Here is a 50,625-nt window from a genome sequence, read left to right on the forward strand (position 1 = left end):
CCCCTGGTTTACTTGTAATGCACCATTTCATATTACATAAAGAATGATGGGAGCCATGAGCTTGCTTGGTTTGAGAAAACATTTGTGGCTTTTACTAATAATTACAAAATCAAGCAAGCTGAACTCATATATATTGCAGTTTGATGTAGTTGAACTACTCATTGACAGTAAAGACATATAATCATGCAATTTTAAGGTTGTGATCCAATGCTAATCATTAAACTAAGTTATTGATATGCCTAAGAGTATGGATACATTGCAGAAACATAATCAAATATGTAGAAAATGAAAAACCACTAATTAAACCATAATTGACAGCAAAATTCATTATTAATGTGACAGCAAAACCAAACTTAATGGGTCAAATTTTGTACAGTGACTAAAAATTGTTACAACTTGAAACCAACATCAATGTAAACCCTAAACAAACATGTTTGAATCATCAAATTACTATCATAATCAAGAAAAACAGAAATAATTCACATTGAAACTCAAAGAATGAACAAGTGGTGGGAAATTTAACAAAATTAACTACTTTTTGGGGTTTTGATGATTTAAGCTTTATATTCTAAAACTATGAATTGGATCATGTTAAAGATGATAGAAAATGAGTAAAGAAAGCAACCTCGATTGGTGGCCCATCTTCTGTTGTTGGTCAACAATCTGCACCATCCCCAATTGTAGGTGATATAGTTGCCCCACAGCCTATGGTTGATCCTGATTTAGATGCAGAACATGACCCTCCTCTACAGGACCGCCTGATGATTGAACCTGTCGGTCGAGGGTAATATATCAATTCAGTTATTCTCATTGTTTATATTATGTAACTTTTTTCATCTTTTGACAATTTTCCATGAATTCTAGGTTTGTTCCACAGGCTACCACAAAGAGAATTAAACAATAATATCTTAATCCTTGGCCATCATGGGGAGCAATAACTGAAAAAGACAAGGATATTTTCTGGCAATGTTTCAATGTAATTTGTTCTAACTTATTATATAGGTAAATTAAGTTGTTAATTACTATTCCATGCTTAATAAATTTATAATGTATTATATGTTTAAATTGTGTTGTTATAGAGGAGAGTTTAGTGGGCACCAAAGCATGAAATTGAAATTAAGAGAAATTTCAACAACAGAGCTTCTCATCATCTATCTAAGCTGTTTAGAGATGCTAGAATGGCTAAAGAAAGGCCAGAATTGATTCCTAATGATGTGTGGACAAGGCTGCTAGAACATTTGAATTCTCCAAGTTATCAGAGCAAATGTATTGCAGCAAAAAAGAATAGGGCTTCTAAAACAGGTGGGGCCCTATACATAGGTGGATCTATTACCACTCATGAGCATGCCCTTCGTATGATATACACATTAACTGTTTGTATTTCTCACATTTGAACTACATTTTTAGAGTTTGAAATTAGATCAAATCTTTTTCAATATTATGAACTGTTTCTTGATGAAGTCTTTCAACAGACACATATTCAGAAGGGTGCTAGCGAATATGTGAATGAGAGGTCTAAGAAGACAAATGTAAGTCTCTTTTACTGTTCAATATTATTTACTCTTAAACTTATATATGTATCCCACCACATAATAATTGTTCATTTTTTACTTACAGGAAGAATTTCAGACTAATCTTTCTTAAGTTAGATCTGAGGTTTCCTTATGTGCTGATGGAACATAAGAGCAGTCCTCTGCTGATCCTACACAAGATGAGAATATCAGGACTAGGTGTTGGATTGAGATAGTAGGAGGAAAAAAGAAAGGAAGACTTTATGGGGCTGGTCAACTTGTTTCAAAATATACGGGTTCAAATGAAAGCTTGAACCAACTACCAGCTTCTTCTTTTGCTAATACTGAGGACCTCAATAATATTAGACAACAACTTTCACGCAACTTGGAGGAAAATGAGCAATTGAGGTCCGAGTTTCGATCCTTTCAATCACTAGTCCTGCAATATTTCCCTCTTGATTCTCATACTCGTCTTCAACAGCCACAACCACAACAGCCAAACCCTACTCAACATAACTCTGAAATCCCTTAACCCCCTTTTCAGCAACCAAATAATTAAGAGGACGATCTAAATGAAGAAACTTCTCCTGATTATGAAGATTATTAGCTCTTCATGTCCTTCAGAAAAACTTTCTTCAACATGTACTTAATAAACTTGTGTATAATTATATTCTTACTTGTAGTTTGGCAATGCTTATGTAATATTTGGCAAACATATTCCTATGCTACATATTATTTTCCATGTTTTATAAATAGTGTGTCACGTGATATATATTGTAGAGTGCTATATATGTGTCATTTGATATAATGGAATGCTGGAATGTTGAAATGCTGGATTGACTGTATTGGAAATTTTTATATGCAGGTATTATGAATGTTAAACTAACAAATAAACCCAAACAAAATTTATACATTTATTGACGGATTACCGACGACCACATCCGTCGGAAAGTTCATTCATTCATCCACTGTCATTACCGACGGAAGTATCCTCTGGTAATTATCGACAGATGGATCCGTCGGTAATGGCAGTGGATGAATGAATGGACTTTCTGACGGATGTGACCGTCAGAAATTCCTAACGGACTGATTCGTCGGTAATGATTGACAATTCTGTCGACGGATGTGTTCGTCAGACATTACCAACGGATTTTTATAATCGTCGAAAGTCTATCAGTAAAACATCATTATTGACGAATTAAGTATTACTGATAGATTTTGACCGTTAGTAATAAACATTTTTTTGTTATATCAATTTCGATACGATCAATTGATGATCTAAAATTATTGTTTTACACCAGTGTTTTGACAATTTTAACTTATAATTAATACATAAAATCACTTATAATTCTCTTTTATAATGATAAAATAGAGTATTTTTTATATTTGTCATATCTAATTACAACAAGAAAAGACGTAAGTTACTTTTTGCTATAAGGAGTATTTTTATATTTGCCATTTCTAATTAAAAAAGATGTTGAATATTATAAGGATAACTCTAAAGAATAACATATAAAAGTAAAATTATATTTATCGAGATATTTTGAAATATTTACAAGGATAATACACTTTTGTTTTCTATATATAATACGATGTATAGAAAACATAAGTGGCGAGCTTAGTGTAGATAATTTTGGCTCCCCAATTTTGTTTTGAAAACATGTAAAATTGTATAAGTAAATTTAATTTTAATATAATTTATATATTTGACCTGTCTAAAATTTTAATATATTTATTTTGACACCTGTAAACTATATGTTCAATATCCGTGACTAAAAGTCATAAATGATAAAAACTAAGCAACATGTACAACACAACTTTCTTTAATTCAATTAACTTTTTCCAATAAAAAATTACATAAATTAGAACTGTAAAAGTTATTTTACAATTAATTTCTATGGATATATAATTATATAATTTTAATAGTATTTTGTTATTTTAATAATAATAAGTAGATTTTTTTTTTCAATATTATTATAAGATAAGAGTAAAACACACGTATATGTAAACACATGTATTTTCACCTTGCAAATTTTACTAAAATATAAAAAATAAAATTACAACATATATACATACTTTTTTACTATTTTTAAAAATAATAATTTATCTAAATTTAATATTTAAACTAAGATATTATTTTACTTTTTAAATAGTTATTTATGTAAATTTAACTTACTTTTAGGTAAATTATTACTTATCATACAAAAGAAGAGTGAGCCACAAAACACGTGTTTTTACTTATTAAGATTGTTTTTTATAATTGTTTGTTTTTGGGGATACGTATTTCATTATTAATTTTATCTTTATTAATAATAATTAAAATAGTTAACTTTTTATTTTTTCATAATAATAATAAAATAAAAATGGACACAAGTAGGGAGAAGCGTATGTGGTTCCATAGTATATATAATAATTATAAACAATTCTAATTTTTAATAGTTATTGTAATTATATAATCCAAGCACTTCAAAATTTTCACATTCATATCTGGAACAGCCCTAACTCGTCACACAAGGCGGGAAGAAAAAAATTAAAATTAAATTTGAGGTGTTGCAGAGAGGAAGGTGTTGCGGAGGACTGTGATTGCAATGGAGAGGATTCACGTCAGCGTCCGAGCAAAGCCTCTCTCTCAAGATGATGCGAAAACAAGTCTCTGGAGAATCTCGGGCAACTCCATCGCCATTTCCAACCTCTCCAAATTTGATTTTGGTACTCTTCTGTTACTTTCTCTTCACTTTCTCTTCACTTTCTTGTTCTTGCAAATCTCGTTCTCAACGCAAGTCATGTTTCGCAGACCAAATATTCAGCGGTAGTTGTGCGACCGCGGAAGTCTATGAAGCTCGCACCAAGGATATCGTGGAAGCCGCAGTTCGGGGATTCAACGGTTTGCAGCATGCTTTGCTATTTGCTTACTTCTTCATTTTGCTGTCGGTAAATTAGTTGGATTGGATAACTTAGGGTTTGTGATGTGATGTTAAAATTGAAGGCACTGTCTTCGCTTACGGCCAAACGAACAGTGGGAAGACTTACACGATGCGAGGCTCGAAAGCTGAACCTGGAGTCATTCCTCTCGCTGTTAACGATTTGTTTCGAATCATTCAACAAGTAACCACTCCTTACTTTCATTTTTTTTTGGGACAAAACCAGTACACACGAGTTGAAAAGCGACACAAAACTATTGAAATTGAATTCTAATAATTGCTATAAACAATGTTTGGATACACTTCTGTATACACACTTATAGGAGTAAGAAAATAAATGAATTGTGTTTTTCCATTAGCTAGAATCAACTTATGTGCTCAAGGCTTGTTTAGATACAATACAAGCTAGAGCTTTTGGGGTTTCTTTGTTCCGAGCAAACTCTTAAGTCAGGCCGGATAGCTTTCATAAAAGTTAAGTGCAGAAGTTCAATTCACATTTTTTTTGTCTTGTATTGATATTTATGTAGAAGTTTATTTAAACTGGGCCAAAAAATAAAACTTTAGACCTTAGAGACTCTGCTATTATATTATATATATACCGTGAATCAACTGTTGAAAAGTTCAGGTGTTGGGTGAAAAGTAGATGAAGGGTTCTATATCTGACACTTTTAAATTGCTTCTTCAAAGGTTTTTGTTGCTGAATTTGTTGTACAGATATGGATAACAGTTATCAGATTCATCCTGTTGTGTCTCCACTTTAGACGTTCACAGGGACAAATAAACATGGAATTTTAGAATTTTGAACTTCGGAGAACTAAATCCTTTGAAGGATTAATGCTGTGATACTATAATCTTTAATTGAGAGGCTGAAATGTGTGGCGTGCCTAAATTTCTGAAACGTTGGATATTGTTATTTAATTTCTAGTTCATGAGTATTTTTTAATAATTAAAGACAATCTTTGTTCTTGTGGGCGCCTCCTTGCTATTAAAGGTACTGGAGACTAGAGTTGTCGGGAGTGCATCTGAACTTGCAACTGGTAGTATTAAGAAGTGCTGGTTGTTATAACTTTGCTCTTAATGAGGCTTCTGCCTTAGGGAATCTATAGATGATCCTGAAATCTGTCCTTATAAACTGTTCTATTATTATTACAATATATAATTGGGTATGGGTGTCGTTCGTAGAGATAATGGTGGGTAAAAAATCAGAAAAGGAAGAGAAAAGAGAATCATTGCTAAATATATGATTAGATGTCCCGGAGTCAAATTATCCAAGGGTCCAAGGAGGGGTGGTGGTATATGCAAACAATTGATTTACCCATTTGTGTGCAGCCAAAACTGTAGCACGAGAATTCTAGCGACCCTATAACCACTGGAGAAAATCTTTATAGGCAGCGAGAATTGGATACAAGAGGGAGCTCTGTCTTGGAATGTAAAGAGGGTGCGGTGACAAGGAGGGGTTGTAGCTTGCAAACAAAAACAAAACAGGAGACAGAAGAGGAACGCCGGAAGGCCAAGGGGCACTGTTCTGTGTATGTAAATCGCTGTTTCCAGAAAATTGTAGCAAAAGTTGTTGTAAAGTGAAACATCAGCGGAAAAAAGTGATTGGGCCAACACAGATGACGAATCAGACATATACACAGTTGTCAAAAAAGTATCTCCGGGATAGTGGGTCCTCTAGGATAAAACCGTTTTCAAATAACCACTTTCTTGGGCTCTAGATACCATGTTTACACGAGAGAACTTAGAGGCATGTTGAGCATCAAAACACATGTTAGAATACCACACAATTGCACGAGTATATAAGCTTATTGCATTCACTACACATGATTAGAGGACATTTTGATTCCCCTAAATAAGATATTCATATCTATGGATAAATTTGTTAGAACAAATAATCTAAAATATAATTTATTGTAAGGGTGCTCTGTGCTTTTTGCTGTACCTAGTTCCTAGATGTTAGATATTGTTAGTTACAATATCTTATGCTAGTTACAATATTATGTGTATCGCCTTAGCCCATATTTTCTTCACGTATAAATATATTATCCTATGTGTATTTTCTACACAATGGCTCCCCTATACCTAGTTTTGACTACTTTAGCACCAAATATATTTTTCTAGATTCTCTTCTCTTCTCTTCCCTCTCATACATTTGTAACTATGTATCCAAAGTTACTATAAATACGAGATCCTAAGAGAGGGAAATTTACACTTTAATTCATTACCCATTCTTTTATATTTCTCAAGTTGGTTAGAGCGGGTCGATCATAATCTTCTTGTCTTTGTTTAGCAAAGGAATTGTCTATTGGTTACAGCTTATGCTGTTCGTTGTCAAATTTTTGTCCTCCAAAGCTTGGGTCTGGTGTGCCTTGAGGAGTGCAACCCAACCTCTATGGTTGTGCATCAAAATTTTGAATGACGTGCCATCATGTGCTGTCTAGCCACTGCGCTTCCTTAGGCACATGTGTCTCACATGTTGCCTTCTAGTGATTGTAATCTTAGACTACCATGGTTTGACTCACTAGAGCATTCTAAGCATGTTTTTGCCCTTTGTTCTTTTTTCCAAGAGCATTTGGTGAGTCTTCTAGAGTTGAATACGATTTCTCTCACTTGAAGTCCTGGCTTTCTCACTCTAGAAACCATAGGATGCCTTTTGTTCATCTCTGTTGCATTATTGCATTGTCTCTCTACCTTCACCTTGTTTAGCATATCTTTAGGGACTATGTGTGTCATAATTTGGGCCATAATTTCTACTCGTGAAAAGGAGGCCATGAAGGGTGTTCTTGTGGTAGAGGGCATCCTTAATGCACATATTGTAAAAGAATAGGTCACACTCAAGAAAATTGTTACTTTTTTCATGATTTTCCTAATAAGGCAATCAATATTTCCAAATTAGAAGTTTCTAAGTCAAATTTATCTAATGAAGAATATAAGGAATATCTTAGGCTAAAGTCTGGCAGCCAAGCACGATCTTCCACCCATTCTATTTTCTCAAAAGCTTGCATTTCTCAAACCTTAAGGTGTCAAAGATCATGGATATTGATTTAGGCGCTTTTGATAATATTTTTGGTAACGCTTCATTGTTTTCTTCTATCTCTTATCCTAAAATCATCATGCTATTATTAGCCAATGGATCCAAAGTTACTTCTCTTCTCAAGGAGTTGGTTAAATCTGGCTTTCTCCCTCCTTTCATCTTTGCCTTAACTCTTCCTTGCTTGCTGGCCAAACTTTCCCAATTTTTCCCTTCTCTTTGAATCCGGCAGGTCGGACCAAATTGTTAGGTTTCTTTGATTAAAGAAACCAAAATTGCAGCACTAATCACTAACAGACAGCACACACAACACCATATAAGACTGAAAAACTTCTTTTATTTGCTATTCAACACACCTCCAACACCTTCACTGCCAAGAGATAATGTTTCCCTTCTCACTAGGACGTTAATGATCTTGTTACTATTTCTCAAATTCCAAAAAGACTCCTTTACATAAACACAAACCCACTTTAAATAGCCTCCCACCAGGGATGACTATCACACCTTAACTGTCTAACCAACCAACTACCCCGAACTAACTACTTGTTTTCTTCCTTCTTACATATATTTAGTTTCCTCCTAACATACACATTACATATCCTATCAGTATCACTATAATCCAACCCAAGAATTTATGTGTAACCTTTGGCCACAAGACGTGCTTTGAGACGGTCAATAGTACCATCAGGACCAACTTTGATTACAAAGACTCACTTGCAACCAACAACGGATTTCCTAGACGGTCATGGGACAAGCTCCCAAGTTCCAGTATTATAAAGAGCACTTAGTTCATCTAGCATGGCCTAATACCAACAAGGATGGACTAAGGCATCACAAATAAATTTTGGAATAGTCACAAAAGAAATAGACGAAAGACAAGTATAAAAAGGTGAAGACAATCTATGATAACTTAAAGCAACATAATGTGGAGAGGGATTACATGTAGAACGTATACCTTTTTGGAGGGCAATTGGAGGGTCACTTGGTGGAAGGTCAGACTTAGTTGTCGGAGCCAGAGGAAACAGAGAAGTTGACACTTGAGTTGAGTCACACAGTGATTGTTGAGAACGATGTCGGCGACTATAAACTTGAAGTTGTGATGGAGAAGAAACTGACGGCGGACACGACACACCTAGAGGATCACAAATCACGGGAATCTTGTCAGTACTAGGAATATTGACTATATTAGATGGAGACTTAGTGGAAGGAGAATAAATAGTCTTATATAGAATGTATTGGAAATGTGTTGTGTGCTTTATGTTGTACCTAGTTCCTGGATATATCTTTTGAGATATTCTTCTCTTCTCTCTCATTCATTGTATCTGATATATCCAAAGTGATTATAAAATGAGATCCCAAGATAGGAAAATTTACTCTCTCAAATTTATTACTTATTCTTTTATATTTCGCAAGTAAATTTAATGCAATAAGATTCAAAATATTATGATTTGATTATCAATAGAGACAATTGTACAAGTGTGGACTACACTAACTCATACACCAACAATTATGATAACATTGTTAACTTTTATTATTTTTGCATTATCTCCTTTTGATATTGATCTCAGTGCTTGGAATACTGTTTCTTGATACTTATTTTAGGACGTGGATCGAGAATTTCTTCTTAGAATGTCATACATGGAGATTTATAATGAAGAGATAAATGATTTGTTGGCTCCTGAACATCGAAAACTGCAGATTCATGAAAATCTAGAGGTTGTTTACATATATTTTGCAAGCTTGTCCATTTCTGGTCACTGGTGTTATATATGTATTCCTTAATATTTATATAGTTTCTCTTTGAAATCACAGCGTGGGATATATGTTGCGGGGTTGCGAGAAGAAATTGTTGCCTCTCCTGAGCAAGTCCTTAATCTCATGGAGTTTGGAGAATGTAATTTATCTGTTGCATTTTACTTATGTTTTTACATTTTAGCTCTCCATTTTTTTGTGGCTTAAATTTTCATTCAAATATATTTGAACTTATACTGATATTGAAATGGAAAGAGAACGGCAATTTCAACTTGATTTCTTTGGTTCCTTTGTTGGGTAGCATTTTTGTGTGATTCTGCATGCTTTTGGTTAACTTTGCAGTATGTTATATTTGTGAAGTATCTTTTAGACTATTACTTTTTATCTCCCTTTAGCGAACACCATATTTATACCCACTGTACTTTTTAGCATATCTTTTGCTACCTGTAATGGTTGACTAACTTTTTCTTATGTTATTTGCAATTGTATCAGCTCATAGACATATTGGAGAGACAAATATGAATGTGTACAGTAGTAGGTCCCATACTATTTTCCGCATGGTAATAAGTGTTATTTGCGATGATAATTTTTTTTTTACATTTTATTAGGTGCTTCTAATTAGTATCTTGTGTTTAATAGATAATTGAGAGTAGGGATAGAAGCGAAGATGGAGAAAGTGGCAGCTCTTGTGATGCTGTCCGTGTATCAGTGTTGGTATGTTAGTGTCACATTTTTAACTGACAAGTATTCTCTAAGGGGAAAAGTTTTTCTATTTTTTTATTGTTATTCACATGCATTCATCTTTTCTCCTTTTTAAATGACTATTCTTGTGTAATTTTTCGTATTGGTAATAGTTATCTTCTTGTGTCTAGAATTTAGTGGATCTTGCTGGGTCAGAACGTGCTGCAAAAACTGGTGCAGAAGGCGTTCGACTCAAAGAAGGCTCTCACATAAACAAAAGCTTAATGACTTTGGGAACCGTGATTAAAAAGTTGAGTGAAGGTGCTGAGAGTCAAGGGTAAGTTTAAATGATTATATTTAACTTATTTAAATTTTTGATTGAGGAAAGAAGAAAATATAATATCTTATGCAGGGGTCATGTTCCATATCGAGATAGTAAGCTGACTCGAATTTTGCAACCTTCTTTAGGAGGAAATGCTAAAACTGCTATAATATGTAATATCACTCTTGCGCAGGTAAGGTCTTCCTGTGTTTGACACTCTTAAATCAAATATCTGTGAGCTTAACAGCTACCACGTTACACAATGAAATAATTGTTTGGAGATAAAATATTGCGAGGTCTTTTGTGTATCACTTGATTAATATCCATTTAATCTAAGAATTAAGTTTCCTAGCTATCACTTGTCAGACAGATCAATAACCTGTATTCTTTTCTATGCACACCTTACGATCACATTTCGTATTTTATGAAGAAGCATAAAATTATCCTTTAATATTCTTTCAATCTAGTTGTTTTATAACATTTGTTATATGACAGATACATACAGATGAAACTAAAAGCAGCCTTCAATTTGCAAGTAGAGCATTGCGTGTCACAAATTGTGCTCAAGTGAATGAGGTTTCGTCTATCTATTTCCCTTATTTTTAGGGCTATTTTATTTTGATTTTGTTCTTTATTTTTTATATTGCTTGCCTTTCAAAGTTGTTTTCTCTGTTACTTTCTCCTCTCTAATAAAGGTATTCTTCATAGCAAGTATATTTTCATTGCATCCTCTCTCGTAGCAGTTCTGCCTTCTGTCTTATTTTGTATGATTTGGTTCTGCAGTGATGTGTATCTTTCATAGTAATTTTCTCACTCTGTTTTTGCTCACAGATTTTGACCGATGCTGCTTTATTAAAGCGCCAAAAGAAAGAGATTGAAGATCTTCGTTCCAAATTGATGGTGGGTCAAATTTTTCAGTTGCTATTTTATATTTGATAAGCATATTGTTTGAGAGAAATTAAGCAAACAAATTAATTACTTAAATGTTGGCATAGTTATGCTTTGGTCTTTTCTTTAGGGTTCTCATTCAGAGCATTTGGAAAAGGAGATTCTGAGCCTTCGAAATACATTATTACAGGTTTATGAATTTTCCTTTTGGGTTAATTGTAAATATTTTTTTGTGAATTCTGCATCTTACTATGTTTATCTTGTCAGACTGAACTGGAAAGGGAACGCATAGCTTTGGAATTAGAGGAGGAAAAGAAAGCTCAAGCTGAATGGGAAAAAAGAGTAAAGGAACAAGCCAAGAAAATTGAAAATTTGAGTTCAATGGTTCTGTTTTCAAACCGGGATGAAAGTCGTGAGCTTATTAAAAGGGTATTATTAAGCATGCCATGTTTTCTTTTTAATTTTCTTTACAGGTCGTTAAAGCTAATTTTACTATGTTTTGGGTACATTCTACAAATATAGGCAGTAAAATTACTGCCTATATAGAAATATTACATTAAAGTGTATTCCTTCATTCAACAACTGATAAGGGAAACAAAATAAAGCAAGTAATAATGAATATCTTATATATTTTAAATAGAATAAATAAAATCCTTGATGCGTAGAGCAAAGCACACTACTTACCTTTAATTCCTACCCCTTCAAGTTGGTGCACTGATATCTATCATGCCCAACTTGCTTTTCAAACTCTAAAACACGAGTCTCTGTGCTTGAACCTGGAAGCCGCTCATTTCTTCCAAATGTAAAATACTAATCATAATTAAAGAGGATGCTATAAGTACTAACAACCTGCTTCTAAAGCAGTAATCACGAATTTAGCTTATGCAAGAATTGTAGGTAATGAAACTTTGCTCCAGCAACTGATTATCCTAATCTCATCTTTAATACTGTTATTTCCATTTCTATTTTCATTTCTCTTCATGCAATTGCTGCCCATGTAAACATATTTACCTTTTCTTAATGTCAACCTGTGCAACTATTGCGCTTTTGCATGATCCTTTTGTCCTTGTCTCATCCTTTGCTCTCTCTACAATTGAGTGATTACGTTTTCATGCATGCACTGCAGGACAAGAGGCGCGATACATGGTGTATAGGAAAACTTTCACAGGAGCATCCAGGAAATGTAACATTTCACCTTCTTGCTATATTGTTAGTTTTGATGGGTCTTATTTTTATGAATTGTGAATGGAATCTATGTCTCTTGCTGATTAAATTAATTGTATAACTCCCATCCTTTATTGAGGCAAAATTTAGTAACTTCTATGCTACAATCTTATGCTGTAGCAACGGATATAAATTTAGAACTGCTAAGAAGCATTTTGTAGGCAGATGGTTTACTAGTTGTTCTGGTCCAATCAATATCTGAATTATCTATACTTAACCTACATTACTAAGACTGCAATACATTGATGGGGCAAAACAGAGTTGGCCTGTAGCTGCTATTTTGACATTGCGGGGATGTAGTTTATTGTTATGGATCTTTTGGCTTTTATAGGGCGTTCTTTATTTTGTCTACCTTCAGCCACTATCACCGGTGTATTACTACTCCGAAACACAAGTTAAATGAGCTTTAATTTTAATTTTTTTTAGGTTTGTGTATTATATAAGAAAATATTTTATCATACATTATCCTTTGTGATTGCTTTCCTTATTTCCTTCTTGTCTCCTAGAATTAGTTACTATTGGACATCGACATTGGCTAGAGATATATCCCAACTATATATAAGTGTAAACTTTACCTTAGGAGTTAATTTTGTATAGTTGAATTAGACTTTCTCAGATGGTGTCTGAGCCTATTTTAACAAGGTTTGTTGAGTCTATCATGCTATTACCGTTAAACCACCTACAAATATCTAGCATGATCTGCACTCCATATATCTATGCAAGGACAACTTGTAGACATACTTACCAAGGGGCTGAACAACAATAACTTCGAAAGGATTATATCTGAGTTGGGAATGAAGAACACTTATGCGCTAGCTTGAAGGGTAGTGTCAAAATATTTAGGAAGTTTCAGATTTGATTCCTATTGTTTTTAATCCTTTGTATCATGATTTTATTACTAGCATATCAATCCCACAATCTTTGGGATTTGTTTCCTAGAATAAGCCGTGCTTATTTCCAAATTTATCCAGTTAATGTATCTATCTATCTATCTATCTATATATATATAAATATATATATATATATATATATATATATATATATATATATCATATGTATGTAATGAGACTTAATAAGAGAAAAATTATTTTCTTCCAAACTTAAGAAATTATTACTAACATTATCTGTGCATATCTATTATGGCATTTATTTTGGATTGTGATTGTTGTCTTGTTGCTTGTATCTTATATTTGAAATACTGATTCATTTGTTTTATGCACGTAGGTATACCCTATCATCCAACCTAGTGCTTCTAATGTAAAACCCATGAGACCTAATCGAGACATGGGACCACTTCTTGCTTTTGAGGAACTTGTAAATGAAGATGTTTATGTGGATGAGCCCTTTAAGCAAATGGACAATAATAAAGATGATGCAAACAACGATTGTAATCTCCCAAACCCTTGTTCTCTATTGCATGTAACAAACAGGAAAAAGGCACCGTCACAGAAGAAAAGCTTGTCAATGGTTTGTTATATTAGATGTCCCATATCTATTTTCATTTCTTGAAATTTTAGTAATTTGTATTCTAATATCAAGTAAATATAGCAGGAGGACAACAAATTTCTAGAATTGCAAGCAGAATATGAGAGTTTGTTTCTAAAATTTGAAACTCAGGTTTCCCCCTGTTAATTCTTGATTCACTTCCAAATCCAGAGTTTGCTAGACTAGATATATAATGCCCACCTGTTTCTTATTGCAGAGAACTATAAGTGATATACAGCTTGAGTCATTGAGAAAACAGCTAATTGATTCAAATTCTCTCCATTCTAAGGAATCTGTTGAATCTTTAAATTATGCCCATAATGGTTGCTTGATTGTTGAGAAAAATGCGAATTTTAGAGAATCAGACGCTATTCTTGTTATCAAGAGACTTCAAGAGCAGGTTTTGTTCTTTCCATTTTTCACATCTCTTTTTATCAATGATTCCCTCTCTCTTTTTAACTTTCTGATTTTTGAAATAAATTGTTTTTGTTTAACCATCCTTTTCAAAGATCAAGACAATATTAGTTACTCTTTTTGTCAATTGTACACTTACTCTTCAGTTAATATTTAATTAATTCACACATGCATTTATTGTAATGTAAAAATGAAAAAGGGTAAAATGGAAAATCTCATCTATTTGGTTAAAATTTTGAAAAATTATTACAGTTATTGGTCTCTCCAAAAGAACCTTACACTTAAAAAGAAACAGAGGGATTATTGAATTACTTCCAAATTTTATATGATTATTGAAAACAGACTTAAGAGAAAGGAAATTTGTATTTATTTTTTTGAGATTTGTTCTAGTTTCGAGCTTCTGATGCAGAAGCTATATATAGACTACTCTAATTGACTGGATCCTGACAGTGGCAGCTGTAACAAACTACTCCAAGTGAATACATCATATAATGATGGCTGTAACTAAATAACTGTATGTCTGAAGAAAGTAGTTATACACTCACATGATTAAAATATTTTTATAACCATTTTTCTACTTTATGGTGCATTAGAATGTATATACACGCATGTTCTGATTTCTATCTGTGTCTTATATTTTTAACGTGCATCTTGAAGATTAAGGTTTTGGAAATGGAAAACTTATCAAGCCAACAAAGCCTGGATAATGTTGTTGATCTGGTAACAGAGCAGAATATATGTGCTAAGGAGAAATACAAAGAGGTAATAATCATTTAAGTCAACAGTGTTTCTTCCTCTATGCCTTTTAATCTGATTGTGAGATGCTAATTACCAGATTTGATAGAACACCAGGAAATAGCTGAAATATTTATTGAAACACAGAAAACACACAAACTACATACTACATCAATGTTCTCACCTACAGAAAATATATGTTCAGAAAGTTACAAATACAACCCCATAAATATCCACTTAAATTAAACTCGATAAAGCATAACTGTTCTCTAGAAAGGCATAAGAGTCCACTCACATTGATCCTAAATTGGGATCCAAATGCAACAAGGTATGTGACTTGAGTTCCACTGAAATTATGAAACTCTAGTGTGGGTTCTATAATGACTTGGGCTTTCCAACTACAATAGCTGGACTTTTATGTTGTGGTTTTCCTAGGTTCTAATCAATTGGTGTCAGATCAGAGCTTTCCACCATGTCTCTTGCTATGCTTACTCAAGACTAGTGAAAGGGCTAGTGCACAGTCAGCTTGTGTAGTTTCACGGCTGGGGAGCATGGTGGGTGTCAGGATCCAGTTGCAATTTGGAAGCACAGGATTCTAGTGTGGGGCTTATAAATGCATAACCCTATGTGCTCAATACACATTAGGGATTCATCCTATGTCCTTTTTCTCTTTTATTTTAACAATAGCCTTTAGTATCTCCATGCGAATGAAAATCCAGCAAGTACTATTATATCACCATTTCATGATTCTACTTGCTACCATTCTTGTAGTCAATCTATGTTAATTGCTTGTAGTGCAAAGAACAAAGTCGAATTTGTTAATGGAAGTGTTCCATAACCATCAAAATTGGATAAAATGAATATGTTATGGTGTCAATACAACAATACAGTTGTTCCATGGATTGTTCATTCAGTGTCATCTCTCTTGATCAGAGTATTCTCTGGATGTACAAGGCTGATAAAATTTCGAAAGATTTGAAATTGCACTACTCATATTTACAACAAGAATCATCTTCGAGAAAACAAGGTGATCTCATCGTAATTGAATTTTTTTGCCAACTTATATGTTATTTGGGAAGCACTTGAGACTTTCACATTTATTTGGTATGTTCTTGTACTGAGACATGCTTGTTGAATGTTTTTCCCATTATTGCTTAACGTAAATTGGAAGATCAAGCAATACAAGTTGTAAGTGGATTAAATGATCTCCTTTTTATTAGTTCTAAGGTACAAGGGCTACTCCCATCCACTATTGTAATATTAGACGACGGTTAAGACTAGGTGAATTCTTTTAGTGAGAAAGTTGTATTTTATATTAAATTTTAATTGTAATGGACCCTATGATGCACGAATATGATATCTATATCGGACACAAATTTGATATGTCGATAGGTTTATTTTGAAAATAATAAGATACGATACATTATATATGCATATTGAAAAGTGTACAATAATTCTTAAAAACATGGTAAATATATGATTGTTATTATATGAATCCAAATTAAAATCATATGTATGAAAGTGATTAACATAAAAAATTATAAATTATTGTCATCATAAAAGTACTATTGCTTTATAGATTAGATATTTCATTGATAAATATTGATAAAGTATCCTGAAATATCGGACAAGAGTACTAATTGAAGTATCGGTGCATCATAGAATGGATCTAATCTGAACAAGAAATTTGCAGAGGTCATTTGGACTTCTAGATTTGTAAATTGTCTGATCTACCCGCTGAACTCTGGTCAGGTTGGTGTACCCTAAACCTCAGCCAAGGCCCGATGAAGACTTTCTGTATTCTACTGTCATCTTTAAACTTTTGATGTGTAAATTACTTCAAGATATCAAGAATAACTTCAATAACACGACAACCTCTTCTGTTTATCTTGCTACTTTCACTCTATAGTTGAAATAAAGGGAAAAGGAGAGAATACTAAATATTACCTGTCTTTGTATATGTTGTATTTAAGTTTATCTTTTAAAATATTTATGGTATTTTTGCCTTTTTTATTGACAAAATATGGTAGCAAAGATGGGTCACTCCAAGGGTCTGGGCAACTACATAAATTGTATTCCTAAATTGGGCACCCATGGGTATTTATCTGATATATTTCTTTGCATTCTTTAGACTGGAAATATATAAATCTGTGTCATTTATTGCTAATTAAGATTTATAATTCCTTTATTTTGTTTCATCTGGTTAGCTCTATGAAGAGCTTATAAATGCACAACAGGCAGCTCGATTGGCTAATGAGCAACTTACTTCCGCTGAAACTGTGAGCAACATTAATGTATGCAAATCGATGCTTTTATAAATATTGTGATTCGTGCTTTTGTGTAATGTCTTTGTGATTAACTATCAATTTACAATTCTATACGACTATGATTCACACTATATCCTATCCTATAAAGCTGATTCTTGAAGCTTTATGTAGGATGAAAATTTTGACTTTCCAATCAGTGTTTCCATGGAAATTGAAGAAATTGCATCTGAAATTCAAAACGCAAAAGATGCTGTTCAAAGTGTTATGTTTATGGTGGATGATGCTATTAAAAGTTTCTCTGCTCTCTGTGATACTCTCCTTGTAAGTGCGTTGATAGAGCCATTGAGGCACTATAGGAACACTATTTGTAAGAAAAATGAAATTGCAGAACATTTACTTCATGTAATGCCTTTATTGATTAGCATTTGTTTTCTAACTAATATCTAAATTGTGTATGCTTTTAGTTGAAGGGCTTAATATTTTATGGTTCGATACAGGTTTTCAAAACCTCAGTATATGAGGATTCTGCAGATCAAATTTTAATCTTGAATAATTCTCAGAATTTGATTTCTTGCCTAAGAAAGAAAATATTTGAGCTTGAGAGTGAGAAGGTAAAGCTTCCTTTCTATTATGAAATATTTCTAGAGATGTCCTTGTTGGTCTTAATATTTGTGCTGCAGGTTCTTCTAGACACCCAAGTAGCTGATCTACAGAAGCATCTTCAGGAATCAAAACTAGATGCTGAGAAGTCCCAAAATTCTTTGTTGGTTGGCCTTTATTTTAGAAATATTTTCTATCCTATCTGTTCATTTCTTTGAATATGCAATACAGCGAATAGGGACACTAACTGTTTATTATTGTTACAGGAAAACTTAGAACAACAGAAATTTGAAAATGCAGAGTTGATTTCTTATATTCAAGCTCTTGAAAAGGATTTATCTTGTTTGACATCATCTACAGTGGCCAAGGATAGAGAAATTACAACAAAAGATTTGGAGAAGGCTAAAACCAAATTAAAAGAAACTGAGTCTAAACTAAAGATTGCGATACAAGAGAAAACAAAAATTGAGGTTTTTTTTTTTGGCACATCTCATGATTCCTTGGTTTCATTGTTAGCTATTTACTTTTCAAATTTATGCCCTAACATATTAGGTGTACCTTAGGGTGAGAAAGCCTATGCTGAGCGAGAGATTAAACAATTGCGTGGCCAAATCTCTCTTCTTGAGCGTGATATCAATAAACGTGATTCACTTGCGGGAAGAAGACGTGATTCAATTGTTGAAAGGGGTTCTAAGATGTTTGATAGTAAAAGACCGAAGGGCCTAGAACAGACATTACAGGTTGACTTTGGGACTTGATGTATGCTTGTTGAAAATTGTTGATTGACGTTCATTTGAATTTGGTGTAATTATTGTTCTTTCTCATATTTGTACGTGTATACATGTGTTTAAACTTTAGTGCCTTTCCTAATTCATGCTTTTGGTGACAATATTTTATGTTCAGTTACTCTACATGACAGTACCCATAAAGAACTGTATGTTACACTTTCTCTATGATGTTATTATGCCATTCCTGAGCTCTCACCTTGTCATTCCCTCCTTTTGCCATTTTTAAGTTATGAACATGCTTGAATTACTTTATATATTATTTCGTGTTTATGTATAAATATAATTTTAAGTATAATAATTGATTATTTTTATATATATGTATATATTGTCATGTATTAGGAAGAGCACAAAAAACTGGAAGTTTTTGCATTTGAATCAGAAACAAGAATTGCTTCGTTAGAAGAAGAAATAACAGCTACGTTGAAGGAGAAAGAAGAGGTGATATCTATTAATGAAGGTTTGATGTTAGAACTGGAAGGCTTGACTGAAAAACTGAACACATCAACCACTGAACTATATCATCTGAAGGAGGAAATTTATGCTCTTGTAAGTTTTTCTGTAAAGTTTCCTAGAATTTCCCTTTTAACTCAGTTGTTAGATGGCTGATAGAATTAACGAATTGAGGGAAAAATTATAGAAAGTAAAATATAGTTGAGTTGAGAGAGTTGGAGAATCTGAAATTATTGACATAATTTTCAAATGACTGTTGAGATCTGTTGCAAACATGATATAAAATTGGAAGACATGTTAGAAACATAATGTTTAACAAAATAAAAATCAAAAGACCATTGATGTAATCACCTTCTAATAATTAAAGCTTTTGGCATTTTTGGTTTTTGACATAATTTTCAAATGATTTCTGTTGAGATCTGTTGCAAACATGATATAAAATTGGAAGACATGTTAGAAATATATTGTTTAACAAAATAAAAATTAAAAAACCATGTATCATCAAATTCTCATTGTGGTGCCCATTATTCTAATAAAATGTTGTATTGAAGCACGAGGTAGTTGATCAATACATTGTGCATGCTTTGAAGCCCAAAAAGCTGTTAATCAAGGAGGTAGATTATAAACATGAGTATTCCTTTATATAATGAAGAAGAGATACAATAATAAAGAAGGAAAGCATTACCTAATAATAGGAAATATTTGTTAAGATATTTCTATATCAAATATATATCCCTATTTAGTTTGACCAAATTATACCTAACAATATTTAATGTGATTTGCTAATGGTCTTTGTTGAGATCAATGCATGTATGCAAATTGAGGTATTTTTATAACCGTGGAACGGACTAATCAACAGTTGACAGAAATTTACTACTCTAACTTGCAGATTAGAAGCCAACATAAGTAGCAATCTACTGTAACAATGACAATTTAATAGCTAGTTTGCTTTCTCACTCAAACCATAAATTTGGTATCTTATTCTTGTTCACCCAGAAGCAAAGATTGGAAGAATCTGATATCAACCAAGAAAATTTGAAAAGCTCTATCAAAGTACTAATGGAAGAAAAGGAAGAGTTGGCTATGGTAGTGCAGCTGCAGCTATTTTTTTCTTCTACATTATTGTGATTCTTCCCCTTTTAGGAGATTTCTCTTGTTAAGGCATTTCATTGTATCTTCCTGATCTTGCAGCAACTCACTGATTCACTTTTGGAAATAGAGGAGGAAAGGGCAATATGGTCTGCCAAAGAGAAAGCAGCACTTCTAGCTATAGAAGAACACACAAAGTCAAACAATATGCAAATTACATCATTATCAACAAAATTATTCGAAGTAAGGTTTACAGCTCCACTCTTTGGGAAACCTTTTTTAGTTCCCTTTATTTTCTTTATAATTTTCTTTTCCTTCATGGGGTTCCTTGAAGCCTACAGAACAACCTTGTAAGGTGAGATTGCAATTCATTTATATATTATTATTATTATCTGACCTTATTTCTAATTTATGTGAGATCTTTAACACACTCACTCACGTCGAGAAATGAATATCTCGAGCGTAGGATTGGATATTTATGGGTAGTCTAACAAGAGTTCGATAATGGTGACTTTAAGTCTAACTCAGTCCTACAAAACCAAATTGTAAGGTGAGGATTGCACCTCACTTGTATATTATAATTTGACCTTATTCTTTGTTGGTGTGAGATCTTCAACAATTTGAGCCAAATAAGCTTACAAAAGGTAGAAACTATTGCTCTGTACTTTGTTGTTGCATGAGATCTTACAACTACATTGTACTTTTTTGCTTTTCTAGGAGACAATATCTGAAAGTGGATCTCTTGTAGTAGGTGAAATTGTCCAATTTGCATTAGAGTACCTAAAACATGAGTATGATTATTGTGTCCATATAACAAATCTTTTTTCCTTGGGTCTTTTTAATATACTTTAGAAAGCGAATAACTATATTTCAATGTCCTACACATGCAAAATTAAGAAACTGACTGGCCATAAAACAAATGTCAAGACAAGTGATTGTTAGGTAGTTCAATTTTAAAACCAATATGTTATATCTCTCAAGATCAGGAAGTGGCTCCCATAACTTGGTAGAGGTTTAGCATTGCGATCTCTCAATATTAGGGTAGAATAAAACTATTTTATTGCAAAGAGTTTTCAATATGTTCTGAATGTATTGTGTGTCTAATGTAGACCACACAATATGTATTTATATTATTGAATAGAATCAAATACAATAAAGACACCTAATAATTAGGAATCAATCATCTTAATTTTCGATATTATGTAATGGTTGATTTCCTAGAAATCTATAACAACTAATTATATTCTAACACTCCCACTCAAGCTGAAGCATATATTTCATATGCACCAAGCTTGTTACAAGCATATATGTCGATTCTTTCTTTCGGCGACCATTTTGTTGTGGTGTGTGAGAGCAAGATGTTTGGTGGAGGATACCCAATGAACTTAGAAAAGACTGAAATTAGGAACACATTCACGAGCATTGTCAATGTGCCAAATTTTAATAGATGTGCCAAATTGGTTTTGAATTTTAGTCGAGAAACCTTTGAATATAGAAAAAACATTAGAACGATTTTCATCAAGAATAACCAAGTACATTGGGAGAAATCGTCAACGAAAGTAACGAAGTAATAAAAACCCAAAGTAAAACAGACACGACTAGGACCCTAAATATCGGAGTGAACTAAGGAAAAAGATGACGAAGCACTCTTATTAACTTGAGTACCATAGTTATGACAAGTGTGTTTGCCTAACTGACAAGACTTGCATTGAAAAGACGAATTGTGAGAAAGACTGGGAAGCATGAGACACATTTTGGTAGGACGAGGATGACCTAAGCGTTGATTCCCAAGAGCTTTAGATACAATGGAGATACAAGCAACTGATTGTGACAAATAGTATAATCCTTGAGACTCTTGTCTTGCTCCAATGATCTGTCTGGTACGCCGATCCTGAAGAAGAACAAAATTAGTAGCAAAAAGAACAGAGTAATTTTAGGTGCGAGTGAGCTTGCTTATGGAGATTAAATTAAAAGGACAACTGGAATATAAAGCATAAAATCTAGGGTAAGATTAGAAGAAGGGCATGTTTGACCAATGCCATGAACTTTTATTTGAGAGCCATTTGACATGGAAACAGAAGGTAAAGAATCTAAATATGTCAGTTGAGAGAAAAAGGGCTTGTTCCCAGACATATGATCAGAGGCACCAGAATTAAGAATCCAAGATCCAAGGGAGGAGGACTTAGAAATACAAGCTACAAAATTACAAGATGGAGCAACGACGATGAAAGGTTGTGTAGACTGCATGGTTGCCTTATATTGGAGAAACTCATTATAGACATCAACTAATATTGAAACTTCATCTGATGGTTTTGGAGAATTGACCTGAGCAATATTAGTTATCTTGTAATGCCTGGCCTTTGTATAACATTTTGCCTTAGTATGGCCATACTATTGGCAAAAATTGCAACAAAAGCGTTGACCACAATATCCACTGTGACTTTAGTGTGAGCTCTCGGAAGCCATGGGAAAAGTACCTGAAATGGGCTAAAAAGGGGTGCCTGGGTGTGAGAAAGGAGACAGAGGGTGTGTTGGCAAGTGGATCGTGTTGAAACAGTGAGCAAAACGAGGGCAGAGACAGGCATGTGAGACGAACGCATTACGAAGAGACCGCGAGTGAGGGCGTATGTAGTGGCGGATCGAAACGACGAACAAAGTGCGGTGGTTGTCGGATGAAGACAGTCCTGATCAAAATCTTAAACTACTAATACCATATACAATTGTATATGTTCTGAATGTATTGTGTGTCTAATGCAAAGCACACAATATGTATTTATACTATTGAACAAATATACCTAATAATTAGGAATCAATCATCTTAATTTCTGAGATTATATAACAGTTGATTTCCTATGAATCTATAATAACTGATTATATTATAACAATATATATATATATATATATATATATATATATATGGGAAAAGTATTTTTTTGAAAATATAATAACAACACTTGTATTTAGTTGGTCTCTCTTTACGTTATGTAATGTGAGGATTGTGATATAGTTTATTGTCTATTTTAAGGCAGTTGTTGTGTTTTTGGTAAGTTATGGTTGTTCCTTTGTCTTGGAAACACTATGTTGTTTTCTTTTTTCTTTTGAAACAAACTCAGTTACATCTCTAAAGTGTACAATCATTATGTTTTGAATATCAAATTGATTTTTTGCTATATTGTTACATTATCTCTTTGTTTCTTACAGTTCTCCAAACTCAATATGGTATCCAAAGCATGTTATTGATCTTGGTTACCCACCTATGATGTCTAATTCTTCATCACACCCGTCCTCTAACCTTTCACACTCAGTTGCTGAAAAACTGTGACTCCAATTATCTTCTTTGGAAGGTGCATGTTGAACCATCAAATCTCACAAACTTCATTGATTTGTGGTTAATCCTGTCATTCCCCTTCGACTTCTCTCATAGAAGATTGTGACAATGGTGTACTCAACTCCACTTATGAAAAATGTGAAGTTTAGGATTAACCCTTACTCACATGGCTTTAGTCTACTTTGTCCAAAGGTATTTTATCTCGGGTGCTTGGTGTGGTTCATTCCTATCAAGTTTGGGTCCAGATTCATGAACACTTTTGCACAAATGGAAGCTCGCGCACAGTAGTTGCGCACTGATCTTCGCATTCAAACTCTTGAAAACAAAATCATGTAGGAATACTTTAGTCATATTAAGTCTATTGTTGATGACGTTGATGGCATTGGTTTCCCTGTTAAACCTGATGAACATGTTGATGCCATCCTTGAAGGCCTTCCTCCTAATTATGTTGTTGTCATCTCTTTCATTGAAAGCAAATTTGAGACTCCCCCAACGAGGTTAAGGCTTTGCTTCTTGCCCATGAATCTTGTACCAATAGCCATCAGACAAAGTTTTTTCCACCTTCGGTTCGTTATTCTGGTGCTCCTTCCAATTTTTCTCCATCCAAATCATTTACTTGTGGGAATTTCTCTTGTGGTGGTTCCTAACATGGTGGTGGTAGGTTTGTTTGTTGTTGTGGTGGTTGCTATGCTAATTTCCAACGCCAAATTTGACTTATATATGGCCACACTACAAATGTTTGCTTTTTTAGGGGTGATCTACTTTTTAGACTTCTGATTCTCTTGTGCTCTATGATCCCATCACTCATCAGCCTCTTCCCCCTTCCACTTCTCCCATTGCATCCGAAAATCCTAATACTTGGGTCAATCCATCTTCACAACCCTTTGCTGAAGTTCCCACTACTATGCTTGCCAATTCAAATCCTAACCCTTCCTCCTCCACTTGGATACTAGATTCAACAATAACTTACTAACTTTGATGGGCCTGATCAAGTTTATATTGCCAACGGTGAAAGGTTGCCAGTTCTTGGCTTTGGTGCCTCTTGTCTTTCTCTTACTTACATAATTTACTCCATGTTCCCTCCATTGCCAAAAATCTTAATAGTATCAGTAAATTTGCTCGTGATAATAATGTTTATTTTGAATTCCATCCTCACTTCTGTCTTGTTAAATCTCAGGCCAAAAGTGATGTTCTTCTTCGAGGTGTTGTTATTTCAGCAGAAGTTTGGGCTAGACTTCTGTACTTAGCTTTTATGCTGGAACCATCAATGACCTTTTGCTTGCGAGACCATAAAGATTAAATTAGGACCAAGAAATATTGCTGCACCAGATGTAGAGCAATGATCATCAACATCGGAAGCCTGGTCAGCATCATAGAATGTTGTCAGTGAAACTAAACTAGTCAACAAAGTTGGTTGAAAATGAAGACCATAAAACAACGTGGCTTTTAGATATCAAAAAATTCGTTTGACAATTGCCCAATGACAGTCCAGAGGATTAGCCATAAACCAAGAGATTTTGTTAACTGCATAACTAATCTAAGGTCTAGTAAGGGTAGCATACTGTAGGGCTCCAACTATAGATATGTAAAGAGTAAGGTCTAAGAAAATATCAGCACCATGTTTAGAGTTTACAGTTGGACACCATTGGAGAAAAGATAGCATGAGCCTCTGCCATGTGAGTTTTGTGAAGTAAATCAAGGATATACTTGGTTTGAGTCATGAGAATTGAACCATCAAATAAATGTTTAACCTCAAGACCAAGGAAATAGTCCAATTGACCAATAACAAATGATATAAACGAAACAGAACTTGAGAATCAAAAGGTGAGACAAATGAAGATGAGCTAGCAACTAGAAATACTCAAACTTGCACCACTGTAAACGAAAATTTGATTCGGTCCATCACTCCAATAATGAACATGCATATTTGCACCAAGCAATAAAGTATGAGTCGTATCAATTGGGTGTATAGTTTTTGTTTCATCTATACCATTTTGTTGAGATGTATGAGGGTAGGTAGACTGATGGAAAATGTTATTTGAGCTTAAGAGCAACATAGTTTTGGCATCAACAAAGCATGTGTGGCCAACAACATGTGGTGGAAGACTGTATAGGGGGCAACAAAGAAAAAGGACAAAATGGTGTATCAAGTTGAGGATAGATGATGAGATTTTGTTAATGAGAGAACATGTTACACAAACTTTAAGCATTCCCCCAAAAATGGTGAGGAATATGGCTATGAGGAAGTGTTCGAGTAGTTCAATAAGATGTTTTGTTTTTGTGTTTAGTTGCTTCATTTTGTTGAGGAGTATGAAAACACAAAGTTTGATAAAGGATATTGTTGGAATTCATAATTTGTTTAAATTGGTTAGACAAATATTCACTAGCATTGTCAACACGAGAAATGCATCGGTATACCAAATTTTGATTTTGATTTAATTCAAAAGGTTTGATATTTAAAAAACACTTTTGATCAACTCCTCATTAACCAAATCTAGGTACAACTCGAATAATTTTCAATAAAGGTAATCAAATATTTAAAACCAAATGGGTTAACATACCGGAAGAACCTCAAGTATGTAAACTAAGACTATTAAGAGAAGAGTGAAGAACATGTTCTAATTGGCGGGACTCACAATCCAAAATTTACAAATCCTTTACATCATCTTCCACAATTTTGTTAACTTGGGATGTTCTAATTGAACATGAATGATCATTAGATAGATTGGTGATGCACATATCGACAATAATGGATAACCTGCACTATGATAATGCAATTATATGCGGTTTGAAAAGTGTAATAAAGTAGTGAAGTAAATAGTAGATAAAAGTGTGTGATTTTTGGTTATTGCTGTTTTGATGTTTGATAGATAGATTAATTTCCTATTATCATGGTTCCATTTGGTTAAATTAATCAAATTTGTCTATAATGTTAGGTAGGGAATGAATTGGAATCTTGTAGAGAAGAATGCAGAACCCTACGTGAAAGACTGACTACTACATATGAACATTCACATATGAAGGAAAATTTCGGGTTTGTTTAGTGTTAATTAAATTTATTTCTCTCTTAACCTCTCTTGTACTACTTTCTTATTTTTCTAATATGTTTTCTTACTACATTTAACATGCTATGTTGCAAAACAATTTTGAAAGTTTGGTTTATCATTTAGCTATATCAGATTTGGTGAGATAAATAGCTCAGGTGGAGATTAACCTTACTTTTTGAAAAAAAAAAAGATATATATATATATATATATATATATATATATATGTATATATATCCCCATGTACAATTAGAATATTATAAAATTTAGTGAACATCATTTCACAAGCAAGAACGATCGTGCATTTTATAATTAGCACAACCGGATTGTATTTATAAAATTTTACAGTTAGGCTATGCAGAAAATGAAAAATGATAACCCTCTTCTCTTGCATGTGGATTTTCTAAAGAGATGGACTTATGGCTTTGGATGAACTCTTGCATGCTGATTGTCTAGAGAAAATAGAACTAGGGCTTTGGATGAACAAGAAAGTTGTAGGCTTCTAGTTTCTTTGTTGCTTTTCAAATGTCTTAGGAAATTTGTATAGCCTTTAGTCAGTTAGGACTAGGCTGTCGTATGTTAATAATTTGTTAGAAGTAGGTTTTAAGCCTAATTCAATCCCACAAAACTGACTTGTAAGGTGAGGATTGCACCCACTTATATATTGTGAATTGGCCTTATTTCTAGTCGATGTGGGACTTCCAACACACTCTCTTATGTCGAGATATATTCATCTTGTGCGTGGGACTAGAAATTAGTGGGTGGTCCGTTAGTGGCCCGATAATGGGTGGAATAGAATATCCAAGAAAGTTTGCTAGAATAGGCTCTAACTTGACTCTGATACCATGTTAGAAGTGGACTTTAAGCCCAACTCAACCCCACAAGACCGGCTTGTAAGGTGAGATTTGCACCTCACTTATATATTATGAAATTGCCTTATCTCTAGTCGATGTGGGACTTCCAACAGTTCTTCAAGTTATTTGGTTTGTGTATTCCTACAACTAGAAAAAAATGCTCTTAGCAAAATGCTTCTATTCTAGTTAATTCGTGTATCCTTAACTCGAGCCATGCTCAGAAATTGCATGAAATCTTCAAATGATATGGTTTTTGATTAAAACATTGTTGTTTTAGGAAATTCTGCAGCCCTATTATTAATGATTTAGCAGGTAATCAATTCATTAAAGAGGAATTTTACCCACGGAATATACCTAAAAAGGCATAGATTTCTAGATATCGTTTCCCATTTTTCTTTTTTGCTGACTATCCTATAAATTCACACCACATATATTAAAATAGGATATCATGGAAAATTAATAAAAATATCTAATAGTTTCTACGATCTAAAGATGAAGTATCCAGGTTTTAATCCTTGAGAACAAGGATTTTTAGAAGGCAGGGGAATTGATATAGGAAGATAAAGAAGGAAGCTACGTGGACTAATTCCAATTATCAACCAGACTAATTTTGATTACCAATCAGTTTAATTTTGATTAGGATTATTATTCATGGAATTGATAGTTAATCGGTGTAATGCATTTCTATAAATAAGCAAACTCTAAACAAAGTGAGGGGATATGATTTTTGAATAACACTCTAGTAATCTTCTTCAAAATATATGCTTCGGATTCTTTTCTTTCATTGGAATCCCTAAAGTTCTATAGTTCTGCGAATAGTTTTATTCCTAGTTTTTACCTACATCATTTGACGATGAAGATAAGATACAACCTGATGAAATCAAATCATTCAAATTTACTCACAACTGGAAATTATCCAATAAAATCAAAATCATCTAGAAAGAGGACTTAGCATAATATAACACAAATATTCTCTTCTATAATATGCTAAATCACGATCCCATCACATTAATTTAGTATAAGAGTCTGCAAGTCTGAAGTTGTTGTTGTCCAAAACTTTTAAAGGGGTCCTACTTTATCTATTGCAACTTGCAAGACCATACAAGAGTTAATCCCATTTATTTTAAACTTAAGCTCATCAATTTTATAAACAAGAAAACATTTCATCTATTGGGGGAGATTTACTTTTTTTTTGTTGATTTGACCATATTTTCTGTATTTTGACTATGATAGAGTGACACAGAAACATACCAAATATGTGCATTCTACACTGCATTTGTTATAACGACCTGAAGCTGTTAATGCAGCTGGAATTTCATTCCCTTTGCCTTTTTGTATCTAAATTTATTTGCGTTGCGACACATCTCAGCTTGTGTCAGTTTTTGCTTTTTAGCCATTCTCATATTTGACTTGGTTGGTTTCTATTGGTTACTTCCTTATTAGAAATGCTTGAATACTCTATTCAGCCACCCTGTCTGCTACTCCCAGTTTTTTTTTTATTTTTCCATTAGATGGCTCGCCAGCTTTAACTGTCAAACTTATTAAATCACTATTCCTGTCATGTTATTTTATGGCTACAGGGAAAAGGTTTCAGAGTGGGATCAACTGGAAAATCACATTGAAACAACCAATGCTGAAAGCAAACAATCTCTAGAACTAGAAGTAAGGACTATTTATTGTTAACAATTTCGTGGTTTGAGTTGTGACTTACTGCAAGGCATAATATTTGCACTTATTTTAGGTGTCAAAAGCCACTTCAGAGGTACAACCTTTGGAGAATGATCCGCATGACTGTCCCATGGAAGAGAAAGAAAACGAAACTCGGAAGGAACTGGATGTTCTTGATAAAGGAGATAATCTATCCAACCCGAACGCGATTCAGGTTTCTCCTTCGTTGTCACTAGAATATTTGTCCATTCATATATTATTTATAATAAGGGGTTGGGAAGAGAATAAAAATCTAAGACTCCATGTACCATATAAGTCTTACTGATCATCCCAGGTTACTTGACAGAATCTCGAGACCAAACTATATCATTTGACAACAGAAAAAGATATCCTGACGATAGAGATGGAAGATCAAGAGAAAAAAATGGAATTTCTACGAAAGAATTTCGAGGATGAGGTAAAAGGAAAATGTTACCTTTTGAAAGTTTCTAAGGGTGTGTTTGACTTTAGAAGTTAGACCTCAATAAGTTTTAAAATAAAGTAGAAAGTAGAACACTGTTTGAACTTTTTTTCTTTTTTAGCTTAAAACAGATAATCTGAGAGAACTAAAAGGATGGGGAGAGACGAAAAAGTGAGGAGTGAAGTTTTTTTTTTTTTTTTTCTAGAAGTTCCTTCACCCATACTTTTCAAAAGATGTTTCTAGCTCAGTTTCTCAATTTTTTGAAAGAAGCCTAAAAGGCCGGATGCTACTAATTTTAGTAATTACATTAAGGAATATTCTTTATCTGTTATCTTAATTTCAGTAATCACATTATGCATATTCTTTATCAGTTATCGAAGGGAAAGGTCCAGGTTGAAGAACTAAGACAGAAACTTTCTTGTATGGAAATCAAAATGCATGCGGTAAGTACCTTATTGGTTATCAGTTCAAATATGGGTTGTATTGATCACATATACCAATTGCCTGTCAGAATTTCTTTCTTTGATGATTTCATTGATTCTGCTCGTTCATAAATAATACAAACCCATTTACAGTAATTAAGACGCAACAATACTAAGTTGAATAGATACATAAGTCGCACTCTAAAAATTAAGACAGATGATATGGAACTTCCCAGCATCGCCCCTCCCTCCATATCTGTCTGTCAAACCAAGCAAGTCGACAATTTCTAAGACGAGTCATAGGTTCTAATACCATGTGAGAATTTCTCTCTTTGACGATTTCATTGATTCTCATCATGTGTAAATAATACATACCCATTATAGTAATTAAGACAATAATTCTGTTCTTTCTTTGATGATTTCATTGATTCTCTTCATGTCTATAAATAATACATACCCATTATAGTATTTAAGACAATAATTCTATTTAACTTATTTAATCAAAATCAGGAAAGCATATATTCTGCAATGACTAAGTAAATATCTTATTCCTAATATATACAACGTATATCTGGAAAAAAGAAATAACCTAATCCCTTATTGACATTGTCAAGCGAATAACTCTTACGAATAATTTATCTGCATTAGTTATTTAGATTGTTTGTGTCTGGATGAACAAGTATTGTTCAACCCCTAGATAGGCATAGTTGACACCAGTGAAAACATCTTTTTTATGACAGGATGGTGTAACAAACAACAAAGAAATGGCTAAGCTCAGAATGAGACTCCGCGGAACACAAGCAAAACTGGATGCTTTCCGTTGTAGATACAAGGAAGCAATCGATGAATCAGTTATAACAAATAAGAAGTATAAAGACCAGTTGGCTTCACAAGGAGTACAAGTGCTTAACCTAAAGAAAGAGTTAGCAGCAGTCAAAGGGCAATAGGAAATCTGCATGGTATGTTAAAGGATGCAATCTCGCATCTTGCCTCTTTGTTTATTAAAATTACAGGTCAGGCCATCATTCCCAATGGTCTCAGTAATTTGTAATCTTATTCCAGTTGTGAAATCTTGAATGATGCGTGTTACAAGTTCATACAATTCCTCATAATAACTATCAATTTCCTGCAAAACAAACCCCCCTGATATTATAAGAAACTCAATTAGTAAATTGTGACTTGGCCATGAATTGCAAGATTTAGTGCAAATATGCAATACTTACTATCTAAAGCACCACAAATCACAGCACCACTCAGTCTTGACTCTTGAACATAGATATAATGTTCACTCAAAATTTGTACGCATGGATATTGCAATTTATGGACATACAATGAACAAGATTTAAAAGAATCTCTGAATTTTTCAAACCTCTGAATGTTTTAAACGTGCTAAATGTTATACTTTCAATTGACGTATACTTTTTCTTTTATTAATTTCTATTTTTTAATTTTAAAAGCAATTTTCTTGTTTTACGAGGTTGTTTTTGAAAAAAAAAATAACATTGTGCAGGTATGAATATATTTTTGTGTGGGCGCTCAGGTAATAAAGTTGTAAATTATCAAGAATATCTGAAGGTGTATTTGAAATGTAAAATGTGAAGATTTCTGAGGGTAAGCTTATTTTATCTACGTATATCTCTTATGATATAGGATCTTTATTATATTTGATAAAGGTAAGTGAATATTGTTTGAAGGGAAAAGACAATTGAACCTTTAGAGGGCTATGTAAATAACACTGGTGTTGGGGCTTCAGATGTAATTAGAAAAGGACAAGAATTTTTGGTGATGAAATCCTTTTCCACTTAGCTACGTTTTATTCAAGGCCAAAACATTTTCATGTTATGTTTTATTAGGATTTTGAAAAGCATATTCAGCCTGTAATGAAGGTTTATCAAGTAATTCTACGTTTTAAAAACTTTGGTAGGACTTCTTCATCCTCTTCAATCGAAGAAGGAATGTTGCACTATATGTTGAAGTTGTAAAAAATTTAATTTCTCTTTTAATGTTTATAAATCTATATGTAAGGATTCTTGGATTTTAAACAGTAGTGTGATAGACAATATGACCCCTTAAATAAGTGGTGATATTTTTCTTTTGTCATCCATCTGCCTTAAAGATGTTTTTCATTTTCCAAAACATTCTAATAACTTTAATGTTTGTTTAAAAACTTACTCATGATGAACTAAATTGTTGTGTAACATTTTCTCTCGTTATGTTTTTAGGATCTTATTACGAAGGAACAAGGAGGATTGTATTTCCTCGAAGATTTGGAAATCAAGAATAGTATTAGTAAACAAACAATTACCTCTTATCTCTAGTCTTTCATTACTTCCATGCCCTTTCAAAATTGCCTTCTTTAGTGTCATCTAGGATATCTGTCTTTTATTTTTTTTAACCTTTTGGTAATATAAAAAATGTTCATCCTTTTGATTTTGTTCATTTTGAAAGAACAATTTTATTTGTCAAATTCTTTTGTACGATAAACACAATTTGAAAAGTTGATAAAGGGAGAGAAGACATAAATCATGAATGTCAAATTTTCTTTTTAAAAATGGTACTTCCATGAATGCACATGTGTGGATACAACATAACAAAATGAAAACACTAAAAGAAAAGAAAAAAAAAATAAGCCCCTTTTTGAAATGACATGGACCCTTCTCTTTTAAATGTCTATCCTTAAATCTTATTGTGTAGAGGTTGTCCTCACTATTTTCTATCTTATCAACTGATTAGCTTATCGATTTATCCTTGATGATTCATTGTTCTTAACAAAGCTTGTGTCTCACAGATAAAGTACAACCATATTTTATACTTTATTATTCTTAACACTTAATTAAAATAGTCGGTGTTTGACTTTTTCTTATGAGTAGGATTGATTGCAATACTACTTGAATTGCCATATAACAACCATTGAATTGGGTGTGATGTAGACAATTCTACCGTAAATAAAAATAAAGACTAATATTAAAGACTTGTTGAGAAATTCATTTATTTAACCCATATCAGATTTTAAAAAACTTATACTGTATTCAGCAAAATTTATATTGTAAATGCAGTTAGTTAGTTCACACATGATCCAAGAGAATGACATTTATATACTGTGAACAAATTCCTTCAAAATAAAGAGACGTTCGTGAATGAGATTGTTGTTTAAGATGAATGAAAAAAAATGGAGGTTTTTACTAATGGTGATAATGTAGGATCTATTACAGATAGGAGACCCTCCTAAAAATATTTCATGTTCTTGAATTAAAATTTGGTGACTTGATAAAGTAAGAAACAAAATTGTGACATAGTGCAAAGGTTGAACTTTAGGTTATGACACATGGAATGTATGAACTGTTACCGTTGAAAATTATTTTCATTGATTTTGAAATGACACGTGAAAAGCCTAAAAATTATTTATTAGCATTACTCACCATCCAAATTCAAGATGTCAAAACCAAACACAAAATAAACCAATACTTTATTAAAGAAAAAAGTAGATAGTGAACTTTTCACCACTTCTCATGTCTCATCAAGGCTTTAATTAGCATATTTGTTGACAAAAGGTTTTCTACAAAATGATCCCACGATCTCATATACAGGAATGATAGATATTATTCACTTGCTTAAAAAACAATATTGAGTTAGAAAAAACATTTTCTTGAGTTATAAGAAAATATTATAATCATTACAAGTACGGTGTTGTGAGATTAGGGACGTATGAGTAGTACCTATTATAAAGGGTATGGATAGGACTATAGTAGGTAGGCACTATCTATATTTATTCCTTCTAAGACATTTGTCCTATAACTTGCTTTGCTATTAGTTAAGACATTTCCGAGTTTCTTATATTTTTTTCAATTTCAAATAATATTATTTAAAAATGATTTTTTAAATATAAATTAACATACGATATTTTTAAAAATAAAATTTAAATAAATTACACCACAAAGTATAAATTTTAAATAATTAACTTTCTTCAATTTCATAAATACAAATAAAAAATATATAAATGTATAAAATCAAATTATAAACAATTCTTCAATGAAACTATTTCTCTTATTAATTATTTTATTTTGATCTATGATATTTTATAAAATACCAAATGAAATTTTTTAATAATAGGGTTATATGTTTTTAATCCATGAATTTTGACCTAAAATTGAAATTTATCCTTGTCTGAAACTTTGATACATTTTAGTCCATAAACTTTAAAATAAATGAATATAGTACTTTAACCTAATTATGTTTTTTTTTAGGTGTCAAACGCATTTTTCTATAGATATTGAACCGAAAATGTGTCAAATGGTGTAAACAACTTCAATACTAACATGAAACACGTTCAACACATCAAAAGAAGTAGGAATGTAATTGAGTTAAAAGGACTAAATTCATTCACTTTTAAAATTTAAGACCAAAACGTATCAAAATTTCGTACAGAAACAAATTCCAATTTTGAATCAAAATTAAAAAAATAAAATCATACTTAACACATAATAATATCCGTTACACATCGTGATTTTTATTTTTACACAAACAAGTGAATAATTAATTAACATACATGTATATAAATATCCATGAAAAATATTGTTTGATATCAATAAATACGGAATTTTATCTTTTCGAACCCTATATCAAAATGACTTTAGGTCAGAATAAAAAAATAATATTAACTATTAAATTAAAATGAAAGAACAATTTTAAAAAAATAAAATTTTAATTTTTCAAATTAGAAATGTAACCATCAAATCTCTCGTAGACTTCTTAAATCCCTAAAATTGATATTCGATTCTTACCAGAAGGTTCGTACAATAACATTGAACGTGTTTTGAATAATTTCTAAAACTTGTACCTGGAGGATAATCGAAAAAATATACGAATAATCTTTTCAATAAATAAATAACATGCATAAGTTATATACAAAATTTTATTAAATTAATTATAAAATCAAATTAAATTTAAGCATAAGCCAAATTAATTTATGAAAAAACTTATTTCACTTTTTCTCAAATCAAAGTTATGAGCACCTTTCGCGTACCATCCAATAAGCGCAACTCATCCATTACCAGTCTAGCTGGATCCATTAAACACGAATAATTAACTTCGAATAATTGCTGATCATCACCATGTTTGAGTGCAAAAACATTCAAGCAATGAGCTGTTCAAAGTAAACTTTTTGTTCAATCAAAAAGTTCTCGGTAAATTTCGATTATATGACATTTTTATCAGTAATCTAAAAAAATAATATGCTCCAAAACAAACTCAATAGATAACAAAATACCTAATGCCAAATATATATATAAAAGTAAATACTAACCAAGAATATATTTGGAGGACGAAAGTTCAAAATTAAACTCAGATGAGTTTACCGACTGCGAAATAACTTCATAGGTAACACGTCCGAGCCAACTTTGATACACAGAAACAACACAGTATAATCTAAATACTAGTTAGCAAGGCATTCCAATTTAATAGAAGAAAATATAAAAACAATGGTTTATAAAGGAAAAATAAGACGTGTTTGCCGATTAAAGCAAGAAAACAAAGCAAGATCAAAATTAAACCCTTGGGTCTCTAGCTTTCCCTAAAATTTTCACCTTCAGCTTGAATCTGGAGAACCATCTCCGTACGATACAAGGCCTTTCTTTCCATCTGAGCTTTGGGACCGGGACCTTGACCTGCTGTTCTTTCGTGGAGATTGTGACTCCACTGAAGCCCTGGATAGTGATGGACTCCTGCTCCGGGACAGAGACCTGCTACTCCGGGACAAGGACCTGCTCCTCTCAACACGACGTCGATACGCGCCAGCAGGTGAACGACTGCGTACAGGGCTACGGCTTCGACTGTATCGTCGACCTCTATAACGTGGGCTGCGAGAAACGGATGGTGTCCTGCTCCTCCTACTGCGGAACCTACGTGAACATTTTCACATAATCATATAAACTCTGAAGTATATGCATGGTGCTATCGTTAACAATAAATGACACAGAAAAACACTTGGCATCAGAAAATGAAATATTTCAGATAAATCAAATCAGATGAGAAATCATTCTGGGAAAAAAAAAATCGAGAAATGTAGATGTTTTAGGAGGATGGAACAAATAAATTAAAGAAAAACCTTGGTGGGGTTCTTCTGCGTGGTGGTGGGCTCCTGTTACGCCTAGGGGAGTACCTTCTGTAACCTGAATATCTGAAGTAGAAAGTGTACAAAATATATTTAACTCTCAGCATACCACCTTTTTGTATGATGACTAATTAGAGATTATAAACAACTATACCAATTTACCTGTCACGGTCACTTCTTCCATTATAGCGGTATGATCTCACAGGAGATCGAGAGGGAGTCCTATACCTTCTAGCATAAGAATATCGTTCACTAAAACCTCTTCCCCTTCTGATACGTTTTGGGGAAACATCAGGTGACAAACTTCTAGACAAGCTCCTACCACGAGGACTCCTAGAATAACTGCGGCGATTGACTCTGCTTGGCCCTCTAACTGGACTGCGACTAATGCTTCTCAAAGGGACTCTGCTTGGCCCTCTAACTGGACTGCGACTATTGCTTCTCAAAGGGACTCTGCCAGAGCTTCTGCTCAAGCTTCTGGCAGATGATCGAACTGGACTCCTGCTTAAACTCTTTCTTGACACTCTTACTGGACTTCTACTGATCAATCTCCGTGACGGTGCTCTTGGTGAACTCCTTCGGCGTTCCCATGAAGGTGATCTAACGGGGCTAGCACTCACACTTCTTTGACCATGAGATCGCAAGGGGCTTCTACTTACACTTCTATGATTGCCAGTTTTCACAGGGCTTCTACTGATTGATCTTCGCGAAGGTGCTCTTGGTGAACTCCTACGGCCACTTCGAGAAAGGGATCTTACAGGGCTTCCACTGCTAGTTCTATGACCACGAGATCTTGAGGTGCCTTTGCTGATACTTTTATGGTTGCGAGTTCTCACAGGGCTTCTGCTGATTGATCTTCTAGATTTTGTTCTGGGTGATATACGATGACTTGGTGTAAGGGATCTTATAGGGCTTCCACTATCACTTCTACGACCTTGAGATCTTGAAGGGCTTCTACTGACACTTCCAAGTCGGCGATTTCTTACTGGGCTTCTGCTGATTGATCGCCGTGACGGTGCTTTGAGTGAACTCCTTCTTTGGCTCCTAGAAGGGGATCTTCCTGGGCTTACACTGACACTTCTTTGACCAGGAGATATCGTAGGGCTTCGGCTGATTGATCTTCGTGATGATGTTTTTGGTGAAGTCCTTTGGTAGCTCCGAGAAAGGGGTCTTACAGGGCTTGTGCTGACACTTTGATGTCCATAACGTCTTACAGAGCTTCTACTGATACTTCTACCTTTCCTACCTCTCATTGGGCTTCTACTGACACTTCTTCTATTTGGACTCCTGCTTGTGCTTCTAACAGGACTCTGGCTCAAACTCCTCTGTAATGGAGCATAAGGACTTCTACTGCCACTTGGACTTCTGTTCAACTTCCCTTTTGGACTAATGCTTGGGCTTTTGCTCTTGCGCTTCCTCGGACTAACACTCGTGCTTTGACTCCTGTTCATCAATTTCTAATAAAATACCAGATCTTGAAGAAATGGTAAGCACAAGAAATAAGGGAGGTGTGACAAGAATGGAAAGCAGACCTAGATTTGTCTGGTTGATCATCCATCACATCAGGCTGCCTCACTTCACTTCTTTCAGATCTATAGTTGGCTCCAGTTCCATTGCTACGCCGCTCTCCATTTTCCTTTGGGAATTCTTCCTCTTTCAATATATCCAGTTTCTCCCTCTTTTTAGGGTGCATTGGAGGTAATTCTTTCTCGACAACTGAGGAAGACTGACCTTCAGCTGCAATCAAATAAAAAGAATTAAGACATGATATGACACACAGCCAAAAAATGAAAACTAAGATTAAATTGTCTTTATCTTCAGGTAATAACTATATACAATGCAACCACAAAGTAGGCCAGTAGACCCACAACAATTCGCTACTATACAAAATTCTAAGGATTTTGATGCATCATAGACAAAGTAAAAGTAAATAATTTAATAGATAAACAACATTTCATGTACACAAACTAAAAAAATGAATGGCAAAAGAATTACCATGTCTCTGAGAATGGTCTTCATGATTCTGATCATTCACTTCGGCACCACAACTTTCACTATCAGAGCATTTGTTGCTCTTATTTTCACTATCTGAATCAGTATGACTGGACAATTCCCTATCACCAAACACAATCTTATTAGCAGCAGACGTTTGGAAATTGTGTAGTAGTAGCACTTGTCATATTAAAAAGGCATTTATGACTCCTTCAGTGAATATATATATTTATTTGAAGAGCAACGAATGAATCATCACGTAGTAAGACAATGGCTATGATATTAAAAATCTAAAAAACACACAATGTGCTTGTAGAATAGAATAAATAAACTCAACCACTTAAAACCACAAGATCTGAAGGGCTACTAGAAGTTCTTCACAAGCAATCATCTATAAGTGGAATGTGGAATCTATTAAATCATAATCAAATATTTAATCAGAATCAATACCTCCTTGATCTACGCTTTGATCTTTTATCTTGCTTCCTTCGTCTCTTTTCTCTGTGTTTATCTCTTTTTTTTCCACGTCTATGTTTATCTTTCCTAGACCTCTTTCTCTTTCTCCGCCTATCATCGCTGGAAGAACTTGTGTACGATGATGAAGATATATCAGAGTCAGAATCACTATCACTTTCGGAAGATTTTGTGTCTGAATCTGAGGAACTATCAGATTCTGATGAATAGTACTTTCTCCTTTTCCTTTTGTCACCTGAAGATTTTCGATGCTTTCCCTTATGCAGTTCATGACTATTTGTTTCAGAAGATCCATCTCTTCCCTTTTTTGATTTATTTATCTTCTTTTCATCTACAAAGGTATAGAGTCGAACTAAAACATCAAATAAAATTGAGAAGGACTTAACCAACTGGGATATAGGACATTCACACCAAATGAAGAATACATTATACTCAAGTATTTCAACAGTGGAACAATAAATTCCAACAGATGATTAAGAATTTAATTATTCATATAACATTTCATATTAAGGGTAGAACTTAGATTTCTCAAAAACGAACAGGGAATTCTTACCCTCATTATGTTCACCACAATTAATTATTTTAACAGTCACGCTTGGAAGTCCTTCTTTATCACCCACATCTTCAATTTTCTTCAATATATCATGTCCTAGTACAAGCTTGCCAAAGACTACATGTTTCCTGCAAAATTCACTCAGAAGTAAACAAAATAAGCAAGTTGATCGTTTAGCTCCACTCAGAAGTAATTACTAAACATAAGGCAATTAACCCTCTCCTACACTGAATGAGATAGAGACCTACTCCGAAAAACAATACTAAAAGCATGATCTTTAATTGAGAAAAGCCTGCAGCAAAAGGTCAACGCTCCATTGTCTCAAGTGCATTCTAAATTAAGCCAAATGACATTTCAATGTGTTTCGAGAAACACTAAGAAAAAATAAAATCATGACAACACAACAACAAAGCCTTGTCCCACTAGTTGAATTTTGACAATACACTACAGTTTATTTAATGAAATTAATTAATTATTTAAAAATAACTACAACTTAAACTGATTTTAACTTTCACAAAGGCATGAATTCATTAGGTTTAATTTTTAGTTTAGAAAAATAAACCAAAAACAACTAATATGGGATTCAAGAGCTGTTTTAATAAGTTCATTTAATCCAAAGAGTACTAAAATACTTCACAATCGCCTATTGCAGTAAATATGTTCAAATAAGTTATAAATAAAATTATACAAATATCTAAATGGAATCTAAGTGCTAAATGCCATTAGAAAAGAGCCAAATAAGCAAACCTATCAAGATGGGGATCAGCTTTAAAAGTGATTATAAAATGAGAACCAAGAGTGTCACGATCAGCAACTGGCATTGAAAGAAGGCCAGGAGCATCATGCTTTAGCCTAGGTGATTCATCTGAAATAAATCACAAGTATAATCTGTAAGAACTACATAAACTCAGATATAAACATAATAGTTCAAAATCCATGTTGCAGATTATGAGCTCAAGACCACAACATAGCATTCCGACCTGGGAACTTGGAACCATATATGCTTTCTCCACCAGTCCCTGCAAAACACAGAAAGAACGTGATTGAGTATAGCATAATGTAGTACAGTGCTGCATTTAGGATGTCATACAAAGAATAAGAGATGACTGTCAATGAGGTTTAATAGATTTAAATACAATACTATTCAGCCACATAATACAAGAGATGGCTACATGTGATTATTCATAACTCCTTTTGCTTTGTATTGGTTCAAGACCATTTGATAAAACAGAAAAAATAACGACCACAGCATAGCACATTGTAAAAGACAACTAATTAAAGGAAGAGAACAGATGAAGAAGTTAAGCAACAGATAAAAAGTATGTAATAGTACGGCTATAATTTCAAAACTGCCACATTCCACATCATGGTAAAATCCAAAAATTAACTGAATTAAGATAATTACATCCCTTTCATACTCGCCACTGAATGACAAGCCAGTCTACATACATGCATTGGAGCTTTGTTAATTTCCTAATTGACTTAGAAAAGGAATTACCATTGTCACAGCAAACATGAAAATGGAACATGGCTTGCAACTCGGACAACTGAATGATCAAATGATAAAACATAAAGAAAAGTGACCATGTATATTATATTAAATGCAATCTTCAAGAACTAGAGAAATAATTCATAAAAGAAGGCAATGTAACAACATAATACGTACCATTTCGATTGACAAAATCACCACCCTGCAAAAAGAAAACCAAACATTAACACAGGGTCACAAGATAACAATACATACAAATTGTGTTGGTCATCACAAGGCTTATCAGAATTATGAGGGTGAATAACATATAACTTAGTAAGTACAACCTTAAAACTATATCACAAGAAAGGAAGTCGTGACCATCAGCCCTGTATCCTACAGAATAAACAACGGTAATTGGCTAAAAGATGGACCACTACTAAGCCATTTTTAACCATAAAAATGCGAAGACAAAGAAAACTACCAAAGCACAGTCTAAATGCAAGAAAAACTAAAAATAAACATACCCGGGCAATGGAGCCTTTCACAATTCGATGGAAGAAAGAACCCTTGTAGTGCAGTGATTTTCCAGTATTTGGACCAACTCCCCTTTCTCCTGAACATATAATGCCACATTTCAGGAAAAAAAATAGGAGGGCAATCAGTTAATCATTGATTAGGAATTTCAATTTTCCATGCACAATTCATGATAGAAAAATGCAATTGCATATCCAACACTTGTATGTACGCCGGCAGATAAATGATAATGATTTTATGTACAATTTTACAATGTGTCCCATAAACAAATTGTCAACATTCAATGAAATCTTTCAGCAAGGTGGATTTATCACCTGTACATAATGCACGGAAATTTTCAGCAGTCTTCGGAGCAACATCATAGAAGAGCTGAGATGGAAGCACAACCAAACCTTAGATCAAATACTGCATACATAATGACAAGTCAAAAAGACAAAAAAGTACCTCAAAAACCATCCTTTCAACAGGATCTCCATCTATGGACACATCCATAAACACCAGGGAATTCTTCCTCTTCGTCATCACCCCACCACTTAAACTTAATCCGTCTTAACAACTGATCTGAAGTAACAAAACACCATTACACAAACACCAATTAGCCACTGATAGCAGGCAATAATCCATCACTAATCAAACAAGCACCAATCCTAGTAACACATCAAACTACCCTGCTGCACTTCAAAGCTTTCACAGTATATTTTCCCAAATTCTACACTCGTGGACACGGTTTTGTCACAACATTTAAGGATTGTCGAAAATTGCTAACAAATTAAGGATATGTGGTCGCAATTAGGGTGACCATACGGCGCAGCTGACCCCAAAGATCTTGACATGACATAGGGGCCAAAATCGCAGTCGCAACTGTATTCTAAAACCTATGAAAACACTAAAATAGCTCAACTAAACAAAAAGGAGATAAGGTGAGCACCATAGAGATCACATAAAACTTTAGCAAAGAATTTCGCACTTCGTAGAATCAAAACAATAACCGCTCACGTCAAAACCAAGCAAGAAATCACAGAGTTGAAGAAACGCAGATCGAGGAGAGGGAAAAGCAAGCATTAACTGTAAAGTGAATGAGATTGGAATAAACGGCGCAAAATCACAGTAGTTTGGCGGAATTTGAGATGGAAACCTAAAACCCTAGCTAGAGTCCCAATGTACAAAATTAATCTGACAGAGAGAACAGTGTTTTTGGAAGTAATCTGAGAGATATGTTGAAGAAATGAAAACGGTAGTACACGGTGGAACTCACCTCATCTGATACACAAATCATAAATCAAAATCTAGGTTTGCATAAAAAATGCTTAAAGAGAGCCTTTCATAGAAGAACCTATGCGCGCCTGCTTGCAACAACACACTTATTATTGTTGTTTATCTGAACATCAGTAAACTTGGTTTGCAGTTATTATTATTATTATTATTATTATTTTGTCTTTAATTTTTTTATTGGTGAGTATAATTTTTATATTTGTTTTTACGGGAGAAGTTTTTCGAGGATACCTTCATTTTAATTTATGGGATATTTTACATTTTCACACTACTTCCAACAATTTCTTTTGTTACTAATTTTAAGTTTAGCTAAGTATATAATAAATTGGGTTAAATATGTTTGCATTTCTTAGGTAAAAATTGGAATTAGTCCATTTTCAAAACTTCAAACTAATTTTGTACTGTATGTCCCATCGGACCATCGACAACGCACAATCCTTCGATCCATCGAACAAGACTGGGAGGGTTTGCCTATGAAACAAGACCATCGGTCGAACGGCCCCACAGATGAACCACAGGGGACCATCGGTCAAACGGCCCCACATAAGAACCATAGGGGACCATCGGTCAAACGGCCCCACATAAGAACCATAGGGGACCATCGGTCGAACGGCCCCACAGATGAACCATAGGGGACCATCGGTCAATCGGTCCCACAGATGAATCACACGTTACCTCACAGGGGAACATCGGTCGATCGGTCCCCCCAGATGAAGCACGCGTACCCTCGTAATGGACCATCGATCGATCGGTCCTACAGACGAACCACGCGTTACCTCGTAAAGGACCATCGGTTGATCGGTCCCCAGGTTGATCACGCATCAACCCATGGAGATACATCAGTCGATCAGCCTCATAGGTGATTCGCGTAGTGTCTTACATATGATCATCGATCGACCACATAGATTAAATATTCACTTAAGGTTATTAAAGTCAGAGAAGATAACCTACCTAATCAAGCGGCCATCGGTCGATCGGCCAAACTGAGCCAGTTAGCTAGGTTAATTAACATTAAACAAGTCAGTAATCTTGATTAAAGGATCATTGGGCCGTGATTAAGGAACCCTAATTATAGGCCCACACCAGAAACTATAAATAGGGCCCAAAGGTAGGTTGGTGAGCATCTTTAATTCGCATTTATTATTGCATTTATACCTATACACCGATCGGTCCATCAACTAACTTAAGCATCAAAGCCTTTTAGACAGGTACCCCGATCGTCTGTTCAACCGATCGAGCGAGGAGGAAGATTTCTTGGTGAGGAAGTTATCACATATTGTGAAGAGAGGAGACTTAAAGAAGAAAGGAATAAAATTAAAGTGGTCCTTAGTAGGCGCTTGGTCCCTACACCCGAAACAAATTTAGTTCTCTAACTTTATAATTGCGTGAATTAAGTCCTCTTAACCATATTTTGTTAATTTTATTTGACGTTTCAAATGTGTTTGATGATAACATTTGAATTGTTTATACCATTTGACATATTTTTGTTTCAACGATAGTTGAAATGCTATCCTGAAACGTGTCCCAAACATTAAATAAAGTTAAGAAAATGGAGTTAAAATGACTGAATTCATGCCTCTGTAAAGTTAAATTGGTCTAAAATTTTGAAGAAAGACTAATTCTAATTTTCACTTACTTAAAATTAATGGATCAAAAACATATTTAACCTTGATAAATTTGAGTGTGTTTCCTGTGTGTGGTAGCCTTTAATAAATCTGAGTGTGTTCCCTTAAGCCTTAAAATTAATGAATCAAAAACATATTTAACTCTCGTTCGGTTTTCTTTCTGCTTCCAATTCAAAACCTCGCCTCCTGTTCTGAGATTAATCCAAAATTTATTCTTTCCCTGTGACCTTGTGTTGCAATTTCGTAGGTTGAGTTGATGTTTTTGTGCCCTTAGTGTTTAAGGTTGATTTCACCAAGCTCAATTTAAGTAGAGGTAAGGGAAGTTAAATTGTCTTCTATAAATTTGCGTAGAAACCATCTTCTAATGACATTGATTGCATGATTTGGTGTCGGGCTGATGCTTGAATCGCATAATTTTGTTGTGAATATAGTTTACGCTTGAATTTTCTTGTTTTGCATGTGAAAGCAAATTGGGAATCTGATGTTTTCACCCTAAGCGAACAACTCTCACCTGAGCGAAAATACCAGAAACTCATCTTTGTCCCCTGTTCGAGTTGTCGCCTAGGCGAGTGATTTTCGATTGAGCGAGAAAGCTTAGATTGTTCTCTGTTTTGAGTCTCGCTCAAGCGAAAACAACCCATTTAGGCTAGAGAACCTCTTTCACATGGGCGAGATCTTCTAGCTTGAGCAAAAGTCACTGCAATAGAATGTTTAATTTTTGTGAGTTATGGATGAATGAGTACTTTAAATTTTTAAAGCATGAAATTGGTGAATGGGCATGTATGAGATGGTGTTTGATAACAGGTGTGAACTTAATGAATGATTTAGAATATGATACATGTTGTGGATTTGAGAATTTCAAGGAGAAATTTTAAAAGATATGTCATTAGTGTGTGTAAGGGCATAAGAACTCACTATTGAAGATATCCTGAAATTCCAATAGTCATTCATGCTCAGATAGAGCATAATGAATTATGTCGTGAGGAGCAGCAGGAGGTCCTAGTCTTTGGACTTGATCATGTCCTAGACGAGAAGGGGACTTATCTTGTGAGTGGTTGGGTGATAACCCTTTGAGGCCAAACTCTGCAGAGTTTGGAAACCACACACAAGTGCGAACCACCAAGAGGTCTAATGCCATTTACATAGATCCGGATAACTGAGTCTAGTGTCAACTGTCTATTTCGTTATTGTCATGATTTAGTGATTTTTGGGTGAAAACATGAAATCAATATTATGTTTATAAATGAATTATATGATTCTCTAAATCAAATTTAGATTACCCTTTTTGTTGTTCTGGGTGGTTGTGTTTGGTTATTTTTTTTGCAATGATCACTAAATGGTATAAGCAGAGAAAAATGCAGGTGATGATACTCCCCTCTTGGATAGGAGTTGAGACGGTAGAGTGGGACCTATTGGTGGTAGTATTTGCTTATATGTTTTGTTTAGACTTGAAAATCTTCTAACTCTATTTTCGGCCGACGTTGTAAATATAGCTAGCATTATTATAATTATTTTGGATGATTGTATTAATATTCTATATTAACTTTCTTTCTTTCTACTATCTGCTTTATTTTATCATGATATAATGTTCTGTATAATAGTGTAACAGTTATTAATGGAATGTTAATATATATATATATATACATATATATATATATATATATATATATATATATAAAATTTAAGATAGAAAAATAATTATTTAATTTTATGATTGACGGTCATTTTTAAGAACCTTTTACATGTTTATCTCATCATAACATATTTTCAGTTCTTACAAAATTCAAATTGCAATCCTATAAAATAGTACTAAGCACTAGATTTGTTCTTGTTTTATAATAAATAAAATTACAAATTTAAGATAAAAATATTCATATCATATTAGATTGAGTAGTTTATTTTTTGTTTGGAACATATTTTTATTTTAAATCCTATTAAAGATAAACAAAATAAAGTCATATTTGATGTGGTTGTTAGTTATCAGGGTCTTCCAGCACATATTTTAATTCTTCGTTTGAATATAGAGAGCTTTCTTTTAATTTCAGTTTTAGTTTTTCCGACTAGAATCAACTATAATTTTTATTTATTTTTCCACTTATGGTGTTTTGGGTATGGAGAATCTAATGTCTAAGTTTCTCTTTAAGATATTCGATTTCAAGTCTTTTTCCACCAGAGTCCTTATGCTATTTGGTAAAAGAGATTTGGAGAAAGGATGGGCCCTGTGACAGTGTAATTCATCTTTTAGCACCCATACTTTTTCTCTTCACACCTTTATAAATATAGTAAAAGTGTAAATTTGTTGATAGATGCAAACATTACCAATTGCATAATTTTGGAATCTATTCTTAATTTGAAACTTCAAAATTTAAAAATATATTTTTATTCTAGAACCTGGATTATAATTTGAAAATGTACTCTAAATTACATAATGTATAACGTATTATTGGTGATGAAAAAAAAGTCTATACCCATAAATATTAGTAGAAAAATTTAAAATAAATTTTTGTAAGTAATTGATACGAATATTTTAATTATTTGTTTATCAATGGGATGACTACAAATATAGTAATAACAAGTATCTTATTAGCTAATAATTATTTTAAAAAATAAATGATAAAATTAAAGTTAGTAGTAAGAGAAATATTAATTTATACTTTGATTTTATATATTTATTTTGACTGGTGGGATCTTTGTTTTGAAGTCTGTAGTTAGAAAAATGATTTCTATCGTCTTGATGTACTTTTTGTATGTATATATTTGAGATTGGAATCAATTGAAATGGAATTATTGATATGTGATTAATGATGTATATGATTGGTTTATATTATGAAACAAAGGTATATGGTGAACTGTTGTAAGGTATTTCTCGGGAAGGAAATCTCATTGGTGATGTGTTTCATTAGGGTATGCCTTGACAAAGTACTTTTTATTTTGTGAAGCTATCTTGAACTCTACTAGCCATTCCTACTCACATAGAGGATAATGATTAGGTTGATGTGACCCCAATAAGCCCAAGCTCAAGTGCATCAACAAGTCCAAGCCCACATCAAGGCCCAATCACTAGAAGCATGATGAGAAAGATTCACATGGGCCTCTCACAAGATGATCAAGTCAATCATGGACTTTTTACATTATTCACATGGGCTAAAGAAATCTCTAAAATATAGAGATTATGCATGAAGGAAGTAGTATAGATTTAAATTGGGCCATTGTTTAGGCCTTGTTTTTCTAGAATAATAAGTCAAACATTGTGTAGTAAAATTGATAAAATTGGGCTTGACTAAGCCCAATAAGAGATTTGGCCATGAGCTACCAAAGGTCAAAGGTAGACTAAGTGGAAGTCAACATTCCTTCCTACACCTCATGGATCATGCATCCCATGGAGCCAAGTCCACACTCCACCCATGTGCCTCCTTCATCCAAGGGCTAAGAGAGTGTCTTCTTTTCCAAGCCTTCATCCAAAGGCTAGGAAGATGCCTCCTTCTCCAAGCCACCATCCAAGGGTGATGATTAAAGCTTCTCCTCCAAGCTTAATCTAAGGGCCAAGAATTAGTCTAGCTTTTAGGCTCACATATAAAAGCCAAAAGTAGACCATTTGTACATTTTAACTCTTGAAATTTCTAATAGAATGTTTGTGTTGAGATCACTCCACTCTTCTATTATTTTGAGAGCACACATGGCTAATCTTCTCCTTCATCTCCTCTAGCCACCTTCCATACCATAGCTTCACTTCTACTCTTCATCTTCACCAAAAACCTCCATTGCCTAGAGCTCTTCTTGCTCTTATCTTCATTTCCGCTGCATTTCATCTTCTTTTTGGTGTCTTCCATGGATCTCTTTCCTCTCCTACACCAAGGACGTCCATCATAGGTGGTGAGAGTAGGAGGAGATCCTGTCATAAGGTTGGTTTCATTTTTCTTATGGTTGTAAAAGGGATTAACCCTGTGTGGTAGCTCAAGGAGAACAACTTGGGAGAGCAGGTTATATCATCACAAGTGCATGATTTCACTAGTCTGACTTTAGAGCATGTATCTGGATGATATTGAGTCTAGAAGAGTTTGATTTATAATATGACATGTTGAATGATTGTGTTGTATATTTTGAAATAAAACTTATATGTATATGAAATGATTTAAAGTGTTTTTGTATAATTTATCGGTTAGCTTACCCTTGCACTATGTGTCTTGTGTCGTTTGTCTTTTCTTTTGCAATGATCACCCATTTGTGTGAGCAGATGAAGATGTAGGTGTAATGATAGCTCTTGCTATTGAGGCACCATCAGTTTGGGTGGTCGAGCGACATTAGATCTTGTTAGGTATAGTTTGGTGATAGAAGCATAGTATAATAGATTAAGAATGAATATGCATGATATTTGTACTCCTATCAAATATGACTGTATTAATATACAATATACATTGGATTACCTATTTTTGAATATTATAATGAAACACCATATTTTATTAGTTTTAAGATGCTAAAATGAGATGTTACATACATATTTTTTTATTTAGACTTCAAAATATTTTTAAAAAGATTGATTTTTTAGAGTTTATAATGTAATACAACTCATTAAGATTTGTTTATTACAAAAACTAAATTTATTTGTATCAATATTTTAAAATTAACTTTTTATCTAAATTTATATTTTAAGTACCCTACTTTTAAATAATTTAATATTTGATTTAAAAAAACTATATTTGTGTGTGTGTGTGAGGCACCATCAGTTTGGGTGGTCGAGCGACATTAGATCTTGTTAGGTATAGTTTGGTGATAGAAGCATAGTATAATAGATTAAGAATGAATATGCATGATATTTGTACTCCTATCAAATATGACTGTATTAATATACAATATACATTGGATTACCTATTTTTGAATATTATAATGAAACACCATATTTTATTAGTTTTAAGATGCTAAAATGAGATGTTACATACATATTTTTTTATTTAGACTTCAAAATATTTTTAAAAAGATTGATTTTTTAGAGTTTATAATGTAATACAACTCATTAAGATTTGTTTATTACAAAAACTAAATTTATTTGTATCAATATTTTAAAATTAACTTTTTATCTAAACTTATATTTTAAGTACCCTACTTTTAAATAATTTAATATTTGATTTAAAAAAACTATATTTGTGTGTGTGTGTGTGACTACAAGAAAATTGTAAACAATTTAGATAATAATTTATAAACTAAAAATGATTAGTAACTAAAATAGTTTCAAAAATTATTCTCTAAATTAATTTTCTAACATTAGCTACCTGGACTTTGATTACCAAAAGAAATGGTTTCTAAACTAATCTCTAATTAAAGATTAAATATTAGATGCTAAATTGTTGTTGGTCATAAAATTGATTATTATTTAATAATTTTATTGTAATATACATGGTGAATAGCAATAAATACTATCTAACTTATTCTCATCCTAACATATTATGAATTGTATGCTTCTAATTATGTAATAAAAAGCATGTTTCATATTGTATAATATAAAATGTGTTTTTTTAATTACATCACCTAAAAATTTTAAATAATTTATAAATTCAAATATTTTTCTAGATTTTCGCAATTCAAAGTTAAATATGTTTTTAAATTTAAGGATTTACCCCAAATTTAAAGAATAAAAAATTTAAAATATTTTAATAAAACATATATTTTCTTAAAGAAACTACTGGGTGGAAGAAGAAATGTTCTGGTGTTGAAACTACTACTTACTCCATATGAGAATAAAAATTCGACAAAATGGACTTTAAAATTAGGGTTAATTCTTCAAATTTATCATAATCTTTGAATACGGAGTACGGTAGTATGAGTTTTGGCCACTCCCATTTAATAGAACCATTTCTTAAACCAATTTGTAGGACTATTTGGGTATGGCTATTTAAAGTGAGAGGTTTCACCCTCTCTCCTAAATAAGTTCACTTTTATACTTTTATAGAGAATTCAAATAAGCAAATAAGTAGGTTAAAAGAAGTGGATGGTAAAAGTAAAAAAGAATAAAAAATCTGAGGATTATTTTGGAACAAGGATTTTTACTAATGCTGCACCCAAAATTTATTTTCACTTCTCTTTGTTCATATGTTTTATATTTTCTTCATCTAGTTTAATTTTCAAACTTTTGTTTCTCTTTTTTTTCTTTTCAAGTTTTTTTACTCTTTTTTCTTATTAGTTCAGTTGGATGAAACAAATGCAAATTTTATGTTAATATTTAGTGTGAGAGTGACCCTTATTCAAGATAGTTTGAAAGAAATTTTATTTTATTTTTTAAGGCTCAAAATGATAAATAACGGATGATAATTTTATTTGTTTTTGTAAAAAAAAAACATAGTCACATATAATTGCAAATCATGTTTGTTTTACCGTGATTCATATATATGGTTTTTTATTCTAATTGATAATTGGATAAATACACCAATTAGGAAAATGTTAGAAAATCTCCATGAGTTAAAATCTTCGTTCTACTTTTGGCAACACGTGGAGAATGTTAGTAGATTTTAATATTAACAAATCTCAATCTTCATACAATTAAGATAAATGTGATATATTTTTAATATTGATTCAATCCATTATAAAATATCTTAGAGATCATCTTCACCACACAATAACATAGAGAAAAAAAATTTAGAAACTAGAAATAAGTAGCAAAAATAACAAT

The 50,625-nt window shown here is 33.2% G+C and overlaps 2 protein-coding genes across 14 annotated transcripts; one reads left to right on the plus strand and one right to left on the minus strand.

The window, feature by feature from the left end:
• Window positions 1–3,984: 3,984 nt before the first annotated feature.
• On the plus strand, window positions 3,985–31,145 carry LOC114195606 (P-loop containing nucleoside triphosphate hydrolases superfamily protein). Of its 7 annotated transcripts, none has more exons than XM_028086130.2 (33): window positions 3,987–4,220; window positions 4,306–4,395; window positions 4,498–4,616; window positions 9,066–9,179; window positions 9,276–9,357; window positions 9,708–9,775; window positions 9,855–9,929; window positions 10,088–10,233; window positions 10,309–10,411; window positions 10,714–10,794; window positions 11,050–11,118; window positions 11,237–11,296; window positions 11,374–11,535; window positions 12,233–12,289; window positions 13,555–13,797; window positions 13,879–13,947; window positions 14,033–14,215; window positions 14,887–14,991; window positions 17,172–17,258; window positions 17,403–17,552; window positions 17,729–17,842; window positions 17,912–17,998; window positions 18,098–18,301; window positions 18,395–18,571; window positions 18,959–19,165; window positions 20,066–20,155; window positions 20,261–20,401; window positions 26,423–26,520; window positions 28,965–29,046; window positions 29,126–29,266; window positions 29,399–29,509; window positions 29,884–29,955; window positions 30,675–31,145. In XM_028086130.2, the coding sequence occupies exons 1-33, from the start codon at window positions 4,100–4,102 to the stop codon at window positions 30,879–30,881; spliced, it is 3,915 nt and encodes a 1,304-aa protein (XP_027941931.2). In that variant the 5' UTR covers window positions 3,987–4,099; the 3' UTR covers window positions 30,882–31,145. The 7 variants fall into 7 exon arrangements, with proteins under 7 accessions (XP_085521737.1, XP_027941934.2, XP_085521738.1 ...); XM_028086131.2 differs by having other exon boundaries at window positions 13,882–13,947; XM_028086132.2 differs by lacking the exon at window positions 29,399–29,509 and having other exon boundaries at window positions 3,986–4,220.
• A 4,116-nt stretch (window positions 31,146–35,261) lies between these two features.
• On the minus strand, window positions 35,262–42,461 carry LOC114194091 (uncharacterized). 7 transcript variants are annotated; one of them, XM_085665664.1, is made up of 16 exons: window positions 42,323–42,425; window positions 41,512–41,628; window positions 41,382–41,436; window positions 41,058–41,146; window positions 40,878–40,926; window positions 40,729–40,753; window positions 40,561–40,609; window positions 40,043–40,081; window positions 39,810–39,927; window positions 39,063–39,190; window positions 38,486–38,861; window positions 38,039–38,157; window positions 37,576–37,780; window positions 36,206–37,486; window positions 36,038–36,109; window positions 35,262–35,831 (listed from the first exon to the last, which is right to left on the minus strand). In XM_085665664.1, exons 3-16 carry the CDS (start codon window positions 41,387–41,389, stop codon window positions 35,519–35,521), a joined length of 2,871 nt encoding a protein of 956 aa, XP_085521790.1. In that variant the 5' UTR covers window positions 41,390–41,436; window positions 41,512–41,628; window positions 42,323–42,425; the 3' UTR covers window positions 35,262–35,518. The 7 variants fall into 7 exon arrangements, with proteins under 7 accessions (XP_085521790.1, XP_027939947.2, XP_027939945.2 ...); XM_028084146.2 differs by having other exon boundaries at window positions 38,486–38,840; window positions 42,323–42,423; XM_028084144.2 differs by lacking the exons at window positions 40,561–40,609; window positions 40,878–40,926 and having other exon boundaries at window positions 38,486–38,840; window positions 42,323–42,461.
• Between the last annotated feature and the right edge of the window lie 8,164 nt (window positions 42,462–50,625).

The sequence above is a fragment of the Vigna unguiculata genome, chromosome 8 (genome assembly GCF_037176805.1).
Source record: "Vigna unguiculata cultivar grain cowpea cultivar isolate G323 ecotype 2 chromosome 8, ASM3717680v1, whole genome shotgun sequence".
Lineage (NCBI taxonomy): Eukaryota > Viridiplantae > Streptophyta > Magnoliopsida > Fabales > Fabaceae > Vigna > Vigna unguiculata.

Bases quoted from the DNA above. Each gene is read 5' to 3' on its own strand.
- LOC114195606 (XM_028086130.2), top strand. From the start codon at position 4,100: ATGGAGAGGATTCACGTCAGCGTCCGAGCAAAGCCTCTCTCTCAAGAT. The intron at 4,221-4,305 runs GTACTCTTCTGT...CATGTTTCGCAG, and splicing joins CCTCTCCAAATTTGATTTTG to ACCAAATATTCAGCGGTAGT. The intron at 18,572-18,958 runs GTTGACTTTGGG...GTCATGTATTAG, and splicing joins GCCTAGAACAGACATTACAG to GAAGAGCACAAAAAACTGGA.
- LOC114194091 (XM_085665662.1), bottom strand. From the start codon at position 41,589: ATGACGAAGAGGAAGAATTCCCTGGTGTTTATGGATGTGTCCATAGAT. The intron at 41,147-41,381 runs GTGATAAATCCA...TTATATGTTCAG, and splicing joins TTTCCGTGCATTATGTACAG to GAGAAAGGGGAGTTGGTCCA. The intron at 39,191-39,809 runs GTTTGCTTATTT...TGAATTTTGCAG, and splicing joins GCTGATCCCCATCTTGATAG to GAAACATGTAGTCTTTGGCA.